The following is a 61,043-nucleotide window of genomic DNA, read 5'->3' as shown; positions in this document are numbered from 1 at the left end:
ATTCAGTGAGTTGTCTTCACTTTCTTTCTGGTGTCCTTTGCAGCACAAAAGCTTTTAATTCTATTGAAGTCCAACATATCTACCTTTTCTTTCATTGCTTTTGGATCATGTTTAAGAAACCACTGCCTAATGTGAGGTCACTAAGTTTTTTGCCTCTGTTTTCTTCTAAGAGTTTTATAGTTTTAGTTCTCACTTTTAAGTATTTGATTTCTTTAGAGTTAATTTTTGTACGTGGTATGAGGTAGGGGTTGAACACCATTCTTTTGCATATTTATATGCCATTTGTTAAAAGGACTGTTCCTTTCTCCATTGAATTGTCTTGGCATCTTTGTCAAGAATCCATCAATCATATATGTGACAGCTTACTTCTGGACTCTCAGTTCTATTCCACTACTCTGTGTGTCTCTAATACTTTTTCCCCCTGCATTTATACAGAATAAAATATTTGCATATATAGGAGCATAAGAAGAAAATTAAGGGACATGTTAATCCCACTGCAGTAGACGAGCCATTGGTTGCAATTCTTCATTGCCTTCTAGTAGTTGTTCACGTCCACACCCTTGCCATGGCTTCACCATGGTGGGTGGAGTAGACTGTGGGCTGGGTCCATTTGACTCACGGATGGCCGTGTCATCCGTTCTGATTCTTGGGATGTCAGTGAATGTGACATAAGGAGATACTTGAACTAGGCTTGCACAGCTGGTCCTGCTCTCTTGCACTTTTGCTATCACCATCAAAGAGTATCCACCTTGGGTAGCCATTGGTTCCAAGAGAATGACAGATGTGTAGAATACATGTGACCCCACTTTGTGATCTGGAGCCCAGCCCCATTTACCCAGAGTCTATTCAAAACTCAGACACTTGGGCTAGAAATAAATGCTTATCGATGTTTACCACTGCGGGGTTTGTGGGCGGTGGTTCTGTAGCAATAGCTAACTAATAACCTACCACTTAGAGATAACCGCTCCTATCAGTTGGGTCTTTTGATTAAAAATGAGATCGTAAAAGAAATCTATCTATATATGTATACTTGCTCTATTGTTTTTACTTAACACTTTCCCATAATACCCAGTATTATTAAAAGTTCTTAATAAACACTCCTTTTATTATCTATCTGTTTCAACCTTTGACAGTTCTCGCAACCATCCCCATATTACTTTTCCTATTATAAGAAAAGTATAATGAATTTCACTCTTTTTCTTTCATACAAATCTTGGTCTCCATTCACATTCCATGGAATGAATTCCTAGAAATAGACACCTTCAGTAAGTTTCTATAACCAGAGTCCAATGTGGAACCACTGAATCCTGGGTTCCTTCCTGGCACCTTATTCATATTTTCACCTGTACTATTTGGCTGAACCAGTTTGCTTTTCTTCTACAAGAATACAGGCAAATTTGAATTTCCTTTAAAAAAATTGGGGGGATTCTTCCAGCATGCTCCATTATCCTATCTTTGGGCATTTACAGTTTATTCTAAAGAAGAAAACTTGCCCCAGAAAGTAAACTATACAAAGCCCTCATTTTCCTTCAAGCTACAGTGGAAATACGACATGGAGACCAAATGTGAGCACATTTTAAAAATTATTATTGACGTAGTTGATAAAAGACCATATATCCAAGAAGACGGTATCCAGGGTAGTAGCCAGATCTAATTTTCTTTATGTCCTGAACAGTGCCTGGCACTGTGCACAGCTGCATTCAATAAATACTTCTTGAGTAAGTGAATATAAGAAGTAGAACATGAAATCAGACTTTGAAGCCAGAAATTATGGCCCTCACAATGATTAATAACTATTTTTAGGGTTTCTATAGTGACAAGTACGCTACATCTAAAATTAGATGTGCAGGACTTCCGAGAGTAGGTTAGAGGTAGACACTCTGTCTCAACTTCTCTGGGTGCTTCTCAGCAAATAAATGGATCTCTCTCTGCCACTTCCCCCTTTTCAGGGAAAATCACATTTTTTCAGGCCATCCAATAACCAGTGATCCAGTTTCATTTTGGCAATTGCTACAACGGATACCTTAAGAACACCACTCCCTGTCCTTGCACATCACCTACGCTCAGTCTCCTGGAAGTCTCCTTCAGGTACCTGTGTTTCCTCATCTTGCAAACAGAACTGATCTCGCCTGGCGATAGCCTCCCAGTCCTTGCTCCCCCTCCTCCTTCCTGCATTGGCTTCTCATAGGCCATTGTCACTCAGCTCCTTGGGCTAAGTAGAGGTCCCCTTACAAAGGCAATGACTAGTACTGGGCTCAGATACTTAATAAAATAAGTGCTCTTCTTTTTTCTTTTCTTTCTTTCTTTCTTTCTTTCTTTCTTTCTTTCTTTCTTTCTTTCTTAAGATTTATTTATTTGAGAGAGAGGGAGAGAGCAAGAGAGAGAGAGTGCGCACACACAAAGGGAGAGGGAGAAGCAGACTCCCTGCTGAGCTGGGGGCCAACATGGGGCTTCATCCCAGGACCCTGGGATCATGACCTGAGCCGAAGGCAAACGCTTAACCAACTGAGCCACCCAGCTGCCCCAATAAGTGCTATTCTTAGCCATTCATACTCTAGGCCACATTTTTAAAAAAAATTATCTTTGCGGGGCGCCTGGGTGGCACAGCGGTTAAGCATCTGCCTTAGGCTCAGGGCGTGATCCCGGCGTTATGGGATCGAGCCCCACATCAGGCTCCTCCACTATGAGCTTGCTTCTTCCTCTCCCACTCCCCCTGCTTGTGTTCCCTCTCTCCCTGGCTGTCTCTATCTCTGTCAAATAAATAAATAAAATCTTTTAAAAAAATTATCTTTGCTAGTCAGTCACCTCAAAATTCCTAGACAGAAATGGAACAAAGAAAAGGAAAATGCAACTGAGTGTATTTCAATTAGAGCATCCCCAGGACAGCGGAGGCGCTCTGCCGGAACCTGGGAGTGGGAGTTGATGGGGCGGGGTGGGGGGGGCGGCGGGGAGAAGGTCCGGGGCATGCCGCACACCCCAGGCCGCAGTCTGTCACAGTTGGTGCAGGACGAGCCAGGCTACAGCTGCCAGCAGTTTACCACACTCGGAAACTCTCCGTGCCCCGGACACACACAAGTATTTGCAGGTGCAGGACCTGCTCACAAAGAAGAGAAAGGCTAAGGCGTCCTCTTCAGACTGAGAAGTGCTGCTCACGCTCAGCAGGGAGAGAGACCTATTCCTCATGCCCCATGCTTCTTGTCCACTCCTGCCTGGTGCTGTGCTGGTGACAGAAGCTGAATGAAGCATATACAGAACATAGAAACACAGTACTTGAGAGTATCCACAGAAAACTTGACTTTGTCACCGTGGGGTAAATGTTATTTTCAGCTCCCGAACAGAGCCAAACATCTTGAGAGAGAATGAAAATGCAGACAAGACCGTTATCAGATAGTGGCTATCAGGACAAGAGAGATCCTTTCATTTCATTCATTGGGGAGTTGCTGTTGAGTCTCGGTCCATGGCCGCTCTGACAAATGCTCCTGGGTATGTGCTTAGAGAAGCAGAGCTGCCATCCCACCGTAAAGCAAACTGCCTGCCAGTTTGTAACCATTACAGCTGTGATGATGAAACAGTAAAGAAGAACCGCCTCTAAGTCAAAAAGTGCACCCAGAGATAAGATTCATTTTCAATGCCCTTGCAGCTGCTCCTGATGGCACGGCCACTGCACTTCTCAGTAAGTGGGGATCCAAGGCTGATTCATCGCAAAGTGAGCAAATGCCTTTTTTCCCCTCTAAGATTACCCTGTGCTCCAACTCCTAAGAATTTCATTACATGGGGAAGGGGGGTGGATAGGGAAAGGGAGAAATAATGATTTCTAAATATATGGCAAATTTTTAAATAAAAAGGGGAAACAAAACCCCTTATAACTATTATTAACAGGGTCAGAACTAATAACGGTGCTATAAAACGTCTATCAGGCAGGTCATATCTATTCTGGGTATAGCATTCTATTCTTGTGTCCTTGTAACTCAGCTAAGGAACCGAGGAGGGCAAATCCATGGCTAGGTGAGTCATATTAACAAGACACCTACGGTTTTTGTTGATCCTTATATAGGGGACTTGATTGCCATTGTTGCAGATATTTTAGGGGTTAAAAGGCAAATACATACTCTGCCACGATTTCCTAGAAAATACCTGAGGTGAGAAAACAGGGTGTAGCAGTTAATGGAGTATCTTGCTGAAGACGTTTCAGAGTTAATTAAGAAAGCTGCAAATTAAGGAACAACAGCAAAAAGGAGATGATTGCATTGCATCTAACTTAAGGCTTCTGCTTTTTGTCTCTCCTGGGGGTTCTGGAATTTTTCAAGATTGTTTGACTTTATATGAGATGTACAATAATTTCAAGTATCTAAAACATAAATAGCTGAAATATCTCACTTGCTTTTGTTAATTATTTACTCAAAGCAATATGAATTTATTTTTATATATCCAGGAGAAATGGATTGAATGAAGAATTTTTTAAAAAGAAAGAAAAAAATCCCTCAATACCCCATGAGCCTAACATTCATAGACACGTGAAAAGTGACCGCTTTTATAACCATATTGATTAATGTATTTGATACTCAATTTAATGGATTATCATGACAAAAATTTCACTACCTGGTACAATTTTTATTTTGCGTGAAAGGTTATGTCTTCTTTTGTAGTTATTGAAAAATATATTAAGGTATGTAGCTATTTGTTAGAAGTTTGCCTTTCAAGACATTATAAAGATTTGGAAATCAAATCACCTCATTTGTTTTCTTACACGATATGCTACTTGGGGAAATTTTTAGGCAAGGTACCAAATGTATCACACCTCCCCCCAAACGGATCAGACTTGTTAACATGCCCCCAGCCTGCTGTGCTCTGGTCTACCTTGTCCCCGTGCTAGCTTTAGCCTGCAGAGCTGGACTTGGTAAGGGCAGTGTATTAATTTGCCTCTATTCTATACACGTGTAGCATCTGCCGTGTGCCTGTCACTGAGCTAGGTGCTGGGGCTGCAGCCAAACGCACAGAGACGATGGATCTGGTCCCGGCCCTCTGCTACTGAGCATGGTCATTGGAAACAAGAGGATTGCCAGAGGCAGGTATGCCCAGGAACGGGGGGAGCACGGATGCGGGCTGGCAAATCGTACCACATGGGATTAGCTGGGAGACATTTAACCACCATTGGGAGATTAGCAGCAAAGTCCTTCTTCCTTCCTTTTCCCAATGAAGCACTGTTCCTACCTTGGCTAAAGATTGTTTATGAATGTATAGGGCAACAATTTGAACGCATGACTTACATTTTATGACTATTTCAGAAAATTGACCAAAATCCAGGAATAATAAGAGAAAATTGCATGCATTCTATGTGGTCCTTATCACTCATTTATATTTTTAGGAAGCTTGCACAGATTTTCATGGGGGGGGGTAATGCAATATACCTAAATGCCAAATGTGTCACTTGCATTTTACAGCTTGGGTTATTTATTTATTCTTCATCCCTCAAGATATGAGTTTTATTGCTGACACTGTACAGGAACAAAAGAGGAAGTAAAAAATTATACTCTTTACTTCTAAGAGCCTAACAGAGCATGAATCCTCTCAGTTGCTTTTCAATTTCTGTGCACTGAGGTCAAGTCTGGAATTAGATGTCACCACAAGTGACTCAAAAATGCTCTAAAAACAGGGTTGCATATACAACTTTGGTAATAAAACAAATGCCCCGGGCAAAAAAAAAAAAGTTGAAAAGAAAAAAAAGAGGGGAAAATATTCTTAAGTCTGAACTTCGGTAGATTTTGACCAATTCTTAGGAACACTGGGGAAATCCATTGCCAATTGCCAAAACTTTCTACAAACATCTAAGTGCAAGAGGTTGTGCTCCTGTTTTCTCCCAAATTTCCAATATAACACTTACCAGAAGCCAGATTCTTAGAGGGCACTCGAGGAATTTTAGGTAGACTCAGTGAAATGTCACCTGAACAAGTAGCCTATGATATTTCTAAGAAGTCTGAGTTTGTATTTGTGATGATTGTAAGTAGGCCCATTCTGCTTAATTTGAGTGTTATTTTAACAACTTGATAGCTTTCTTGCGGATTTTAATTGGTAGCCATGAGAAGTAGTTGATCATATTGTCATTGTGATATATATATTTTTAAGCGAGAGAGGTAGCTCTGTTTTTGTGCAGTGAAAGTTTGCCGGTTGACATCTATTTAACAATATACCTTTGGATTAAAAGCATGGCGCAGAGAGATTTGGGTTGTTTTTCCGGCAGTGGTAATTGCTATGCCTGAGACCAGAAATAATAAGGGATCACGGACAAAGGCTGGAGGAGCTTTCAGGGAACAGAGCAGAGGATGAACAGGATTACGGAAAACACGGGTCAACTGCCAAAGCTCTAGTAATACCCAGTCTTGGGGGGAATTTATCTGGCTCACAAAAAATCGTCATTCTCACTAAGGTTTTGACTTCTATTTGAGTATCTTGTGTTGTCTATAGGACATCTAATTTTGTTGTGCCACCTTTTTGAATGGAAAATATCACAATGAGATGTGGGGGGGAAGTGGCTGTTTTATAGCAAAAAAAAAAATTAAACATTGAAAAAGTTTTGAGTGATTGAATATGAAAAATAATTCCATTTTCAGCAGCTATGATGCCGGAATGGAATAAGTAACAAATTCTAGGGGAAGGTGCTTGTTATGTAAAATATTGAATTATCTTCCCACTGAGTTTTATCTCTTCAATTACTTAACAGCAAAAGACAGATAGGTGTTTGGTCATAACATACTATTTGCTTTGCCAGTCAGTACAAGGCACTAGGGAATATCAATCTTGCATTTTTTTTTTCTGACCTAGAATTCCTCTTAATGACAATTAGTGCAAAGTTAGAGCATACATAACATCATTTCAGGAAATGCTGACGTTTCAAAGACATAACCTTCTTAACTTGCAGAGGAAACTGTCTTTGTTGTTATTTGTTAAGGGTTTTTTTGGTTTTATTTTTGAATCTTTCCTTCTTAGGCTCAGCAAATTACTAATGCTTCCCTTTAACTCCGTAACATTCTTACTTGTTGAAAAACTTGAAATATTAAAATACCTGCTTTTTATTGTCCTTGTCATTTTTAAAGTTCTGTTTCTACACAGCGTGGGACCAGAGTAAGAGAAAATTATTTTTATCAAAAGTAGCACAATTCTGATTAGCCATACTTAAGTTTATTTGAAAAAGAAGTTGATTTATATGATGTTGCTATCTTCTATATTGTGATATTTTACTAATTTCATTACAAAGTTAAAAGTGATAGTAGTAAGTTAAGAAGTTGGTTAAATAGTAAGCTAAAAAATAATAATTAAGAATTTCTTTTTTCGCCATTTAACCAAAAGTCTATCTTCTACAACCATTATATTTACTAAATACCAACTCATTTAAGTAAATTTTTTAAAAATACTGTATTTTTACATAATCGCTATACCCAATGTGGGACTCAAACTCATGACCCTGAGGCCAAGAGTCACGTGCTCTTCCAACTGAGCCAGCCAGGTGCTCCTCTTTAAATAAATTTTTAAACTGAAACCTAGAAGTTTTTTAAATTAGTACAGAACATAGACTTTGCTGTTGGAAAATCTGAGATTGGGTCTAAATTCCATTATCTACTGGCTGTTTGATTTTGGAAAATTATTTAAGCTCTCAGACTCCTTTTCCTCATTGTCAATTGGCTGATACCCATGTGGGCCACCCACTGAATCAAAGGAAGGGGGTGAGAGATAAAAAGAAGAACTACTTTGTAAAAGCCAGGGTAGCACACAACACGGGGAAGCTGTGAAAATTCTTTGTTCCTTAAAATCTGGTCCATATGAAAAATGCCTTTCAATATCTTCAGAGGAAACCCTCAATATTTCTAATCTAGAATTCCCAACAAGATATCCACTCCCTTCTTCGAGGACATGTCCAACAAGATGCTGAATTAACACTCACGCTTTCCAGACTGCCACGCAGAGTTATTGTAACAGTACTACTCTAGGTTAGGTTTCATTGTCCAGTTGTTTCAAGTAGATAGCAAAACTGTTTTTATTTTCTTCAGGCCTGTAACTATGTTTTTAATTCCTTTGATGGCCTGCCCCTATTTGGATTCATCAAAATGTTTAACCTCTCCAAAGCTCAAAGTACCATAAATGTATACCAGGTTGGTGATACAAAGTGTCTCTTTCCCACATTCAAATTGTTTTAGATTTAAGTTTCTTGTCATGTTGGCCCATATTTAAATACTTGTTAATGAAAATTGGAATGGTGCTTATTTTCAATCTGATTAACAGTGCCTAGAATTTTTACTGTTCAAAGATCTGCTCTGGTCTCCTGCTCAGTACCCGACCTCACCCACTTAATTTCTGCTCTTCTGGCTTTGCCCTCACTGTGGATTCCACCAAGCCTGCCTTTCCACTTTGTGTGTCAAGAACTCCAATTAAGGGATGCCTGGGTGGCTCAGTTGGATGCATGACCCGCTCAGGTCGTGATCTCAGAGTCATGAGATCGAGCCCCGCATTGGGCTCTGTGCTCAGCTCCAAGTCTTCTTGGGACTCTTGCTCCCTCTCCCTGTCTCCCACCCCTTCCCTCTAAAATAAATAAATCTTAAAACAACAACAACACTCTAGTTAATCCTTCCGGAGTTAATTCAGAAGTCTCTTGGCTCCTACTGTGCCCCATTCACACCTTTATTGCAGCAGTGTTTAACTGGACTACAATTATTCATTTACATTTCATCCTGCCCCTCAGACTACAGATCCACTTTTTAAAGACAAAACCCAAGATTTGTTCATATTTATATTTTTAGCACATAATGGATAGTTCGTGACTGTTAAATGGGAAATTGACTACATTTTACATAAAAAAGGTAGCTTTCAGTTTTTCTTAAAAGTGGCAACTGGTGGTGATTGGAATCTCCATCCTCCTGTCTTCTGTAGGATGCGATATCATGGCGCCTGCATTACTCATTCTGTTGTGGGCTACGGTGATACCAAGAGCAGACTTACTTCCTGATAAAAAATGTAGGTACCATCTATTAAGTTCACTAGTGTTTCTTCATAAAAAAAAATACATTACAAAAAATGATAGCATTATTTTTTTCCTAAATAATCCCTCAATTAGGAAATTATGTACGCATTTTTAAAAGAAGAGTATTTATTCTTATCAGAATACGAACTTTTTAAACATGTTGTACTTTAAGAAAGCAAAGTTGGCTGGAATGCCAATTTTACGCTACAAAGGGGAATCCTGAGTGTGGGTGTATGGGCTCTATGGAATAGAGCTGGAGCTGGTGACCACATATGGGATGCCTTCCCATACAAGAGGTTGGTTACAAGTCTTCACAGCCAAAGAATAAAAAACATCCACTATGTTTTAGTTCAGAAACTTGTTGATCTATGGATTTGGTATAAGGACAGAGTCTAAGAAAAGGAAATTATCACATGATCTGTATGTAGTGTTGCCTAAGAGAACTTTCCATGATAAGGACACTGTTCTTTATCCTCATTGTGCAATGGAGTAGACACTACACATAAGTGACTACAGAGTAGTTGAAACACGGCTTGTGCAACTAAGGTAATGAACATTTGGTTTAACTTACATTTAACCAGCTATACATGGCTAGTGGCTGCCATAATGGACAGTGTGGTAGAGACAGAGCCCTGCAAGTCCTGTATGTGGCAGGTACAGACACAGAGTTGTAGAAGGCTATTGAAAATTAAAGGTCAATGGAAATCTCTTAACCATGTAGTAAATAAATAAAAGTCAGTTTCTAATGGTGTGTACAATATTGTCCTAGTTTTAGGAAACAATTTAACAAGTTGTAGCAACATATGCCAAGGACAAAAAATAATGAATATATCACATATTAACACTATTCTCAGTTGCAGGATTAGAGGTAATTTTTCTTTCTTTTTCTTTTTGCTCACCCGTGCTTTCCAAAATTCCTAAAATGAACAGGCATTGATTTTGATTTTGTAATTTAAAGGGAAGTTTTCATTTTGAAAACAGTGGTTCAAAGAAAAAAAACCTCTTTTCTATTAATGTCTAAGCAGTTTGGCTCACTAATTGTTTTGACTTTGAATCATAATGAGAAATAAATTAATTTTACATCAAGAACCAGTGCAAATACAAATATTTAAGTACATTCCTGTAGCGGAAACAAGAGGTTCATGAAATAGTAATTACGTTTCATGCACCCTGATATTTTCTATCCTATTTTCTTCCATGTCAATTAAAAAAAAATTCTAGCTACAAACCAAAAGTTTTTCCAGCCAATTTATAGACAATGGCCCTCAGTTTGAAATCTATAGTTGTAATGAATGATATATTAAAATATTCATATTTCAGTAAAAAAACCTGTATGTGGTATAGGGAATTACCTGGGCAAAGTTAGAAAGATAATGAATTAAAAGAAGTTTTAAAGCAACTTTTTCCAAAATTACTTCAGTATCATGCACTCTAACAATCATAAAATCCTATACTACACACTGAAGTACTTGAACATTTCAAAGTGCTACGTCTGTACAATTGAACATCAAGTGGCTCCTTTCCATCAACAGCTTTACTTCTCCCACCTACCAACTTCACCATCAAAGTTATTGGTCTAGCCCAAGTTCTTTTACACTGGGAACCAAATCCTGATCAAGAGCCAAAGAATGTCGAGCTAGGCTATCGCGTGAGAATAAATGTTCCGCAAGAAGAAGATGTAAGTATTTATTCTGACAGTCATCTTTATTTAGAGTCAGTTTGAACTTTGACTGCATTTTCCCTATTAAATGAAATTTTAAGTTACAAAAAAAGAAAAAAAAGGACTCAAGGGTTTTCTGTTTGACTCTGAGCAGAGTAGGGTGCCAAAATGACCATGACCTAGTGTCATGTGTGTGGCTTAGCATTTGATAGCAACACAGAACATTTTAACTTTGCCCCGATTCTTTCTCCAAGAAAAGAAAGTTTAGTGACTTTGAAGGCAAAATGGATTTGATACTTGAAAATAGCAAAGAGAAAAGAGCAGTGGAGTAAAATGGAAGGCAGCAGGGTGCCTAACCAGAGAGGCCAAGTTCGAATCCGAATTCAGTCACTTCCTGCCATGGCAACCTTGGCCAGTCACTATAGGTCTCAGAGACGCCAGTTTGCTGCATCCCACTGCTGGGTTTATGTTAAAAAACCCGATACCTAGGAGATGTGCAGTAACATGAAACAAAGGGAGAAGTGATTAGTATTAGCTATTTTTTCAGTCAATATGGAATTCTAGAGAATTCTCCCTTAGAATATTACCTCTGGGGAGGAGACTGGGACTAGAGGTGATGGCTGAAGTGAATATGAGCCTTAATCATACTATTTTGTTTTTAATGTGTTCATGTATCGTTGAAGAATTATTATATTATCATTGTACTTTTTTTTTTAACACACAAGTGCTACAATTGGGTCATTTATTTACTTGCTCATTTCTTAAAAGCAACTTTGTTGAGGTATGAATGGTGTATAAAAAGCTGTACGTGTTTACCTAACTCTATGAGTTTGGGGATAAGCATATTTGCACCTGTGAAATCACGTGCTTAAGGTTTTTCTATCCAAACTAGTTAATTGCATTTTATTTACGTGCCATTTGAAAAGTGGAAGAAAATGCCTATTGGATTAAAATAGCTCTCTTAATGCTCTTTCCCTTTTCTGTATCATGACTTGTGGGGTTTATTTTTAGTATGAAACCAGAAACACTGAAAGCAAACGCGTAACCGTTCTTCATCAAGGCTTTTCAGCAAGTGTGCAGACCATCCCATGGAATGGCCACTCCCTCCTGGCAAGCGACTGGGTTTCTGCTGAGCTTAAAGCCCCACCGGGTAAGGCAGGCTCCTAACAGCCTCATATTGTATTCCTGACTTGGCAGAACAGGCAAAGTTGGAAAAGTAACTGGCTTTTCTTTTCCATAGTCAGTCAGCAGTTCCTGCCAAGGATTCCTCCTCCTCATCAACACCCTAACCACGGCTGTGATTACTTATTGCCCCCCCCCTTTCCATCCAGTATATCCCTGCAGACGTAGCTTACGTTTCTCCCTCCCCTGCTCCAAAGTCACAGGGTCATCAGCAAAATCAGGGCCAAACAGGTCTTTCGTGATTGCGCTGTAAGACATTTTCCAACCATACCCAACATGATTCCTCTGCTTTTCTCAGATTTCTAACACTGAGCCCCACACAGCAGCTTCTTCTTGCCTCAGAGGCTTTGCTTCCTTGAATTCTACCTGCTTTTCTGAATCCTTCCCACACTTTAAAGCCCAAATCAAGTTGTACCTCTTCTAAAAGCCCTTCTACTTTTTGTCCTGTACACCGAAGGCTGCCCTTCCTCCTCAAAACCCATTCACGGGCTGTTTTACGCATTTGGCACGTCCGCCATTCTCTCTCACAAATAATACAGTACACATATTCCCTGCCGCCTCTGCATACGAGCCTGTTGGGGGCAGGGACGGTGGCTCATGCTTTACTGAGCCAGGAGAACGAGAGTGCACGTTCCTCCTGTCACGTTTGCGGAGCCCTGCTAGAATGCCGAATGGATAAAGGAAGCTGTTGATGGTTCACGAAGGCCACAACACAGAACAACCCACCGTGATGAAAAAGGAGAAACAGCACCCACTGTCTGTATTGTCCTTTGATAGAAAATTAGGGTATCTAATATGTAGAGTCAGTGATACTTGTGATTAAGCCCTTGGACACACACACACACACACACACACACACACATACATACACACACACACCAGGGAAAGAGAGAAGGATCACCAAGTTCCAGTAACAGCTGTCTTTGTCAGTCTGTCCCACAGGCAATCATCCAACTGTGGTCTTGTCACATCACTGAATGAAAAGGCTACATACCCCCTAAATTGTGTCAAGGACGGAGAACAGCACTGTGAACATCTTCCTGTTAACTCACTATAACATGTTGCGAAGACCACAGAGCAGTCAATTCACAATGGCCTTGATTCCAAGTTCAGAGACTAACCCAAGGTAGACGCAAGATCACAAATACAGACCTCTGTGTGGCTTACCTTAAACTTCTTTTCCATGTCTCAATAAGTAACAGGACTATACCTGTAATGCATCTTTCAGAATTACCTTTCTGCAATTCTAATTATTCTCTGAGCATGCCAGTATACAGTGACATGAATGAAAAATTAATTCTCCCTTGAATCAAACAGAATTCATACCAGATAATTCCTCAGAAGAGAGGTGGGAGACAAACAAATTATAGGAGTCTACAAACTATACTTGGGCATGGAACATCTGGTCATTTAGTGCATGGACAGTACATTGAGTACAAGGCATATACATCAGTCTATGTACATTTGTTGTATATGAATATATAGAAAAAACCTATCTGACCGTGCATGATAATAACACAAACTAGTCAGTGTCCCTTTTGTCCAACTTCTCTGCCGATAAAAGAGGTCTGTCTTCTTCTCTCCCTTGAACTTTGCTGGCTGATAGTGATATATATGATCATAGGGTTGACTTAAACTAAGCTACAAAGACCCTTCTATCATTTGAGATTCAATCTAAAGGCTCTCACTTTGATGCGGTCCTCCCAGACCCTCGGCCTAAAGTGTTTTTTCCCTGTGAGCAACACAAGGTCAATGTCACCACAGTGTGTTCTGAAGAGCCCCAGTTAACATGGTGACAATGTGGTTTGAAATGAAAACAAGGCTTTCCAGTCAAATCTTCACAAATCCTACGTGAAATGAACATAGTATGTTTGGTGAAAAATTGCAAGATTCCTTTAATATCTTTGCACAGTAAAGCTGAATTCAACAGGCTAGTGTGCATGGAGTCTCCAAGGAAGTGTTTGTTTTTGTTTTTTAAAGATTTTATTTATTTATTTGAGAGAGACAGAGATATATATATAGAGAGAGAGAGAGAGAGGAAGAGAGGGGGTGGAGAGAGGGAGAAGTAGGCTCCCGGCTGAGCAGGGAGCCCGGCGCAGGGCTAGATCCCAGGACCCCAGGATCATGACCTGAGCTGAAGGCAGCCGCTTAACCGACGGAGCCACCCAGGCACCAGAGGAAGTGTTATTATCTGGCCGTGCTGCCAGCACCCCCTTCCCTCAGAGCAGCAATTTCTGTTATTCAGGACATATTTGGGTGTGACCTAATGAATCACACAATTCTAGGATGGAAAGTGGCACTGGAGACCTTTCTCTGCCAACACCCCTGTTTACAGCTGGAAAAACTGAGGCCCATAATAGTGGGCTTCAAAGTGTCACAGCTCATTATTGAAAAATGTGGCATTAAAATATCAAGGCTCCTGGGCCCCAAGCTCTGAATGACAGTCTCTTGTCCTGCTCTTAAATTGTCATTAAAGTATGTCACATACGCACACCCTCTTAACCCAAAGTAGCCAGAAAGCTTAATGCCAGAAACACAGGCTTTGTAATCCTAGCTTCATCTCCCAGCAAGCTGGCCTTTTGCAAATAGGTCTCTGTAAGCTTTTGATAATGATTACTTTTTTCATGGTAAGATGTTCCCAATCACTACGGTTTCAGAGGAAATGCAAAATTTAAAAGCTGTTGTGGCAATGTTTTGTTCTTATTTTTGACCATCTTATTGGCCATCTAGGGTCTCCTGGAACCTCGATTGTGAATTTAACGTGTACTACGAACACCACGTTAAATAACTATAATCCCTTAAGGCCATTCCAAGTTTCTCTTTACTGTACCTGGCTGGTTGGCAAGGAAGCCCCTGAGGATACGCACTATTCCCTCTACTATAGGTGAGCACCTATTTTTACTTATGCAAATGCATTGTTTCCTCTAGTCTTAAAAACTTATGAGTGTTTCCATTTAGGTTTGGCTCCTCAACCGAAGAATGCCAGGAGTATAAGAAAGATACACTGAAGAGAAATATTGCATGCTGGTTTCCGAGGACTTTTATCAGTAGCAGAGGGAGTGACTGGCTGGCAGTGCATGCTAATGGCTCCAGCAAGCGTGCTACAATCAAGCCTTTTGATCAGCTATTTGCTCTGCATGCAATTGGTAAGGTAGACTTAACTCGAAGCTGAAATAACCAAATCGTAGAATCCCAGCATTGGAAGGGGTTATAAAGATCACCTAGTTTGAGTAATTTTCTGATGCTAAGTGACCATCTGTCCCCTACCTGACAATCACAGGGGCCAGCTTTCTCAACCTCAGCTCTACTAACATTCTTGGTTGGATAACTGTCTTGCGGGAGCTGTCTGGTGCCTTGTGGGATTTTTAGCAGCATCCTTGGTCTCTACCTACTAGACCAGTAGCATCTTCCCCCAGCTGTGACAACAAAATGTCTCCCAACATTTCTAAATGTCCCATGGGGGACAGAATCTCTACCACGGGAGAATCACTGAACCAGGAATGTGAACTCACTGTTGAAGGGAGCAGCCCCTTTTCAGCTCTGACTCATTTCATGAAGTTTCTGCCCATTGATCCTGTGATGGACATGTACCACCTCCAAATAATTCTCATCCTTTTCCTCCCAAGATGGTCTCAGAGCTACCCAAAGACAGCCAGCTTCCTCATCCTGAGATTTCTCTTCCCGAATCTTCCCACTGCCAATTCCTCATGCTTTCTTCTTAGGATCCTTTACCATTCTGGTCTGTCTCCTCTGGGTGATCCGAAAATGTTTCACTCAGCATATGATTCTCAGATCTAAACTTATTATTTAAGGTTTCATTTCCTCGGTTCTCAAAATGGAAATAGTCTCCTTCATCCTAGATACTTGAATTAATGAAACCCATCAGGAGCCTTTCAAATCGCATTCTTGTTACTAACGTTCAAGATTTCTGTTGTTGCATATTTTTTGACGTGGGCCGTGGAGTCAGGCTGCCTGGGCTTGGATCCTGGCTCCCCTACAGACCAGTTGAGGGATTGTAGACAAGCTTATCATTCCTCTGTACCTTAGTCTTCTCATCAGAAAGAAATGGGGAGAAATTAACACTTCCTGCAAGGTTTCTGTGAGAATTAAGTATGTTAATAACCATGCAGTGCTTAGAACAATGCCTGGTAATTATACATGATTATAAGTATGCAAAGTATTATTTAAAGGGACAGGATTTATCTCTAACTCTAGCAAATGAAATATAACTTTTTTTTAACAGAGCCATCTCACTAAAGAGGTTATGCAATTCTATGCAATAGTCTATTTCCCAGATGACCTAAAAGTGTCACTTTCCTGAAAATCGGTAATTAAAAAGGCTGAGGAGGACCTAGGAAGCAATATTAATATGAAAATGGACACAACCTGATACAGACAACAGGAATTCATTTTCCTGTATGATTTTCAGTTCTTGGTGATAAATTCCTCATATAACTAAAAGAAATACATTCTTAGTTAAATTTTTTCTGCTTAGGGAATGGCAGGCTCTGGAACTGAGAGGTCCCACTCTTAGCTTGTCCCTATGATTCATTAATTGTGAGATCTAAGTCACATCACCTAAGACAAGAACGCTCACTTAGGAATAATTTCCACCCACATCACAAGGCTATACGACAATCAAGAGATAAGTCAGGGAAAAGAACTCTAGAGTTGTAAGTTAAGACATATGTGGCCCAATCCACTCTTTTTATGCAAGAGAACATTGAAGCTTCCCACTTCATCCCCCAGACAAACCTGAAAGAAGGCAAACAAAATAAAATGAAACAAAACTGAAGTTCAGAATGAGGAAATTATTACCCAGGGCCACACACCTGGCTCCGTAGAGGCAGGGCTCAGTGGAAGCCAGAGCAATTTCTCTCCAGGATGAGACTGACCCAGTTTGGTCCTGCTTGAGAAACAGGGATAGTGAGATGGGTCTTGCAATGAGCTGAAGGGGAAAGGGACTCCATTCAATGCCATTTGGAATAGGAATCCTTTAAGATTCCGGTAGAGATCTCTTCAGGGCTACAATGTAGGAGTCATCTGTGAGTCACTGGGGGTCTTGTGGCTTGGAGATTAGTTAGTTAAATCCTGAGGGTAGGTAGATACTGGAGAAGATTGTATCTTAGAAATCCCCTGAGGAGTGTGAGTGGATTGGATTTATCACCGCAGACCACTGACCTTTCATTCTCTAACCTAGATCGAATTAATCCTCCAGTGAATGTCACAGCAGAGATTGAAGGAACCTGTCTTTCTATTCAGTGGGAGAAACCCATTTCTGCCTTTCCAGTTCACTGCTTTGAATATGAAGTGAAAATTTACAACACAAGGAAAAATTATTTTCAGGTAATTCTTCAGATCATTCCAATATTTGATGATAGCATTTTCATAGAAACACTTGAAAAATTCCATTCAGTGACAGCTGTGCTTATAGCTTGGAACTAACAAGGTCAAAGGTATCTTATATCTATCCAAGTTTTGTAAAAATAAATCAAGCTTTACTGGCTCTTTGTGTTCAAAGGACACACTTTTGGTTCAAAGTAACACAAAGGATCAGATAGAAACTCATGAGCACTACTATTGATGCAAATATAAAATGTTGCAGCCATTATGGAAAACGGTGTGACAGTTTCTCAAAAAATAAAAAAATAGAATTATTGTGTGATCCAACACTTTCACTTCTTGGTATACATCCGAAAGAACTGTAAGCGGCGTCTCAAAGAGAAATTGGCACATCCATGTTCACAGCAGTATTCACAACAGCCAAAAGGAGGAAACAACCTGAGTGCCCACTGACAGATGATGAACGGATCAACAAAACGTGATCCATTCACGCAATGCACTATTGTTCAGCCTTAAAAAGAAAGAGAGTTCGGACACATCCTACAACCTGGATGAACTATGAGGACGCCGTGTTAAGTGAAATAAACCAGTCACAAAAAGACAAATACTGCAGGATTGCACTTATGGGGGATACCAAGAGTAGTCAAATTTGGAGAGACAGAAAGTAGAATGGTGGTTTCCAGGAGCTGGGAGGAGGGGGGCGTGGGGCTGTTGTTTAATGAGTCGAGTTTCGGTATTGGAGGGTACAGGAGTGCATGAAATGGTTGCACAACAATGTGAATGTATTCACCACTACCGAACTATACACTTAAAAATAGTTAAGATGGTAAATTTTATGTTTTCTATCTTTCACTACAACTGCAACATACTCGTTAGCACTAAAGAACAAAAAGTTCAAGGGACAGGGAAATGAGAGGCCGGCCAGCACTTAGGAAGCATCAACTCTGGGTCAAGCTTCATTATGCTAATTTATTCCATCTTCCCAGTAACTCCATTAAGTCCCTCGCATTCCCATTACACAGGAAAGTGAGGCAGAGAGATTAAGCCACCTGCCCGAAGTCACTAAGCTGCAAAACGTAGGTCAAGTTAAGATTACCACTGGCGTCTTACTGATAGTCGGCAAAGCGAGTTCCATTCCATCCAATTTGATTCAGCCAATACTTGCAAACTGGTTTCTGTGTGGGAAGTATAAAGGTAAGGAGGATAGCGCCTTTGCCATCCAGGAGCCCAGTCTAGTGGACACTCACCACCTCACTGTAAGGGCCAGTAGAGGTCCAGAGGAGGGGGTGGGCAAAGCAATCCCCCACTGAGAAGAACTGAGCAAAATCACAAAGGGGAGGTGCCTGGTGAGGGGAGAGGAGACCAACCTCTGTAGCCAGCACTTCCCAAAATACTTATGCTGAAAGACTGGTTTTCTTTTTGTAATTTCTAATCTAATTTCTAATTTTTAATTAGATTTCTAATTCAATTTCCAATTGTTCTTTTGGAAAATACGGTAAAAAGGAAAGGCTAGAAAAATCAAATATACCCTGAGAGAAGCCCGGCGATCATGGGCTTGAATGTTGTGGCAAATTGCTACAAGAGTTCTTGACACCCTGGTCTTGATGTCTGTGTTTACCTCCCCACGGCTCCGTGATCAACAGCTCCTGGCCCGCATCCATGGGCCAAGCACACTTGAAGCGGCAGGGGTCTGGGCAGAGGGTGTAACTCAAAGGCTTAAGAGAGCAGGGCTCCTTCAGCCCAGTGTCGGTAACTGAGTTGGCCTGGACATAAAGCCAACATTGGGATAAGTCGTCTCGATCCTACACTGGGACTTTTCCCAGAATGACTGAGATTTTGCTTAAAAAAAAAAAAAAAGAGTGGTTTCTCTTTTTAAAACCACTGCCATAGGCCACTGAAGAGTTTTATTCAACACAGAACTGTGACTGCATCTGCAAAATCAAAGAATAATTTTGGTAGCAGCATGAAAGCTGGATGCGTGTGGAGAGGGCCATGTGGGCACAGGCAAGTGGGGCTAATGGCTCTGGCAATCAGCCAAGCAAAAGATAACAAGATAAATCAGGCAGTGGCCGTCATGGGGCAGGGTAAGTCAAGGGGAAACACATCCAGAAGAACGTGAGATGCAGGGGTCGGGGATGCATGTCTGGTTTGGGGCATAAAGGATTAGCTGAATGGTGTGGACACTGACCAGTAGAGAGTAACAGAGAAAGACTCGTTTGTGAAAAAATAGCCTCACTGCAACACGGGAGCCTGAATTGCCCGTGGCAAACCCCAGTTGCTGAGCACCTATTATTGTACTGAACTGCCCAACACTGCTGTTTTTGCTCATCAAAAGGGGTTGAATATTGGCAGTTTTCATAGGTTTCAACCCAAAACATCCTTAAACTTGGAATTAGAAAGATACTTCCATTTAATTCCATAATCCATGCTTAGGTATTGTTATTCCCATTTACAGATGAGAAAAGGGGCTCAGAGAGGTCAAGGAATTTGCCTTGCAGGTAGTTTGGAGTATAGGATTCAAAGCCAGCCCTCTCCTAGATTCAAGGACTCTGCTCTTTCATCTTCTCTATCACAGTGTCCCCGTGGCTCCACTTGGAGACATTCCTATACATTAGGGAACAGCAAACTTTTTTTTTTTTTTGGTGAATGGCCAGATATTTTAGGCTTAGCTGGCCATCCGGTTTCTATCACAATTCCTCAGCTCTACCGCTGTGGAACAGAAGAAGCCATAGATAATATGTAAACAAACAGGCATGGGTGTGTTGCAGGAAAGACTTGTGGATACTGAAATTTCAGTTTCGTGGGTCATGAGATACTCTTCTGATATTTTTCAATCATTGAGAGAGATATAAAACCATCCATGGCTTGCAAGCCCTACAAAGAGAGGCAGCCGGCCAGATTGGCCCACACATTGTAGTTTGCTGATGCCCGCTGAAGAGGATGCAGACCAAGTGACGTTGCTGAGTAATTAGACTGCTGAATGTGGAGGGACGGGAGGGGGCGGATTATGTGTCCCACTACTGGCCACTTCAGTCTTTTCATCTGCAAACATCCACTGGACCTAGATAAATCATCTAGGTGTTACCATTGACTTTTTCTTTATTTTGGTTATAAGATCGCTTTCCCTGGAAGGTAGCTGCCAACACAGCCATACTGAATCAGTCTAGAATAAACTAATGGGTCAGGTAACAGTGAGTCACATAACTTAAGTACCACCTTCCATTCTGATAACTGGTATTACTTAAATTACATGTCCAGAGATTCTTATAATGCTATTTTTTCCCCGTTTAGACAGAAAAAATGACAACGAATACATTCATCTCGATAATTGATGATATTTCTAAGTATTCCATTCAAGTGAGAGCAGCAGTGAGTTCCGTGTGCAGACAGATGGGGTTTTGGAGTGAGTGGAGCCAACCTATATATGTGGGTAAGTATCTTCTGTTTATTTTTAAAGCGGGCGCCCTTCCTCATGGTTAAAACAGATAATCCTGGACAGGGTACACATTCACTCGTGGGTCCAGAGTGCCTCATTTTCTGTCAGTCTACCGCCTCTTTGACCGTTGCTATGCTCACTGGGCTTCGGGTGGCGATCCCATAACCTGGAGGTGTGGCCTTGCACCTTGAAGATAGAAAATTCACACACTGTGTTTGTCATCGCCTGGGTGTCCTGGCTTTCCAGTGACGTTCTCTGACAGAAGTAGACAGTGAAAAAGCAGCTGACCTATCTCTTGTGTGTGCTGCAAGCTTGCAGCCTTAGGGTGTGGACGTTGTGGTTAAGTGTTGCGTGAAATCTACCAGAACACGGAACAGTTTAAGGAACATGGGAATCGTTCCTAGACAGCGCGGATGTAACACCCAGCTTTGGTATGTAATGACTGCATACCCTTGGAAAAATGCCTTCTGACTTTGCTTGGGTTCCCAGGACAAAGCCCATAGCATCCAGCTCACCCACTTCACAGGGTACTGGGAGATAAAACACAATGACTGTAGGTAACAATTATCGATGGCTGTTTGCCAAACACTGCTAAATGCTTTACGTGCATGACCTTCGTTAATCTTATCAACAAACCTATTTTGCAGATGAGAAAATAGCTTTGGAAAGTTTAGGCAATCTGCTTAACTCTGCTTGCCCAGGGAGTGGCAGATACGGGATTCAAACCGAGATTGACAGATTCCTGCTCCAGAGCTCTCAGCAGGATGCCAGGGGGTGACAGGATTCTGCAAGCAGCAAAGTGCTGAACAAATTAAACAATTATGAGATCCTGGGAGCTAACTTTGTGGTTCTGGCTGGTCCAGCGCGTGAATGTTCTTTCTCACTCATCCTATGGGGTATTCAATGATCATTTGAAGAGCATACTTAAGGAGAGCTTTCTTTCAGGCCTGTTGTAAAATTTTCCATGTAAGTCATTCACTTAAGGCTAATGGGTGGGTCTTCAGGAAATTCGTGAGCAGTGGCCCATTAGGCTGTGTGGATGTGAGTCAGATTAGACACACAGCAGGTAGATTTCCATGGAAGGATGGGCGAGAGGAGAGGCCTAAGAACCGCAGTGTGACTGGGAGTCTGCAAGGGGGTTTGCAAAGGGGAATGGCACCCCCTAGTCTTGTGTAATGTGCAATCAGCACGGGCTTATGGGATGGCCCCCAAACCCCCCACTGGAGCTCAGAGGCAGCATGAGCCTTCCCGGGAAGAGGGACAGGAAAGAAGGAGAAAAGGAATGAAGATTGGGCCAACTGCACCTACCTCCCAACTCTGCCGAGGCCAGTCTTGTCTCCCTCCTCTCGTCCGTAGCCTGATGCCCCAACCTGGCTCCAGAGGCGGCATGCGCAGGACCTCCCGCCACTCTGCTTCTTCTGCACAAAGTAGATTCACTTTGCTCGCCAAGAACAAAACAAACAGAACATTCATCAGTCACAGGAAATTTTTAACAAGACTATTCCTTTTTATCAAATGTCTGTGATAGAAGTTTGATTTTCATCACTTACATTTGGTCACATTTTTTTTTTTTTTAACGGTGTATGTTACTCCCCAAGGGCACAAAACTCATTGGCTCCAAATTACTGCTGCTTCTGTGTCTTCCCAACATTGCTACACATAGAGCTTCAGAGATTTTTTTAAATGCTGTCCAAAGACTTCAGACCAACATGGTGGAAACCAAGATGAGAACTGTGGCTAAGAAGCCAGGACTGCTTTCTGAGTGTTTGGATTGTGAAGTTCAGGTCAGTGTTGACCGTAGACAGTTTAGAACTCACAGAGCAAAAGAGACAGATCAGGAAATCTAGGTTTTAACCATGGCTCTGTCAATGTCTAGCTCTCTGACCCAAGCAAGAGATGGCAGAAGATACCAACTCAGGAGACGAGCAGTCAGAGCCAGCTTCGCGTGCTGTGTTGAGAAGGATTCTCAGGCTACATGGAGATCTCTCAGGAGCGGCACTCTCCTGTCACCTTAGCAGGGTACCAGGTGGTAATAAGTGTGCCCGGGGTTTGCCGCCCCTAACTGGTGACCCATGCCTAACCTCTCGGGGTCCCAGTTCCCAGTTCCCTCACCTCAAAATGTGAAAGCTACACCCCAAGTTTCTTCTACACTCCCTCAGTCCACCACAAAAGTGTGAGAGTGAAATTGTGATCCGTAATGAGAATTTATTTTAAGCTTGTTTTTAATTTATTATTCACTCTCCACTTTAGAGCTCTCCTCCCATTATTATTTCCTAAATAACAGCTTCCTAGTTTGGAACTAGGCTCATTATAATCCGCCCTCCCCCCCAGGTATACTTCACTGCCATTATCTATGGCAAATCCCATTTCATTTACTGCCCCCTTTTCATAAGATGAGCTGATTAATATTACCACTCACCTTACAAATCCATCGTTTCTGGAATTTACTCCCCTGCTCAGTTTAGGATCATTAGTGAATTTAATCAATGCAGACTTTCCATTTTCATCAAGATGATTAATAAACATAATAGGAAGACGGGGCCCCTCTGGGACATGTTGCATGGCTCTTCCCTACCCCTCAAGGATGCAACCATAATTATGCTCAGCTTGCAGTCTATCAGGCAATTTTGTCGCTACATTCATTTCCTTTAGACAACCTTCCTCCTCTCCTACCTCGTATGTATGGCGCCCTGGAGCCCTCCCCTTCCATTTTCACTCTGCAGCTCCGCTCAAATACCACCTCGTTCTCACGTATTATTAAGCCCATCTCTTTTAATATAAGGAAATGGAGACCCAGGGATATTAAATAAATGAGTAGTTATCAAACAACCCAGACGTGGCTGTTAATAGCTAATTTTCTCGAATAGGTGACATATTCGTCAATGGGTGAAGTGGAATCCATGCAATTCACTCATTAACCCATGATTGGCCAAGGTTATTCAATAATGAGATCCAGGAAGATGAAGTTTTGGCAGTGAGATGGTCCAGCCGCCAAGTGCCCTGAACCTTGGCCCTAGATGGGCCCTCCTGGGCTAGGATTTCCAGCACAGGAAACATGTTTGTTTTCAAATGGAAATAGTGGTTGGCTTCATTTTATCAATACTCGTTATCAACTGCCCTTCCCCAACCCGCCTCTCTGCCTTATCTTAAGAGCTAACTTCCCACTTTTCACACGTCTTTCTCCTTTTTAAGACTTTCTTAACTTCCGGACTCTTCTGTTCCTTTATTATCTCTGCTGTCTCCTGTTTACCTAAACCTCTTCTCTCCTGACCCTGGTCTTATGAAGCCTTCCATTTGCTCCAGTCCATCATTCACTCCTCCTCCCACCTACGGGAAGCTCACACACCATGCATGAAAAAAACAATTATGAAAATGAAATGCCCTGCAGCTGTAGCCTTCCCTTTGGAAAAAGAGAGTGTGATGTGAGTGCACCCTGCAGTTCGTTCCTCCTGTCACTGGCCCGGCTCAGTCCTTCTGAGACCTGCTTATCAGAGGCCCAAACCGCAATCACAGGCATGCCCCTCCAACCCGGCGATTGGGTTTGACCCTGACTTCACTGGAGGCCCTATCTGAACGCCATGATCTATGTGACGATAATACCAGGGACAGATTAAAAAAACAAAACCAAACCAAACAAAAAGCACTTTTAATTTAAAGATTTCTTTAGGCTTGCGATAGGCAGCGTTTGTACCTCTGGGAGTAGAGCAAAACTTCCCGGCGGTCCTGGGTTGCCTTCAGAGGCATCTCCTTCCACAAGACCTGTCAGTCAGAGGAAATCGGGCCTTAGCTTTCCTGTCACAGTTCGTGGCAGTGGTCAGGGGCTGGTTCTTAGAGCCACATGACCCAGCCTAGAGCCTGTAGGGACTTTGTGAAGTAGGTTGAGGCAGACTATCAGGGATGTGTTTAAGAATTTGGGTTGAGATGGAAGTAAGGTTCCCATTGGCAACTCTTGTTGCCTTTGTCCTCTGACCGCACTTCAAGAGGCTGTGACTGTGTGAGGAAACACATCCACTGGCCCAGGTCGCCTGGACTCAGACGCCAACGGCAAGTCCTGCTGCCTCGCCCTCAGCCCTGACACCTCCTGCTCTCTTTCCTCCTTTATTTTCTGTTTGGTCACCACACACGTTCGTTTTAAATTCTCTCACTGTGGTAGAACAGAGAGAAAACAAGCAAAGGAAAATGGGAAGGGCAAACATCGCAGAGATCCCAAATGCGGTTTCCCTAGGTCTTCAAAAAGAGTTCTGCAAATGCTAAAGCGTTCATGAGGTAAGAGATTAACACTGACAAAACTGGTTGAAAAAAATAAAAATAGGTGACCTAATAACCTGAAAAACCCACTTGGGCTTACCTGAGGCCAAGACAACTTGTGGGGATTCTGGTTTCCTTTGCAAATGGGGGATTTCAGGTTGGTAAACATGGTAGTCGGGTCAGTCAACTGTGTCCTTAGATCCAGGTTCTTGTGGTTTAAAAGGCTGGTTAGTGCCTGGCAGCCCCACCACTTGCTCTCAGCAGCGAGGTGGGGGGCGGGGCAGGACCACCTCACCCTTGGGAGTCTCTGTAGCCTGAAGGAGGGCCAGAGGGAAGCTTTCAGATTCTGTCTCCACCTGTCAGGAGCAGGACATTCTACTGGGTTTTCAGGCACGGCCACCTGTAGTGGTCCACACTGACCTATCAGGCATGATTTCCACCCCAGGAAGGGCCCATCAGATGGGACAACAGCACAGAAGAAGGAAGGACTCTACTGTTGAGCCAGGCACTGCGCTACGCATGTTCACCTATGCTATCTTGTATATCTTTGCAAACAAAGGATTTTCTTAATTACGTGGATTTACAGATTATGTGAAAAAAGTTCTGACACAATGTGTTTAATTACAATTATAATGACTAATATTCATTGAGCACCTATTATGTTCTAACGCTGGGCTGAGGACTTTACCTCCACCAACTCATTCCATCCTTATCCCCATTTTACAAAGCAGGCAGCGGAAGCTGGAGAGGACGCCTGCTCAAGGTCGCCTCGGTGGCGAGTGACAGAACCGGGCTGACATCTCTTCACCCCCTCCTTTCTTATTTTTATGCAATGACGCAGCCGGCTTTCAATGGTGCTTGCTAGCAGGCCAACAGAACAGGCCCAGCAGCCCCTAAGGAGCAAAGTTCCAGGTTGCCTGGGAGTGCTGTGCTGGAAAGCCTGCAAAGCAGAGAAGGGCAAAAACAAGTTCTCTAGCCGGCTTCATCATGTCTGCTCCCACGAGGGGGAGTGAACGGTCCCGCAGTGATCCCTCTCGTGAATCCTGAACACCCGCTGCACACGTGTGCACAGAGTCTCCGTTTCCTCTCCGTATTTCTGTCTACTTGAGCCCCGTTTCCTCAAAGGAACACGGGGCACGTTTTGTCTATCTTGCTCTAGGCCCTGAACTACCCTACATTTTGTCCACTGAGGCTGCATTTACTGCCCTCTTTTTTCTCCTTAAACCAGGTAAAACTCACAGCCCGCTTGACAGCGGCCTCAGAAAGCTCAGAAAGCCACCTTAAAGGGCTGCTTCTGACTTTTGCTTGCACTGGGAGGCTGTGACCTGGTTTGGGGTGCTGCTCACGAAGGATGCCACGGCCTCTCCTTGCCAGGATAGGCGAGCCACGGCAGCTTCCTAGGCTGAGGCGTGCGTGTGCTCTCCATGACTGACACCCGCTGGTGCTGCTGGCCTTCGTCCAGCACTTGCTGGTTTTATGCACAGAGAGCAGGGCTGCTTCATTGCAAGAGTCCCATCAGTTTACTAATTAGCTCTTTTCCCTTGAAACCTACTGTTAAGTCTGAAGTCAGATTCAAAATCAATATGGAAGCACTAGGAGCCACACTTGTATGGACAATTTGCAGTGGAACAGGTTTCCACCTCAAATTGACCCACCTCAGAGTTATTAACCTGAACTACATAGACGACGGACTTCGTGCTAAGAGGGGCTTTAGCATCAGGAGGGAAGCGATTCGAGGAAACTCCGGAAACAGCCAGAAGCAGATGAAGGGATTAAGTTGGGTCCAGTGCCTAGGTCCCCACCCCCCATCGTTGCTACCATCCCATCCTCCCCCCTTCCCATGCAGCATCTCACCCCCACCCCTCACACTGCCACGTCACAGAACAGCAGAATTATCAGCAGTTGGCTTGTTCTCAAGGTAAAATGGTTGAGATGTCAAAAATGATAGCCAAGGTCACCAGAAACCAGACAGCTGAGTTCCCAAATGCCGTAAGTTGGCAATGTCAGAAGAACATCCAGGAATGAAGTGGAGGGTCTGGAGGACTTCTCCTCCTTAGAAGGACTGACGGTGTGACTTCCTCTTTCTTAAACATCTCTGCATAACTAAATAGCCAGGCCCTTTGATTTCTTGAAAAGAAACATCTGTGGCTTCCGTTTTAGGGTAGGAAAGGCATTCTCCTTGAGTCAGAGAAAAGATTCAAGTTATCTGGAAATCCTTTTTCTTAAGAAAATCTCCAAAGCTAGAGACCCCAGAGTTCAAATTAATGATACATTCAGGGGCCTCCCAACTTTTCAGTATTGAAATTTTTATCACTTTGACCAAAGGACATATGTACTACCCTTAAGACCTATTCCCTTTCCTTCTACCTTCGGTAAAGTCAGAGTAGATGATAACTTTAATCCACTCATTTATATAACTGACTCAAGACTTTTGCTTAATAATTAAACAGTAGATAATCCACAAGTAATTTCCATTTGGTGGTGAGTATGCGAAAGCTTTTCCTTGTACTAATTTTACTTGCCTGTTTATGTTTTCTTCGCGGTAAAGCTGACCTTGGCTCTGTTCTCTGGGGGTGAGTTCTGTTCTCCCTTGGTGGTAGGGGAGTCTTTCTAAAGCGCACCAGGAACACTTGCAGAAGCCAGGCCAGGAGAAACGACTAATTTGCCAACTCCCTCCAGGCAGCGACCATGACTTTGCTTCCCACGTAGCACCTTGCATGCATCAACAACTTTTTTAGATTGAATGAAATAAAATCAGTTGCCTTTGTATTTTTTCCTAATTCAGTGAAAAACTTTGTTTATCAAAGTGAGAGCCAAAGTGAATAGCTGGAGAGTGGTTTAACTGAAAAGATTTTTGTAATCATGGTCAGAAGTGAACGGTACTATTATCAGCGCTCGACATATCTGACTATGAGGTATTTCACAATTTGAGACACAAATAGGACCAAGTGTGTGACCCTGATAATATTTCCACATGGCTCTTCCTTTCTGTGGGACCCAAACTTTACCTGTTAAACCTAGTTGTAAACTAGGGTAACTTTTTTTTCTGCTGACATACCCCTTGCTACATTTATATTCCATCCATGGAACAGGAGTCTGGAGTTTCTGAATGTACTTATTAAGGTACTTGAATAACGGTTAAGAGCATGGAATGCTGGGTTTCAGAAATGGGGAAATGAAGCAGGAAAATCCCTTATTCAGGACATCAGCCTAGGAAAGAAAGCTAGATGGTATTTGATGGTATTAGTTCATCTCAGTTGCTCTTTACGTTAGCTATGAGCTAGGGCAAGAAAAGCCAGGTTTAACAGGATGCACAGTCCCAATCAGACAACTGCATATTAGTCCTAGAGCCTTTCAGTATCTGTGGCATTTGGGAAAATAAAAGTTTTGCCTCCTTGAGTATCACGTTTTTATCATTATACAAAGTGTGACTAATGCCTCTTTGTAAAATAACAGATATAAATACCTAAAACTTGGGGCACCTGGGTGGTTCAGTCGGTTCAGCGCCTGACTCTCAGTTATGCTCAGGTCATGGCCTCAGGGTCGTGAGATTGAGCCCCACATCGAGCTCTGTGCTGCGTGTGGCATCTGCTGGAGATTCTCTCTCCCCTTCTCCCCTCCTCCCCTGCTCCTGCATGTGCTCTTTCTCTCTAAACAAAACAAAACAAAACAAAACAAAAAAACCAAAAAAACCCCTTAAAACTTAAAAAAGATACTATGGTGGTAGGTTTTAAATAAAGTGATTCAGTCCCAAGGGCAGCCTGAGAACATCAGGGGGAACGCTGGTTTGTAATGCAGCCCCCTCCTGTCAGCGCGCAGCCTATCAACTTAGCATGTCCAACAGTGGGGACCCAGCAGTGAAACAGTGCTTCCCTGCAGGGAAGTGGATCCAGCTGGGAGAGGACTCTCAGGAGAGTGTTCAATGACAGAAATGCTTAGGCTGTCCTAAGTGGAGCTCCTGCCTGTGCCGTGTGTCCTCAGTTTGGGGATGATAGGCAATGGAATGAGATTCCTGCATCATGGTTAAGAGTGTTCCCGCTCAGCCAGTCCCAGGCTGGGATCCCCGCTCCCCCTGCTAGCTGAGTCCTCAGTGGACTGAGTCGGCCATTCTCTGTTCCAGTTTCTCCATCTACCCACCTCGACACACTGTTGTGAGAATTACACTAAAATGCATGGTAAGCACCTTGCATAGTGTCTGGGACCTATGAACACTCAAAAAAAAAAAAAAAAAGAAAAAAATATGTACAGAAAATAAGCTTTAGTTACTTCAGAATACTGTTTTTATTTTTTATACGTGATGACAATTTTCAAAACTTCAGCCACACAAATGACTACTTTTCTAAGATCACTTTCGTTAAAGGTAAGTTCATAGGAAAGGACAGTGGCCTGGATGGAGTCAGTGGTATTAGAAAAGGTGCTGGCTTGGCAGAGATCTTAAGGATCGTGTATTTCAACTTACTTGTTTTTATAGATGAGGGAATGGAGGCCCAGAATGGCGACCTCCACTGCAGGCTAAGAAAAGAACCCAGATTTCCACACTAGGCAAGGATGCACGCGTGAGACAAAGGCAGGCCTCTCTTACTTTTGCGAGCGGGTATAATGCGACGATGTAAACTGAGTCAGTGGAGAAAGGAGGCAGGGCTGCAGAGAATAGGAGGAATCATAGCAAATTCCAGGGATCCCAGTATGCAGACTGTCATGGGGAAGTCGGTGAGAGAAGGCATTCTGATGTGAAGGAGAGCATAAGTTTAGTTTCCAGCATTGGCAGCTTGGAGGACCATCTCCGTGGGTTTCACCTCTGGGCAGTTGCCGATCTAGAAGTGCAGCTGTGTTGTTAGGGCTGGGCCAGGAGCAAAGACCAGGGAGAAGAACACGCGGAATTAAAAGATGCAGCCGTGTTCAACAAACTTGCCAGTGGAAAAGATCCAAGGATCCAGAGCTGAGCCGAGAGGGTCAGTTGAAATTAAAAAGGGAAGAAGGAAATGCCACCGAGGAAGGAGAATGTTGGGTGAGAGAGCCAATGACTTAGTTTCAGGATGGGCTCAACCATCAAGTCTGAAATTCAGGAAGCAGGCAGGGCAAAATAAAGTTGGAAAAAGAAGCCACGTGTCCTTTGGATTCGACTTGGAGGCAGCTACCAGTAAATTAAAAAAAAAGCAGTTTCTAAGGTGGGAAATGAAGCAGCCTGAATCCCTTATTCAAGAAATTAGGCTTCGAAATAAAGTGGGAAGGTATTTGATGATAGTTGGGAGAGATGGCAGAGCAAAGTAATGGCTTATTCAAGATAAAGGACTCTATGAATATTTGAAAGCAGAAGGGAAGGGATGAAGGAGGAGAGATTAAAGCTTTGGGGAGGCAGAAGATAACCTGGAATCCGAGTTCTCAGTAGGCTAAAGAGCAAGAGATCAAGGCAAAGTTGGACTCACTAGCATTAAATCCTCAAGACATCTCTCCCCCTTGATATGAATGTTTTGAGTTTGAAGTTATGTTGGAGCTTTCGGAAGTCTTAGGATATTTACAAGGACTTGAAAGTTCTACTTACTCGCTTTTCATTTTATAAAAGAAACTGTTAATGGCAAACTGAGGTTTGGGACCAGGTTCTTCTGGTGCACCGTGGTTTGAACATCCCCCACGCGCTTAGCACGCCTGGTATTAAGTCATTACCTGTGTCATTATTTGCTTAGAGCCTTTCTTCTTTGACGGATCTAAATAGCACACAGGGAGAACCCACATGTGTGCTTTTAACCCAGCGCCCAGCAACCTGTGCAGTGCCAAACGTATAATGGGAGTCTGATAACTATTTGTTAAATGGGTGAATAAAGGAATGAATTAGTGAGTGGACTCTCCCACAGAATGCAAACTTGTATGCAGGGAGATAATGCAGGATTTGCCTTATTCTCTGGAAGTGAATCAGGCAGTTATCAAGTGCATTACCTTTTTCAAAACCATGTGGTTAAGGACCTGGGGCTTTTCCAGTACCTTAAAAAATAATCACACACCCCAAAGATATCGTCAAAACTAACAGAAGAATCCATCCTTGAATGCAGTTGAGAAGCGAATTTAACTGGAAAGTAAGACGGTGTGCAACGTATTTACACTTTCTGTACTGGCTTAATGGCAATTTGCTTCCACTTTCTTATCTGTGCAATGGGAATAATGGTTAAGGGGTGTTGAGCATAATTAAGATGGCAAAGTACTTCTACCAGAGTCTGATGCCTTTAGGGTTAACTCCGAGTATTATTCCATCATTTACTTCCTCTAAAAGTTAAGTTTCCAACTTTGTATATTATTTTTATTATAATGCAACTAGATGGTAAAGAGGGCTTACCTCTTACAGCTTTTCCATCTAAAAACCTTACTACTTACTAAAAATGGATAAGCTCCAAGATTCAGGCGGCATTATTACATCAAGTGTGGTCCATAAATATCTGCAGACTGCCTAAATACTGATTTAGTATTAAAAGTGGCTTCATTTCACCCTCATGAGAAACCTCAGGCTCAGGAAGGCTAAACTACTCACCCAGCCTTACCCAGTATCAGCAACTCCAACCCAAGCTTTCTGACGCCTGCCTCTAGTCACTTCGCGTATCTGCAGCTGATTCTATCTCTGATTTTTTTCTTTTCTTCCATCAGGACATGATGATCAGAAGCTCTCCACAGAATGGTTTCTAGTTGTGCTTATGGCAACCATCTGCTTCCTCGTGTTAATTTTCACCCTCATCTGTAAAATGTAGGTTTTCTTTTTTTTAATTTTAATGTTTCCAATGAGGTCTGAGTATGGAATTTTTACACTTCAGCCATGCCTCCATTAGGGTGCCTATTATCAGATGGAATTTATACCGCTTTGGGGTCCTCTGGACTGCCTCTCCAAGAGGAATATGGACCAAATTTAAAAAGTGAGAAACATCCTTAGGTGATTTATGGAAACCAGACGGAGCACAACACAGCCCCTCAGCCATGACGCACCCTTCTTGAATTTGACAACAGTGTAGTCATTTCTGCGAAACCTTTTACTTTTGTGTTCTTTTGATTCCTTTACTGCCTTCCCACTCAGTATCTGGTTGTCCTAGTTGAGCCACTAGCAGATTCCTTTTATAGCCTGGGAGACTGAAATCACCCCAGTGCCTCCCATGGTCTGATCTCCAATTAGGAAGTGCCAGCTCCCACCCTCACCCTTTGATCACCCGGTCCCTGAGTGGCCGATTGTCCTTCGGTCAAATGCAGATTGTAGAAAGGTCATGCAGATCTGGTGACCAACCCTCGAGGCTGCAAATGGCCCCATGAGAACTCTTCACTCACTTTGGCAGTCAGCAAGGCAAAGTGCCATTCAGGAGGCTTAAGAACATGTTCTGTCTCAGTCCTTTCATAATTTAGAAAACTACTTACGTTTTAAAGAGCTTCATTATTATAAATGTTACATTCTGTGGGGTGGAAGGTGGCAATTCAAAGGAGAGGAAAAAGTAAACTCTGTGAGCCAGGACAGGTGGGTATGGAGCTGGAGCTGGAGCCAGCGTGGGTCAGTGGTGGGGCACCGAGGGCTTACACATCACCCATGTTCAGAAATTAGGCCGAAAACATGGACCAACACAAAGCAATTACCATCATGTCTTCCTTGGGTGATTCAGAAGCCACATCATAGCCCAACTAATATTACAATATAGATATTTATAACTCTTGGTCAATAAAGGTTTTGAATTTATAGAACAGCAAGTCCTGAGATTAGCTAGGTCAATTTGTAGAGTAGATACTGAAAGACAAGAAAAGATGCTCTTGCTCACCTAATTCTCTGCTTTACTCTGTTTTCAGAGGTCACTTATGGACCAAGTTGTTTCCACCGGTTCCGGCACCAAAAAACAGTATTAAGGATTTCTTTGAAATCGTCAGCCCTGAGGTAATGTTGAAGGCTTTTATGATGGGTCCTATCTGCCCAGGGTTGGGTCTCCAGGGATTGGTCATCAGGTTACTGGTATTCCATATTCCAAGGCAGAGTGTCTACCCAGGGGGGCCAGTGACTTTACGTCGCTTTAGTCATTCTGCTCTTTGGCTCAATGTTATGTTATGTATGTTCATTAGCGTCTTGGGATATTAGAAATGTCCTGCTCAGCTATAAGCGCCCTCACCAGTCAGGCTGGTATTTTTTCTATCAGCCGTCTCTTAACTGAGCTGGGGCAATTCCTTCACTCCTAGGAGCCCTGACTTCCTTTTCTCTATAGTCAAGGGGCAGAGAGGAGATGGTCCAATGTCCTGTTGACCCCCGATGTTTTAAGAACCCGTGTTATGGCATATGGATACCTTAATCAATAGCATTTTTCAGAGGAACTTTTCCTAGTTCCTTAGGATAAAGGACCATAGAGAAGGCAAATTACTTCCCTAAATATGCATTTCCTTAGGCCTTGTTGGCCATTCAAAACTTCGGCTTACCTGAATGCTCACTTAACAACGGGCTGCCCAATTGTTCTAGCATCATTTTCTGAAAAAAAATCATCCTTTTCCCCAGTGAATTGTCATGGCATCTTTGTTGAAAGTCAGTTATCTATATATGTGTGGGTCTACTTCTGGACTATCTATTTGTTTTATCTGTTTGTCTATCATTATGCCAATGCGGTCTTGATAACTATAGATTTATTGCAAACCTGGAGATCAGGTAGTGTAAGGCTTCCAAACAGGATTTTTTTAAAAAAGATTATTTATTTAAGGGGCACCTGGGTGACTCAGTAGGTTAAGCGTCTCCCTTTGGCTCAGTTCATGATCTCAGGGTTCTGGGATCGATCCCCACATCAGGCTCCTTGCTCAGTGGGGAGCCTGCTTCTCCTCCCACTCCTTCTGCTTGCTGCTGTACCTGCTTGTGTTCTATCAAATAAATAAATAAAATCTTTAAAAAAAAGATTTGAGAGAGAGAGAGAGAACATGAATGGGAGGGGCAGAGGGAGAGAGAGAATGTCAAGCAGATTCCATGCTGAGTGTGGAGCCCAACTCAGGGTTCCATCCTAGGCCCCTAAGATCAGGACCTGAGCCAAAACCAAGAGTTGGAAGCTCAACTGACTGAGCCACCCAGGTGCTCCCAAACATGATTTTTCTCCAAAGTTGGTTTGGTTATTCTAGGTGTTTTGTTTTGCATTCCCATATAAATTTTAGAGCAACTTTATTAATTTCTACCAAAAAAGTTGCTGGGATTTTGATTAGGATTGTGTTATATTGTAGGTTAATGTGGGGAAAAGTGACATGTTAAAAATGAGTCTCCCAATCTGTAAACATGACATAGCATCATATTATACAAACAAAAAATATCATCGATCTATTCAGGTTTTCTCTAATTTCTCTCAGCAATGTTTCGTGATTTCCAGTGTACAGTTATTATTATACACTTTGTCAAATCTGTCCTTAAATTAAGTGGTTATTTAGATTAGGGGTCAGCAAACTTTCTCTATAAAGAGCCAGATAGTAAATACCCAACAGCCAAATGGTTTCTCTCAACTACTCAGTGTTGCCGCTGTGGTGTGAAAGTAGCCGTAGACAGTATGCAAATGAATGAGCTTGGCTCTGGCCAATAAAACTTTATTTACAAAAACAGGCAATAAGCCAGATTCTGCCCACAGGCTGTAGTTTGCTGATCCTTCATGTAGATCAAGCCATTTTATTAACAAATTTAGTTTTCCAATGTAGTGCTTCATGAACGGTTGAATAAACTGGTGATTGTAGGGCAGTTAAGGGTCAAACCCTCACTGAAATGGATCATTTCGATAAGCTGTGACCTTTAGAGTTTTCGATTTGGGTGTTTGGAATAATTATAGACCATAGTAGTTACGAAGCTAGTCAAGCAAAGAATTGAGTCAGACAGAAGAACCATTCTGTCCCAACATCCCACGTTCTCCTTTATCAGCGAACAGGGGCTTTGCTTTTGTTAACCCATAGCTTTTCTGGAAGAAGAGTGGACCCCATTGTGAAACCTTGTTTGGTTTCATCTGAATTTGTGCCGTCAATCCCTCCTTGCTCCGGCATAGTCATCCCTGATAAGCTACGTTTGATTTTAGCAGCCCAGTCAAGTCATTTGTCTTGCCTCTTCATGGAACATCTTAATGCTGATGTCTAATTTCCCTATAGAGCCCCCAAAGATTTTCTTTAATATTCTGAGGTTGGTGAAAGAAACTGGCTTAAGAGCTTATTGTATAAGCTTGTGGTTTGTTGTTAATTAAAATCAAGTCATGTGTGCAAAATAACTTGGGGTCGACAAGCTGGTTTCAAAATAAGCAAAGGATTAATGTCAGAGCTCAGAGCTGCTAGGCTCCTCTTAGACAACTTACTTCTCACATTGCTGAGTTTCATGTATAAAAAAGAGAGACAGACTGACAGAGATAGCATGTAGAACTCAGAAAATGAAGTATTGCCCTGTAACGCTCTCAGCCTATGGTCTCAATTTTCCGCCTGGGAGAATATGCCCCAGCCTGAAGCTCTGAAGGTAAAGTCCTTCGGACTCACTCTTGGGGCCTCTGCTACAAGGGGTGGGGGACACCAATTAGTGCTATTGGAAATGATGGCTTTGGTTTTGCATCCCACCAGGAAGCCTTTAGTGTGCGGGAAAGGAAGCTTTCTGCTTGCAATTACAAACGTCTCTGAGCTTGGTGTGGGTACCCAGAGTCCTGGGATTTGGAGGATATCTGCCATCCCGGAGCTCTCATTAAGCAATTTTTTGCTTGTCCAGACCCAAGTTAGAAATTGTTCTGTAACGTTCAAGAGACAGGTACTGACAGGGAGAGGTGGGAGTGAAGACAGGGGCAGAAGTTAACCCTTATCAATTACAAAGAAGGGGGCTTTTTGTTTAAAAAAAAGATGATGTGTCCTGTGTTTCAGGTTTTTAGAGAGCAGTTTCCAGCTGTTCCTTATTTCTACAATGGTAGCCAGAGAGGGTTCCTTCCAAAATTAAATATAAGCCACTTAAATTCTAGTACCTAAGGCAGAGAGCACATTTGCTCTGGTTGTCACTGCATACTCAATGCACAGCAGTGTCTAAGCTACAGCAGGTATCATAGGTATTAAAAATGTGTTAAATGAGGGGCACCTGCTTGGCTCAGTCAGTTAAGCATCTGCCTTTGGCTCAGGTCATGATCTTGGGGTCCTGGGATTGAACCTGCGTTGGGCTCCCTGCTCAGATCCCTGCTCCCTTTCCCTCTGCTCCCATCTCCCCCCATGTGTGTGCATGCATGCACATGCACTCTCTCTCAAATAAAGTCTTTTTAAAAAATGTGTTGAATGAGTAAGCAAGGTAGAGAAATATCTCTTGTAGGTGATTTCTGTCACAAAGTTTCTCATTAATAGCATTATAATAGCCCAAATTAGACAAACGCAGCCAAATTTAAGGGGAGATTACAATAAAATATGAACGAAAAATGGTGGAACTATTCAATGATGCAGCCCAAGAATATATGTTTTAAAATATTACATGATGTTACACAGAAAGCAATTTATGAAGCTGACTATCCATTTGCCTTCATTTAACTGTAAAGGTAACTTTGTACCTAGAAAATAAGGCTGGAGAGAAACGATGGGCTGTGTGTGGGAGATAGGTTGATGGATCGATTTTTGTTTTCTTCCTATTTTCCATATTTTCTTAGTGAACATTTACTATTTTTATAAGCAAAATACACTTAAACAATTGTAAAGAAATTCGAGAGAAGAAAAAGTGTACTTAAAGACACCTAAGGGAGGATGTTTTGTTTTATAGAAAACAGTTTCCAGTGAAACAGAAATTGAAGTCATAAGTTATGTGGAAGAACCTGGACTTGAGACCCTGGAAGATTCCGTGTTTTGATTGGCACTGGAACGTTCTCAAAAGTGAACTCACACTCACATGCCTCAGTGATAAGAAGAACGGGAACTGTTGTTTCCTGGCAAAGAAGAGTTCCGAATTTACTGAACGCTCAGTTTAGCTGCAAGGCAATGCAGCCAGACAGATCTCTTGAAAGCGTGGATGCCTCCTCAAAAACTCCTTGCTCGCTCAGTGTGATTGCTCAACCTGACCATTCTGCCAGGTCTTTCCTTCCCCCTCTGCAGGGCACCTACTCCTCCCTTGCCAATCTTTGCGATTTACATTACTTACCTCAAACTTCTGTGCAAGACACAGTTTTTAAGGCCGACGTCAACTGGCAGGGAAGGTTGTAGAGCTGAAGCTACCAATGGTAATACTCAACTGAAATATCCACAAGGAAGCACTCTGCCCCAGCCTGGAGTTCATTACGAGCGCAGAGTCAAGGCTGTCTTTCCTAGAGCAAGTGGGACCCGTGGTGTTTTGTTTTGTTTTGTTTTTTTCCCCCCTGAGTTCTAGAATACTTTTTCTTTCAAGTAGTGTGTGTGGGGTGGGGGACCATCTACAGATATGATTGAGGAAGCACGATTTGAGGCAAACTCATTAAAAAACGAAGAGCTAACATATCACTCCATACCAAAGCAAAGAATTGGATTTTGTGTGAGATTATATTCTTGAAGGCAACCTGGATATTCTGGAAGATACTGAGAAAGGCCTTGGGTAGAATTGGGTTGGGAAGGGGGTTGCTCAATCAGGAATGAACTTTCTGGAGAGATGTTGGCTTGCACAATAATATTTTAAAGCAATTGTCGGGTGCTGGTCCAGTAGTTCTGGGTCAATCCTACAAGCATCCCATCAAACATCCAAATCTAGACATCCTCTCCACATCCTCCTCTAGGGGTCTGCGTCTAGATTGGAGGCCATGGTGATGGGCAGTGGGCTACAGGTAGAACCAAGTACATACAGGTGTGTCCAGGGCAGAGAGGAGGTAGGAGGAACAATGAGTACTCAAAATGACCCCAACAGTGCTGATGATACGTGGCCCTGGAGTAGGAAGCTTAGGATAGGGAAACAAGGTCACAGTGTTCTGAACCCCCTGTATGGCTGTACACTCTATATGCTTTCCAGAGTTGTTTTAGTCAACTGGATCCAATAATGGGGCACACAGAGTACCAAGTACTTCCAGAGGGTGTTCTTTTGGTAACCATCCATTGAAACTAACAGGGAGTTGGACCCAGAACAATAGGGACAGCAGTATCACAGCTATCAGTTACTGCCTGTTTCCAAGTACTATGGACTGAATGTGCCCATCCCCCTCTAATTCATACTGAAACTCTGCACCCCAATGTGATGGTATTAGGAGGTGGGGGGGTCTTTGAGTGGTGATTAGATCACGAGGGTGGAGCCCTCAGGAAGGGAATTAGTGCTCTTTTAAAGGGACTCCAAGGAGTTTTCTTTTCCCTACGTAAAGATAGGAGAAGTTGGCGTTCTGCAACCACTAAGAGGGCTCTCCCGAGAACCCTGCCATGCTGGCACCTTGAACTGGGGACACCAGCCTCCAGAACCGAGAAATAAATTCCTGTTGTTTATCAGTCACCTTGAATATGGTTCTTTGTAATAGCAGCCCGAGCTAAGATGCCCAGGGTTAGGAACTATACCAGATATTTCACACACATCATCTCTAATCCTGAGAAGCCCACATCATTTGTATCACTGCCGCATTTTACAGGGGAGATCACTGAAGAAACTGCATAATGAAGCATTGAATACCAGGCTCAAATGAGCCCGGTAGTGTAGATAGGACTGCTGGAAAAAAGCTGAAGCCTGCTTAGAGGTGGGACCAGGAGGGCATGGCCCATGGAGGTGCTGCATTCACTGGCAAAATGTCTGATTATCTGACTGATCCATAATCTCTGTGAATGGCATTCAAGAACCTGTATTTTTAGTGAACATTCTTAGACATTCTGAAACTTGCCAGTACATTAGAATCACCTGGAGGCATCATTAAAACAGATTGTTGGGCCCCAACCTTAGTTTCAGATTGAGTAGATCTGGGGTGGGGTCTGAGATTCTGCATTTCTAGTAAGTTCCCAGGTGATGCTGATGCTTGTTTCCCAGTCACACTACATGAACAGCAGCCCTGGGTGTTTCTGATGAATACCAAAATTTGGAAACCAACTGCTGAAGGAGTAAGTGATGGAAAAGTCCTGCCCCAAATTGCCCCCTTTGGGGCTTATTGATGTCCTTCAAAACCAGAACCTGGAAACCTAGGGTAATGGCCACTGCCTCTGCTAGGAGTCAGGAAGAGAGGGAGGAAGCTGCCCCCACTTTGGCTGCTTCTTCATTGTTGGGTGTGGTGTTCCACATCAGAGATGCCTCCCTCAACCTCAGCAGCCAGCCAACACCTAGGTACTGAACCAGTACCACCATCTGGATCTTGGTCTGTGTGTTTCAGGAGCAACACAGTGTGGATCATGTGGTCTCCCCAGGGCAATAGGACTTTCCTCTTCCTCACTGCTCAGCTCCTACTCATTTTTTTGAAACCCAAATCCCATGTCTCTTCTGTGAAGCCTTAAAAAGCAGTTTGATTGAGCCTACCTCTGAGTTTTCATTCTGGGCTTCTATCCCTCTCTCGGAACTATGGCACTGTAGGATATGCCATTCACAGTTTGGATGTCTTCCCAGACTGTGTGCTCCAGGACGATGGCGCTCATGTGAAATTCATCATCTGTGGTGTCTAGGACCATTGAATCATTTCAACCCTGGCACGGGGCCTTGCATGTAGTTGGAACTGAGTGATATTTGGCAGAGATCACCAAGGCCTATAATAATATCATGGAAAGGAAGATGGGTGTCTAATGAGAACATGATTGGAAGTAACCAGGACACACATGTGTGCCAGACCATCTGGCTGGTGTACCCCAGTCCTTTTTTGATGATGTGGCAAAGTGGTGATGTAGAAATGCTGTATAGAAGGAGTTAGACTTTGGATATGGCATGTTTTAAGTGGTCTGTCCAGTTTTCACTGGCTTTGTCATGACAAATCAGAGTGTGAACATTCTCTGAACAGTAAATACCCCCATCAACAGGTCGATTAGACATTGGCACCCACCTCTTTACATCTCCCACCAGGACAGGAGAGAGCGCCAGCTGTCTCCCAAAGAGCCTTAAGTCTCATGCTCAGAACGAACAGTGCTTCTCTAAGACAGCCTTTCCAATATGGATTTTAGTCCGATGTCTTTCTTTGGCAGTTGGAATTCTCTGAGCATAGCATAGGGAAAGTGCCGGGGAGACTGGAAGGGGGAGTTCAGTGTGCCAACAGCACAGCCATCTGAGCCTTATTGAAATGCTCAAGGCCTCAAGCTATTTATGCAGGCTGGGCAAGAATTCCACACAGGCAAAGAACATCCTGATTAAAAATCCAAACATTTTCATGGTGAGACTTGTGTCAGGACCATCTGTTGGTGGAATTAATAAACCTTGGGTGCTAATTTGTTAAAGAAAAAGTAGGTGTCTAGAAGCGAGAACAGAGAACCGAAAACAATCTTTGGTGGCACGAGGCAAGGTGAAAACCCTAATTAGAACAGGACTTGGTGTTAGCCCAAGGATCTTTGTGACAATGACCGTATAACTATTCCTGCTTCCACACCCTGCAAATCAAGTTCCAGGAATCAAACTTTTTGAAAGCCATTTTTCAAAGAATATTATATTGAACCAGAAGACAATCTTATCTTTTTGCCAGTAGCCCTGTGTTTTAGGTAATACATGTGAATGTAAATTCACTTCAGAACGAGAACTGTTTCACACAGACGACAGCGAATTGTCTAAGTCCGCAAATCGAACAGTAGCACATTTCTCATTCCCCGCCCCCATATTCTCATTCTTTGTCCCCAACATTGTCTTTATCATCCCTCAGCTAGAACCATTACAACTCAACTAAAATCCTGGCCTCCAGTATTGTCTTTCTTGGAAGGACCTACATAAAAGGCACACCTGCCTCCATCATCCCCGTCCAAGACCCACAGATAACTCTATCACCTTCAAGGTAAAGATCCTGTCAACGCTAAGTCCCCTGGGACGCAGCTCCTCAGTGGCTTCCTGGCCACATCCTGAAGGAGCGACCCTCCATAACGAACATCATGCCCTCTCATCCCTCCATCCCCCCGCGTCAGCTTTCTCCGGTCTTTTTCTTCATTGGTTGACGGTTATCTTCTTCTTTTTTTTTTTTTTTTAAGATTTTATTTATTTATTCGACAGAGATAGAGACAGCCAGCGAGAGAGGGAACACAAGCAGGGGGAGTGGGAGAGGAAGAAGCAGGCTCGTAGCGGTGGAGCCTGATGCGGGTCTCGATCCCATAACTCCGGGATCACGCCCTGAGCCGAAGGCAGACGCTTAACCGCTGTGCCACCCAGGCACCCCGGTTGATGGTTATCTTCTTAATTTCAGTCCTTTGCCACCAGGAAAACTGTGTTCCCCAGGTAACTTATTTTTGATTCTATTTTATCACTTACTGTATTATTTAAAAATTGGGGTCTCATTTAAAGTGGAGACACGCTGAGGTCAAGAACAATGTCCTGGCTGTGTACTTAACCACTGAGTTGGAACTAGCTGAATTTAGCGGGACAATAAAAAACAAAGTGGGTTTCTTAAAAGCGTAGCGGAACCGAAAACTACATATATTCAATTTAGCTCGAAAGAACGAAGCTCTAACGGGTAGACTCATTTATTAAAGCTGTACAGCGACAGCCAGAAACTACACCATCACTAAAGCTTAAAAATGAAGTAATGAGAACTCACAGTTGGTGTGGCTCACGTTCCTGAGACACCTCTCTCTACCTCACCAGCCGGTCATCACTCGGGCTCCGTGGAGCTCTCGCTGAACTTCCGTGAGCCAGTACTACCCATATGGCTCGCGATAAATGGGTGGCAGGTGGAGCAAAATTAGCCCACGTGGCCCATGTGTGTTAACTTAAAGTTCTACTGGACTCTTTTCACCATGAAGGTGTGTTATCAGATTAGTTTCATTCATTAAACGAAAAGCAAAGCTCTGTCCCTGCCAGGTGATGCAATGAAAGACGATGTAAACCTGGGAAGGGCGTGGGGAATCGCAGGAAAGATGCCAGCAATGAAGTACTGCTGTCATAGTTCAAAAGTCAGCAAGTTTCTTCTTAAAGAGCTAGATGGAAAATATTTTCAGCTGCGAGAGCCATCTGTTCTCCGCGGCAACTTCTCAGTTCTGCCATTATAGCACAAAAGCAGCCACAGACAGTATATAAATAAGTGTGGCTGTGTTCCAATAAATCTTTATTTACAAAAACCAGGCAATGAGCCAGGTTTGGACTGTGGGCCAATATTTATCTGTACATAGCTTAATGGATCCAAAATGTTACATTTGAGCGTGCTATTTCTTTTCTCCCCCCCCCTTTTTTTTTAAAAGCAAAGCAACCAATTTGGGAAATATGTTTAATCAATAAAGATAGTTCTATGGTGGGGGGCACCTCTCTGGTGTAGTTGGCTGAGCATCCAACTCTCTCTCTTTTTTTTTTTTTTAAACATTTTATTTATTTATTTGACAGAGAGAGAGACAGCCAATGAGAGAGGGAACACAAGCAGGGGGAGTGGGAGAGGAAGAAGCAGGCTCCCAGTAGAGGAGCCTGATGCGGGGCTCAATCCCAGAACGCTGGGATCACGCCCTGAGCCAAAGGCAGACGCTTAACGACTGAGCCACCCAGGCGCTCCCAACTCTTGGTTTCAGCTCAGGTTGTGATCTCAGAGCTGTGAGATCAAGCCCCTGCATCAGGCTCTGTGCTCAGCACGGAGTCTGCTTAAGATTCTCTATCTCTCTTCCTCTGCCCCTCCCTGCCACTCTCTCTCTGTCTCTCTCAAATAAATAAATCTTAAAAAAAAAAATAATTCTATGGGGGGAGGTGGTGGTTAAAAAAATGTGTTGAGTTTGATTGAACTTTACCTTGTTATGAGTTGGTTTTGCAAGAAACGAGGGTCCAGAATTCTGTTCATACTTTTATCTGTTCACACGTTTTACACCATTTGCCAATAAGCATGTGTTTCTGTCACCTCTAGTGAACCCTGAAGAGGGAAGCCGTAATCTGATTTCTGTGGTTTTCCAGTGCCCAGCACAGTGCTCAACACATTGAAAGCGTTGACATCTTCATTGTTGACAAACAAAAGAGGAAGGACTCGGCCAATTCAAACTCTGTTATTTGGTCTCAGATATTTTGTTCTAAAGTGTGATAAATGGCACATCAACCACATATTTTTTTTCAACTATTTCTGTTATAGTTATGTTCTGGGTGACAAGCCCCTTTCAAGACATTTCTGGAATCTCCCTCCACACCTCAGAGCCATGGACCCCTTTAGTGATTTGATAACACATCAGCAAGATCCTGGAATTTTGCATTAGAAATTAATTACCTCAATGAGGATGAATCCTCTATGACTGAAGTTGCCAGACTTAGCAAATAAAAATAGATGAAGCCCAGTTAAATTTGAATTTCAGATAAATTTTGCATGGGGCATACACTATAAAATCATTGACTTTTTAAAAATCTGAAATCTAAGTTTAAGTTGGACTTCCCTATTTTATCTGGCAACTGAGATCTTGTAGGATAGCCTGTTTGAAAAATAGCTCTGAGAACGCTTGAAGTCCAGTACAACAAACAAGCAAAAACACCATTTGCAGTAAAAAAAAAAAAAAAATAATAATAATACCAAGCTGGGCTGCTTTGGAGCAGAGAGATCACCACACCTGAGCTACATGAGGTTTCTCTGCAGGAATCCCGCACTTGGGATCTTGGCTTAAACCCCTGGTCACTTTTTAACAACCCACATACAACTTCCCGGGAAGCTCACCACTTTATTCCATTCTTGTTGCCGTATGGCAACCAATATCTGTCTATGTTCCTACCTACCTAGATACCTATCTAATGCTTTGGACTGGACTTGACTGGAGTCAATCTATCAGCATCTCAGTTCCTGGTTTCCTTTATCAGCTGTGTGACCTGGGACATGCCGCTAAACCTCTTAGTCTTGGCTCCCCACGTCAAATTGAATAATGAATAGTAACTAAACTACCAGGCTCATTTGCACAGAGACAGGCACATAGCAGAAGCATAATTGATGACAGCTAGTATTCTCATTGCATTTTTCTGTATTATGACAGTGCCAGTACTGGTCCCTTGACTTGGCTTTCCCCCCACCGTGGGACTCCAAGGCAGGTGACTTCACACTGGCCTGGGTGGGGGGAGGGTTCCATCTCCTTCATTCTATGGCCATCATGGGGTCTTTCTGCCACAGCACTCCCCTGTGCTAGAACAGTGCCTGGTACACAGAGGGTGGCCACTCGTCCCTGAATGACTGGTTGGAACCCACTTCAAGGACCTGCTCCTCCAAATGGCCGTGCCCCGAGTCTGCTTGTCATTCACAACTCCTTCATCTCCCACATCTCAGCCCCCAACGTGCTCCACTTGGACCTCACCATTTCCCCCTCGCCCACTCCATGTCCTCCTGACTGCTTTCCAGGAGCATTGAAGACACTATCTCCTTATTCCCTCTTGTTCTTTCTCTCAGGAAAAACTTATTTCTAGGTGTTGAAATGCACTGAATTAAGAATTCTAAATTCTGGTCCTGACTTTCTAATCATCTGTGTTACTTTGGGTTTGTAGCACCACCTCCTTACCTCCATTTCCTAAATGAAAAAGGAATAAAACCGGCGTCTCCCATTCTTAGTGTGAAGAGCACTTTGAAAACAATAAAAACAAATTAAGCTATTACTCTTTGTTAGTTACAATTCTAAGACATATATATTTCCTGGTAGAGTTTGCCCTGTTCGTAACAAGTGGTAAGAATATGTAGCAAAAGACCCATGTACAGCTACTGGGACTATCACATTAAGTCACCTGAGTCTTGCAGACTCCAGACATTCAGATCTTTTATATGGTTGATCTTTTTTTTTTTTTTAAACACTTTTTCTCAGTGTGGTCTTTATTACTAGAGCTCTGATAATCTACAAGTGACTGTAACTGTTGGTGATAAAGGATAGAGGATGAGTTTGTTTAAATTGTGAGCTCTCTTGAGTATTGTAGTTTACACTTGAGTTATGGGATTGGAACATTTAATCAGCATGCGCCATTTAGCATGAGGGGAAAGGGGCCTCCTTTTGGACAGGCATATGGTCATCACACCCTGCCAGGAGAGCAGGGGCTGAGCAAATCACTCCAAGTGGTGCCAGAGATTCTTCCTCCTCTAGCTTTGTTCGTGTCAGAGTTGGGGGGATACAGGCCTGGTGTCTGGGAAGTACAGTCAAGAATCACAAGCAGACTCTAACATTAAGATGGTCTCTGTGTATTGGGAAGAAGACATGAACACAAGTGATTTAAATACCAGCCAATAGGGGCATCTGGGTGGCTCAGTTAGTTAAGCGTCTGCCTTCAGCTCTGGTCACGATCTCAGGGTCCTGAGATCAAGCCTGGCATTGGGCTCCCTGCTCAGTGGGAAGTCTACTGCTCCCCCTGCTTGTGCTCTCTTGCTCGTGCACACTCTCTCTCTCTCAAATAAATAAATATGTAAGTAAATAAACAAATAAAAGCTAATGGGATGATAGACACATATGGGTACCGATGGGGTGCCCTGGTAGTCAGACAAATGAGAGGTGAATACCGAGGAGAAACTGAGGAAGGCTTTGGAAAAGTTGGCATCTGAGTGAGGACCCTACTGCCTAACTTCTTTTATAAATATTAATATTATTAAATATCTTTATTTTATTAATTGTGTTAAATAACTAAATATTTATATTAAGACATGAAAATATTTAAATAAAAGGTGATAATGGACATGTGTGTTGAGTTCAACTCATTTTGGCTAAGGGAAGCATCAACATTCTTTATCTGGTTTTGTGACTATCTCAGTCACTTGAGAAAAAGAACAGTAACTGATCTATAAAATAGTTGCTGATGTTTACAGAGCTGTGCATTTAGAACCTTACAAACCTTACCCTATATAGTGAGTAACAATTGTCAGAATGCATTCCAGGTGGTCAGACTCCAGAATATTCTTAGACACTGTATTAAGCGGCCTGTGTACGGTCCAGTGTCTTTCATTTTTGATGGAGTAATTTTGGGTGTGCCTAGAAATGGACTACAAGTCTTTCACTGTTAAAGGCTTGCTCCTCACTGTGACTGGCCAGAGAATTGTTTTAATTTTAACAACAGGAAAATACAGTCAATTCTTGATTATCTACATTAATGGAGGAGAAATAGTGGCATGGATAATCCCATACAGTGTATAGAAATCACCTCATAGTGATTACATCAAATTACTTTAAAAATTACATGACATTTTAGTAGTTAATTATGTACTATTTATGTCGTTTTTATAATTTATCACTCAACATTCAACGTTTTTTGAGCATACTTTGCAGAAAGGTAAGGGTGGTGGAAGAGACTGGGAAAAGGTTAATTAGGATTGAACATTGCTTCCCGGATGTAAATAACCAAAAATCTGAAAGTAGGAATTACTCAGTCATTCCATCTTCAGATAAAAAGTTAATGGAAGCTCCCATCTGGCAGGCTGGAAGAATTCTGAGCTCACCTGAGAAGTGAAATTTATCACTCATGTCTTCTGCCTCCAAGCAAAGAGCTGTTTTGTACAAAGCGTGTTTGAGCTCTGTAAAAACTCAGGACCACCGAGAAAATCCAATTATCTGGCAAAATAGAATTTCCTTTTAAACAGTTAAATCACAGGTAGATCAGGTAGTTTACACACACAAAAAGAAGGTAAGAGTCAGCACTTGAAATAGTTAAATGACCAAAGCAAATAGGCCTCTTCCTAGTGCTCTTGCTTCAGTCACTGTCCCAAGTAGGAATATATTCCATTTGACTGTAGTATTTGGGACCAGGGACCAGGGAAGTCCCCTTGGATAGCTAAGCATAGAAACTGTGTTCCTTAGATCTTCCTAATATCTATTATCCCATCTCGTGGAAACATCATCTCAATTTTTCTCTCACAGCTATCCCTTTGCTATGAGTGCAGGTTTGGCGTGATCAAGGATATGGAGTGGAGTAGCATCAAAATCATAAAGCCAATTCGTTTCCAGAAAAGCACTTGGAATACAATTTCCAAAGTTCCTGCAGTCTGGATTCTTAGAGTAGCCTGGTTCTTATTCTCACCAACACTTGGCCATTCAGCATTTCCTCAGCTCGTGTGACCTAATCTGTGTCATTCCTTTTTGTTTGCTCAACTTAGCCAGAGTTGTTTTCTGTTGCTTGCAACCAGTGAACACAACTTGCAACCACCTCGGAAGCCAACAAATCAGACAGATGTGGGTGAAGGTGCCTACGATGCACTTTCTAAAATACCTTCAGCTCAGTTAGACACAGCTAATCCAGGTCCTCATTTATCAGATAATGAAGCAGAGAGATACAAAGAACTTCTTCAAAGCATAAAGTTTGAAGCCAGGCCTTCTAATGCTTTCCACCACCTAACAAAAGCAGTGACACAGTCTTCTCTGGTTGGGTCACTGTGGCACACAGGCGGGCAACTGATGCAAAATGCTACGTCAAAGACCCCTTCAGTGAATTAATCAATGATTATTTATTGCAAGGCACTGTGCTAGGCACTATGGAGAGTACATGGAAGATAAGACCAAAATCCCTGCCCTCAAGGAGCTTACAATCTAGTTGGGAAGACAAGGCATAAGTACAAGGAAAATTAAGTAACAATACAGGAGTTAAGTTAAAATGCAAGATAACAGTACAAGAGATTTCCAAAAGTAGTACCTGATTAATTACTAAACGAGTGGTATTGACAGGGCTTGTGGCTAATTCACAGGAAGGACATCCTAAAGAGCTGAAGTGTGGGAAGACTTCACAGACAGCTGGGGCTGGAGCTACCCTAGGACAGTCGGGAATTGGGTGAGAAAGAAGAGTGGGGAGGGCACGATCAAAAGGCACAGAGGTGAGACCAAAAGCAAGCAGTGTTTTGGGGCCAGTGAGGGCTCAGTGTAGCTGGGTATGAAGTTACGTTATTAGATTAAGAAGGGCCGTAAATGATCACATTTAGATTTTATCCTTTTAGCAATGGGGTGGAGGAAACCTTAAAACAACAGATATCCCTATAGGTTAAACATACAAAGACTTAGCTAATCAGGAGGAAATATTAAAGTTCGATCTTCAGGATATTTATTTGTGGATTTTGACCCTCTGTGCTTCCAAAGAGGATTTGAAATGATGTCTGCAGGGTTGTCAATTCCAAAGGCATAGCTTTGGATCATGGCCAGAGACTTTTGAGTCCCTCTATCGTCTCAAATTACAACGAGCACAAGGGTGAGCTAACAAATTCCCTGACAGGCAGGCAGGAAAAATGCTCCCAAAAGACAAGTATCTTTACAAATGACAGAATATTTATTAACAATACCTTTAAAAAAGAGTACATATGCTAGATCACTGGTAAATATCATTTACACTGGGGTTGGGAACTACCTGGGGTGTCATTTTTTTTTCATTCATTTTATTGTTTTGTTGATTTTTTTGTGTGTGTGATTTTAAGTTCTGTTGTATTTTAACATAGAAGTAACCATATCAAACTAAGAGAGGAACACAGCTTGAAATACTGACAATATTTTTTCTGGTTACCGCCCTAGTTTTTACACAAGTGGAATCCTGATTATGACTTTATTGGATAAATATAGCTAGAAGGTTGAAAAGTTAACTTATGTTATTTGTAAGCAAAAATGACAAATTACAGGCAAATTTGAGCTCTCTGAGAAAGAAGAAAAGGTGGCAGAGTGTTTACATGTGAAAATTTTTATAGAAAATTTCATTGCCTTTTATATGCACTGTTCCACAAGTGTCAGCTTACAAAACCTCCCCCATTATAACAAATAGTTCTTTTCAAAAGAATATTTTTTTTGATATTGTCATTTTCCAATGTATGATTTTAAGACCTAGAAGGTAAAGCTTATAAAGCAACGAAGCTACCTACTGCAAAACAGGATAATCATCAAGATAACATACAGTTATACTAAAGATCTTTTATCGTGTCATGAAAAAATTCTTTGTGGCAACTATTTGCTGAAATAGGAGAAATTTGCCAAATTCCATACATGATTTTGATTCAAAAGAAGGGCTCTATTATTAAAGACATACACATATATAAAGAAATTATGAATCCATCAACAGAGAATTACCTTTTTAAAAAATGTACATTCAAGACAGATACATTTAAAGATAGTAAAATTATCTTTTATCCTTTGAAAGACTTGGTTGACTATAGTCACTTTTGGTCTATGTTACTACTGTATATGTAACTTCAAATTTAATGTCTAAGATAATGCTACTACAAAGACAAGGCTAACTTAGTTGAGCGAAAGGAAAGTCTTACTGTACAATGCTAAGTTCAGGGATGGGAATATTGCACAAGGTACCTCTTGGGCAGTTAGTTTAGGTTTTGAGTTTGCAGCCATTCCTGAAACCATCTCGAGTTGTGTTGAACAACAAAATTCACAACAGGGTGGGAAAATATATCGTACATATCAAAAGGACTTGATTCAATGCATTAACCGTCCAAAGAGTCATTTACATACAGTAGCCTTGAGTTACAGACCAAATCTTCAGCTCTTCTGCCACTGAATCCTTGTAAAACTATACAAGTAATTTGTAATTTATTTACCAAGATGAGTTTCAAGCTCTTTCTCTAAAGCAAATATTCTCAAATAATAATTGTATGATTGTGTTGCCCATAGCATTTTACAGCAGAGGAAAAAATTAATATCTACATTTCATGTTAACTTTAAAAAATTCTATAAAACACTAAATATATAATAAAAAATATGCATATAAGGACATATGTAAACTGCTTTGGTAACATCATATTACAGATGTCTTCAGTGCATTGCAGAGTTTCCAAAGAAACTTCAGACAAAGCTAGATTTGCTTTGAGGAAGTACTGTATAATGCCATTCCTAAAGAAGCAAAAAACATTATTTTTTCCAGTAATAAGATGTACTTGAACAACAATATTACTTAGTACTGGGTGTCTTCAAAACAACTAGCTGAATGTTGCTTATATTATAAACAGCAAGTCCTTTAGATAACTTTTGTCATAAACTGGACCTGGCTGTGAGGGAAATCATGATCGTGCTGATGGCTGACAGTGTACATGCGTTTGAAGTGGAAGGTCCGGCTCCTCTTGCATAGGCATCTGAAAAGAGAGAATAAATTCACTCAATATTGCTTCGCCCTAGCTACAGAGGAAAACAAGGCCAAAGGGATTTAGGCACCAGCAGAACTGGCCAGATCCTACCAGAAATAACAATTTCCTAATGACTTTTTAATATCAGTTCTATGACTACCTAGCCAGGAACCTAAGAGTAGGTTATGGGACATCTCTGGACGACTGTTGATGCATTTGCAAAATGAGGATTTTACATCTAACATGAAAAGAAATCTCAATGTTACTAATAACATTACTAATGAATATTATATCAATGATGCAGCAAAATAAAAGTTACTGTTCCCTTTTTAACTCTACCTCTGTGTTGGGCATAGAGCCATGGGACACTTGATTCTTACAAAAAAAATTAAAGCACATCTGGTATTTTTATTACATTATTTAACAGATGAGGAAATTAGGGCCCAGAGAAGTAAGATAACTTGTCTAAGATCAACCAGTTAGTAAATAGCTGAATTGGGATTCAAATCCACGTCTGTCTAAATTTATCCTTTTCTCCCAACAAAATAATCTCCATCCATTTAAATAAAACCTTTTCTAATAGGTCTTACATTTTTCATAGTAACAGATTACCAACTGTTGTTTGAGGTTCCCCAAGACTGTAAGATCTTTGACCAACAAAATGGACCATGTTTTGAGGGAGAGAACATGTTTTTTTCACAGTTACATCCTTATCATCTAATATCAATTAATTATACCAATATAATTGCTTATGATTTGTTTTTTATAATGAATTAAACCAAGAATCACCAATCTAAAAAAAAACAAACAATCCTTGCAGTGATAAGAAAGTATGAAGTCAGATTTTAACAGAGTGAGATAAATTAACCTCCAAACAAACCCCAATCTTGGGTTTTTGTGGCTTGGTGATTACTTCCACATCTCTGGTTCCACATCTCTGGTTCCTTTCAACAGAATTTAGAGTCCTTGCCTTAGTGAGATATAGAGACCAATTCTCCCCAGTTTTTTTAAAAGACAAAAATGCTGAGGTGCCTAGGAGGCTCAGTCTGTTAAGCGATGGATTCTTGATTTAGGCTCAGATCACGATCTCAGGATCGAGCCCCGCGTTAAGCTCTGCGGTGGGCATGGAGCCTGCTTAAGATTCTCTCTCTACCTCTGCCTCTGCTTCTCCCTACCTCTAAAAAAAATAAAAGACAAAAATGTCTCTATGTTTATGTGGAAAAAAGGTACAGTAAATATAAACTTCATCTGGAAATTGGCAAATCACTCCTGAGTTGGGAGCATGGATTGCTGCAGCCTCTGTCTCCACGAGGTCTTGTTCTATTTGTCAGTGTTAGCAAATTCTAATTCAGGGAAAGGGTAAAATGACCAATGAACATTTCCTTGTCTGGTCAGAAGCATCTACATTTTACAGATGCAGTTAAAATTGCTTAGTGGGTGCTTTACTATAACTTGGTATCAGCAAGACATGCTAGACCCTTTTCCTCATCTGAAAAATAATGTGATGAACACTTAGCACAGTGTCTGAAACTCAGGATGCTGAGGAGAGAATTTTGCCCAAGATTTAAAATACCATGTCTTCACTGATGGCTTGACAATCTCTATCTCCAGCCCCTAATCTTGAGACAGTTAAACCCAAAGGCCAACGAAAATCTACACTTAAGTATCTAGCTGCAATCTTTTTTTTTATTGTGGTAAAATACACATAACATATAACTTACCATTTTAACTACTTGAAAGTATACAACTCAGTGGCATGAAGTACACTCCAGTGTTGTTCAACCAGCACCACTATCTAGTTCCAGAACATTTTCATCACACCACATGGAAACCCAGGACCCATTCAGCTGATATTCACACCACTGGCCAGCAACTACCAGTCACTAATCTGATTTCTGTCTCTGTGGATTTGCCTTTTCTGTTTTTTTTTAAATAAATGTAATCATGCAATAAAAATAATATTCTGCTGAAATATTTGCAAACATAGTATTTAAAAAACAGGATTGAATATATATATTTGCTCAAATATATTTGCTCAAAAAAAGAATATTCTCACACTGCTCAGTCTTTGTAAATAATGATAATCTTGACTATATATAGACATATGTATTTATGTACATGTTACATACACACATTCAAAATTAATAGTGTCAAGTTCAAAATATTTTTAGCCACAGACATTGAGTTATATTATTTTGCTAAAGACAAATCGTTACAGCATTTTAAAGAACGCTTTGCTTTTTTCTCCTGAGTCATGCTTTTAACTTTCTGAGCTACAATTTTACAGTTATTGTAGGTGCAAACCACACACGTCCACATGGGAAAACCTGTGTGATGGATTTGGGGCTGCTTTAATCTGATTTTTTATTGGGAACTGATTAAATCAGTCAAAATGAGTCAAATTGTCTTCTCTATGAAACTGCCTGTGATCAGCAAACATCAGTTGCCTGATGAAAGGGGACAGTACTGCCCATTTTTATAGAAGACTTTCTTTGTGGGCTTCACTTTGCCCAAGCCTGGACTCATCGGGAAGACTTAGAGATCTAGCAGCAGGGGGAGGGGAGGAAAAAGACACTCTTACTTGATATCTTTGGAATTCGAATTTGTTCACTGCTGCTGCCATCTCCTCCATCACTGAATGGCTTAATTTCTATTATATAATCTTCATCAAAAGGCAAAGAAAGCTCCACTGATGTTTTATTTGTCTCAATGACAGATGTGCTGCTTTGTTTGTTCCATCTGTACAAGACCTGCCAATATAGAACGAACAGGTGTCACCTGCTGTCCTCACAAAGGCCCCGAAGATGGAGCATTCATTTGTTTTCACCTCTGGGCACCAGCGAAGTGTGGGAACACTGAGGTTGTCAGGCTGCCCACACACACTTGGGAGGCTCATTGATAGCAAGGGACACGTCTGCAGCCACCGTTTCATTATGAGGAAGGAGTTTACAGGACACCACAGCATGGGGACGGAGGTAGCATCTGTCAACCAACACACCGTGTGGCCTCACATAACCTCTGGAACATTCAGGTTACACGCCTGGAAAATGAATTCCTCTTGGAGGCCGTATAGAGCTCAGTTGCATGTGAGGGACTTTGGCCACAGAATCAACTTGGCCACTATGTGACTATACTCCTATTTACAATGTGAGCTTCATTACGTGGATGAGGAAACAATGACATTCACCTCTCTGGGGTATTTTCAAGATTGCACAAGGATTGCATATAAGTGATGGACTTGGCTCAAAGGAAGCATGGAAGACATATAGTGTTTATGATGGCTTAAAGGGAACATGAGATAAACAAACATCCTTGGCAAAGGTAAGAAACACAAGGCAGGCATCACACATTATTATTATCATGAATCTTTCAGAGAAAGCACATTTCAGCACAGGGAGATGATCTCTGAAGGGCAAGGGCAGGAACTCCCTTTTCCTCTGCCTTAGAACCTTTTCTGAGCTACGTGGAAAACGGGATATTCTGTGGTGATTACTGTCTTTCCAGAAGTGTCTATAGCTTCAACAATCCCACTCATGTTTCCCTTCTTGGCCTTCCCTGGATGGGAGTCTGGGTTGGTGGCCCATTTGATGAGGTTCCCAACTAGGTCTCCTGAAAACACATCCCCCTGCCTTGAATTGCCTACTCTGATTGCCACCAACTCCAACCAGAAACAAAATCTAAAAGCCTGGACAAGTGCATCTACCTTTTTGGATATAACAACTGTGATGATAGCTATCCCGCAAATACTTTCCGATGTTGACTGCGACGTAAGCACCTTATCAACATCGCCATGTTTAACCATCACAACAATTGGACAATACAGGCATTATTATTCCATGGCACAGATGAGAAAACAGAGGCTGGATGAGGTCACAGAGCTGGTAAGTGGCAGGGTGAGAACTCCTAAACCCCTTCTCTTAAATCACGATCCTCCAACAGCTCCAGTTTCTCCTGGTAGTGAGAAACAGAGGGGTGGGTGTTGACTGTTCTCTGTCCTGGCTGTGTGGCAGAAGCACTTGGGGAATGTGTAAAATAGTGACACTCTAGCCCAGTGCTTCTCAACACAGTGGAGGGGGGTGGAGGGGCAATTGTGCTCCTCTCTCCCAGGGGGCTTTTGGCAATGTCCACAGACATTTTTGGTTGTCACAAGAGGCGCTCCTGTTTACTGGGTGGGGGCCAGAGATGCTGCAAAACATCCTACAATGCAGAGGACGGTCCCTAAACTGAGAGTTCTCCAGCTCAAACCGGCCAAAGTGAGGAGGCTCAGAATGCCTGTTACGGCCCCGTCCAGAGCTGGACTCCATGGAGGGGGTGTTGAGGCTGTGGTACTTAAAAAAAAAAAAGAGTTTGACATGATGTTAATGTGGTTGGAAATCCTGGATTAGGTCAGGGATCTAACCTGTGTATCAGAATTGCCTGGAGGGCTTGTTCAAACACAGATCCCTGGACCCCACCCCAGAATTTCTGACTTAGTAGGTCTGAGGTTGGACCTGAAAATCTCCATTTCTAACAAGTTCTCAGATAAGGCCAGGGCCTCTGGTTCAGGAATCACGCTTTGAGAACTGAAAGGTTAGCTCACATTTCAAAATCCTGATCTGCTGGAGTTAAGGATAAGGCCACTCCACTACTGAGATAGAAGCCAAACACACATAAAATTCATAAAATTCCCTTAAAATGGTATAGATCCCATTTGTTCCCCGGCATTTCATCACCTTAATTTATATGTCTCTAAGACAAGGTGGAAAGCACAATTTCCTTAAGGTGGAAAGATTCATAAGCGCCCCCTTCCTTCTCCGGAACATCAGTTGTATCAAACTCGCCATCCCCTCATTAATGACCAGGCTCAAATAAATCCTCAGGCACATTCAGGAGTGTCAAAGCGTCTCACCACAGCCCTTCAGGAACATGGGCTGGCTGATGGGATGCAAGGGCACAGCTGGCTTTGAGGAATAAATTGCTTCTTTGATTTACCTCTGGTCCTTGCCAGAGCACAGAGAATTCAACCAGTTTCAAATATAAATCCAAAAGAAACACTTCCAGGAAAAAATAGCCCCGTTATCAGTGCAGCTTATCAGTCTTGTAATATTAGGGACTGCATTGGAACCTAAATAAAAGCCTGTAAAACCTTTATTTACACCAAACACTCGGTTTAGCTGATTGATTTGAAGGCTGTGCTTGCATTTCATATAATCCAGGGTGGAAGACCTGGAGAAAGAGTGGATTCATGGGAGTAATGATAACAGTAGCAAACGTGATTCAATGCTTACTTTGTGTTTGAACGCTGTATGTTTTTTTTTAATGAAAAGTTAGAGAAGTTTAGTTTTTGTTCTTATCACATTAGACAGCATCAACAACCTGAAATTATTTTAGTTGTAGTCCATTTTTCAATGTCTGGGTGAAACATCAAAGTGGAGATTTATCCTAAGTTATCAAAGATGACAAGTTTTGCCTTGGGAATTAGTAAAAGTCGCTAAAATGGAGCCACTGGATCTGATTTTCTCACCAGATGTAGATCAATATATGAAGTGTCCAGATCAACACCCCAAAAGTGAAGTCACTGCCTCCCAAAGGTGTGATTTCCTTGGATTTCAGTGACCTTCTGGGGAAGGTCCTTAGTGCACAGTTCTATGCTTCTGTTCTTGCAGCTGTGGTCCCTGGATGTTTTTAAATCACTGAGACACTCCCAGAATAAAGGTTAACAATAGGACTCTCAGCTACTTTCCCTCAAACTGGATTTTCTCTGCTCCTTGTCCTTCACGGGACATCCTTGTATGCTACAGTGAGCAACATTTAGGTGTTTTGGTGTTCTATGGCAGTTCCCACTCTTTGGCTACAACCATCACAGTGATGTGGATTTCTGGACCACTACACCAGGGAGAAAGATGAGGCAGTGGTTGGTATCAGAGCATTTAATTGTGCTATTTTGACCTGTGCTTTAACTCAAAGCACTATCTATGGAACCTGGCAGGGGACCTCTCCCCACTTCACCGACACAGATATGTACTCAGCACCTGAAGATGTCCTCCTCCAAGCAATGAGAGCTCTGTCACTACCTACTATGCTATGGGATGCCTGGCCTCTTTGACCCTGGGGAGCTTTACTGTGGCTTTGGAGGATCTGCCTGACATCTTCAGTGGGCCAGTGGACACCGTATGTTCTAAGTACTAAGACCATTACCTCTTGAGGTAGGCACCCTTATTATTCTGATTTCAAAGATGAGGATGCTGAGACCTGAAGATACTATGCAATTTTCCCAGGGTACCATGAACAGTAAAGGATAGATATAGCATTCAAATGCAGGCAAGTCTAGGTCAACAACCTATATTCTTAACTCAGCCTAGTTTGGCCACCATCTGTGTGGGAAAATTGTTTCTCCTCTCTGGTCTCTGTCTTCACAAATGCAAAACAAGGGAGGTTAGAGGGTAGAAAACCGATGGCCCTGCATATTTTAACTGTTTGGCTCTTGTAGTGTTCATTTTATTTTAAGTTAGATGTCCACCTTTAAAACCATCCAAAAAATTATACATGAAAAAAATGTTGGGTTTTACCGAAAAACTGGAAAATATGGCCATACTATTTGGCAACACTACGCAAGAGCTCAGAAGCCATGGCTGCTTCTGGACAATGAGAAAATCTCTAATTCATCATAGTGTCTCATGCTTCCTGTTGTATCACATTGGCATGTGCCCACCTCAGGACCTTTGGACATCTGGTTCACTGTGCTTGGAACACTCTTTCCCAGAGAACTGTCTATCTTTCTCCCTTTTTCATAGCCCAACTGAAATGTCTGAGCAAAAGTTCAGAGAAATATGAAGATACTAGAAAATTTCTCCTTTAATAAAAGAGAAAATGCCATCCCAAGGGGTTAAGTGATTCACTTAGAGTCACTTAGTCAATAGAGGACCAATATGTGGGTCTCCTATCTCTTTATGCTATATGCTAGAAGACCCTTCCAGAAGACTTTGCTCTTAAAAAAGGGCCCAGTAAAAGGTCTGAAGATTAGTTTTTAGGGAATGTTTCTCCATTGGTACAATACAAATCACCGTGCCATGTGAATGAAAGAAAAGGAATCCATGACAGGGAGCATTTTCCTGAATCTCTAATCATAATACCTAAGGTTCTACCACCGACTATGTCAACTCCCAATTCCAGCTCTGGTTTTATCAACTACTTTCTAACAGTCCCATGTTTTTTAACTAGTTCCTGACTAGTTAAAGCTAGTTAAACTGCCTATCTGCTACGCTCAACATCTCTGTGCAAAAATGCCACAAAATATAGCCTACAGACTGGTTTTGTGTGGCCTGCATTGCACTGCCTCAAATGTTGCTTCAAACTAAAACAAAACAAGATATTACCAATTGCTTTTAATTGTGTCACCAAGGCCATTCACATTTTCTTTTCTAGCTCTTTAAAGTCAGGCTAACACTTTGGGATCAAGCCAATGAATCTTCTACAAATTCTTTGCTTCTTTTTCTCTGTATAAATCTCTCTAACTATAGGAACATGAACAAAAATGATTAACCATTTATAATATTGTTGATTAAAAAAAAAGACAACCAAGACAAGCACAAAACAAAGCTGACAGGAGAGATGTTACAAATGCGGTTCTTCAAGAGTTTTTGAAGACACAACCACAGGGTCTTCAACCATTTCTGATTGACTCTGCCTGATTCCAAAGTTTAGGCAATTTTCTACATCTGGCTTATTGCCGTGGACCATTTATAAAACTCAGAGGAAACCACTCTGGGGACAGAGATGCCTAGAGGGGCTGTGGGATGTCATCAGGGAAAGTGAGAACATAGTTCCTATGAATTCCTGAGAAGAGACTGTTCTCACTAACAGCAGGATTAGGGGCCTCTGCAAAAAAGAAATTACCCACTTTGTATCCTTTTACTTCCGACTCATTATCTAGGGCCTTCACTTGATCCCAATTCAGGATAATTTTGGAGTCCGATGAATTCCATATGATGTTTCCAGGGGGTTGACTTGGTGCTATAAAAAAATTAAGATATACGAAGTCACAGATTATTAAGTCTCAATGGATTCTGAGGAATATCTCCTTACTAGAATTCAAGAGTGGAAGCAATTTAATGGGCTATTGCACTAATATGTGTCTTCAAGGTCACTAAAATCTGACGAGATACAGCATTGCAAATGGAAAAAGATTCAGTTGGTTGCCTAACATTGATATCTAAAAGAAGTAGCCCTTTTCAGTGAGGAGAAAAACATTTATCTTTCTGTCCTCTGGAGCAATGAATTTTGCATGGTGTTCGGAAAGGTTCAGTTAAAATGCTAAGGTAAATTTGAATCCACATAATGATACCAATTAGTATGCAAATGATCATTGGGAGGTGGGGATAGGGAATGAACTGGGGATATGTCTGATGAATCCCTAAAATATTTCTGAGCAAGGATGTTCTTACGTGGCTTTCTGGTTGTCACATTGACCGTTGCACTGGATGGGCCTGTCCCTGCAGTATTATATGCCTTGACAGCTAAATGATACAGCGCGCTGCCTTTTAAATTGGTGATTTTTGTTGATGTCTGATTTCCAATTGTTCGTATTTTTCTAGCATTTTCTTCCTTGTCATCATGTCTCCAGTATTTAACCTGAGAAAATAAAAAGGGAAGACCTTGGAAATCATACCTATTGGGGATATTTCCAATATCATCAGCTGACTTTTTTAAAAAATGCAGATTGTTACGATTGAATTAATTTTTATACCAAGTCATAAGCGGAACTTTCAGAGCCAAGGGCTTGGCATGCTCTGAGAACTTACCTGCAATAGGAAGGGCCCCCTTTTTGTTATTAGCTTCATAGTAAGATGGAAAATTGGCACAACCATTGTTGGCTAATTCTTGCTTGTCCCCCACATTTATTTTGAGCCCAAGTGATACTGCATGTGTCAAAAGTCAAAGCTCATTTTGCCAACCCTATTATAAATGCTTAGACCCACATGTATTTTGAAAAAGATTTCTCGAATGTACTAGAGAAAGGGTGATCTCACAGTGGAATGTTAATGCTTCAACTAATGTCTACTAGAAGCCATTGTTCTTTGAAACAAATGCCTCTAAACGGGAATCTGAGTCTTCTTCTCAATAGACTGTGTCTTGAAAGTCTCAGTGAGGGGTAGATCTTTCCCAGACCCAATGTACATATCTCTTGCTTACCTCATAGCCTTGTATCCGTCCTCTATTCTTCTCCATGGGGGAGGCCCAGAAAACTTCAATGTCTGTGGCAGACAGACTTCTGGCAAAGATGCTGGCTGGTGGTTTGGTGGGTTCTACGGATGAGTGTGGAAAAAGTAATTATTCTATCAGTTGCATCAGGATAGACTTCTAGATACTGGCATTATAAGGAGCAAATAACCAATGATTGTATAACAGCCCTTAGTGATTATGACCCTAACCATCATTTTACAGAGGAGTCATGATTAATAGCTGGAAGGGAGTGGTACTAGAGATGGTAAAGACAGTCTTTGGCTTCTAAATTTGGGGGTAGGTGGAAGGGAAGTAATCCAGGACTGCTTGAATTTAAGCACCAAGTTTTCATAGCTAGTAATTCCTTTAACACATATCCTTCTTAATTAGCGTTTGCCATAGGTGAGAGTCCTGGTCACTGGATTATGAAAATCAGAGCGTAGAACAAAGGAAAGCCAACTGACTTGAGTAAGACTCAGTAACACTCTCCTGAGTGACAGTTCAGTCCTAAAATCAACAACATCTCAGAACTGAATAAATATCACATAGAGAGGCAGCATAAGTCATACCTTCTTCTGCAGAATATACTACTGTGGTGGGACTGAATGGGCCTTCTCCTTTATTGTTGAAGACACCCACTTTAACCTCAAAGGGAGAGAAGGGGCGCACGCTCTCATTCCTGAACACATATCTGGAGGCATCGGCTGATGCCAGGACTGTCAGCATCCAGATCATTTTGCCGTAGGGCCGGAAGGCCACCACATAGCCAAAGCCTCTGCCATTTTGTAATTCCTCAGGGACCGTCTGGAAAAGAAGGGAGGTAGTCTTCAGAAATCACAGCAGTTTGATTCAAATGCTAAAATTGTTTTATTTCACCCTACCTCCCAACATTCTTATATACATTCTTCCCCACCTATCTTACTTTGTTTCGTCAAGAGACTTAGGTTTGGGGCTTGCCGTCAGTCTACATTAGCTATGGATGAGGTGTTGAAGTAGGGTTAAACAAACAAACAAACCCCAATGAGAACCTGTACTGGACAGCCTGGCTTCTTGATGGGGGAGACACAGCTCTGAAGTTCTTAGAAATGACTATGAAATTCAGTTGATAGTTGACCTAGGAACCAACAATGCAACATGTACCATCCAATACAAATCTTCCTCCAGTGCCAAACAGACAAAATATCTCGTTGAAGATCTCATCTTGGCTCAGACAAGATCTTCCCCCTCAGAACTGAGGACTTAAGCTGGAGGGGGTGAGTAATTTCTTTTATTGCTGGGGCTTTAGTTAAATGAAATATTTTAAGTTTGGGGACTACTGTCTAAAATCTTTCAAAAACATTAAGAATCCTTACTAAAATTCCAATCTCCTCTCTCAAAATCAATTTTTAATAAATTGGGGACTAACCTACCTCCAAGTTGTTTTAAAAATACCTCATAGAAGGGGCCTCAGAAGCAAAGTCAATTGCCAGGAAATCGTGCTGGTACACCAAATCTATTGCTGGCCGAGGTTTTTAATCAATTGGCTATGCATCAGTTCAGGAAGAGGGGAAAACTGGTTTTCGTTGAACCAGCCTTCATGGATATATATATGTATATATTTTTTCTTGTGTTGTCTTCCATTTCATGATTGTTTTTTCTGTGATGAATCCAATTAAAACTTAATTCAACAACTGATGGGCAAGCACCATCTTTTCCTGCTACCCATTAGCTAGGTGAGAGGGAGTGTTTGCACCCCACTGAATTTTAGCTCTTCAAAACACAGGAGAAAACCTCTCAGAGTTGTTTAACACAGAGGAAAAAAATAAAATAGCCTAGATTACTGTACGTTCCTTTTGTTCCATGATTCATTTACCTCCCAGGTTATAACCAGTTCAGATTTGCTGCCTCCACCACCACTGACGTTAGCTGGGGTGACTTCGGGGACTGTGCAGGAAACAAAAAACAAGTCATGTCAGG

The 61,043-nt window shown here is 41.9% G+C and overlaps 2 protein-coding genes across 8 annotated transcripts in view; one reads left to right on the top strand and one right to left on the bottom strand.

Moving 5' to 3' along the window:
• Window positions 1–3,545: 3,545 nt before the first annotated feature.
• Window positions 3,546–37,328, top strand: IL5RA (interleukin 5 receptor subunit alpha). Of its 2 annotated transcripts, none has more exons than XM_011220651.3 (12): window positions 3,546–3,673; window positions 4,942–5,069; window positions 8,920–9,003; window positions 10,543–10,688; window positions 11,682–11,820; window positions 14,583–14,736; window positions 14,811–14,998; window positions 17,053–17,198; window positions 20,487–20,625; window positions 31,513–31,609; window positions 32,686–32,770; window positions 36,599–37,328. In XM_011220651.3, exons 3-12 carry the CDS (start codon window positions 8,931–8,933, stop codon window positions 36,683–36,685), a joined length of 1,254 nt encoding a protein of 417 aa, XP_011218953.1. In that variant the 5' UTR covers window positions 3,546–3,673; window positions 4,942–5,069; window positions 8,920–8,930; the 3' UTR covers window positions 36,686–37,328. The 2 variants fall into 2 exon arrangements, with proteins under 2 accessions (XP_011218953.1, XP_002915987.1); XM_002915941.4 differs by having other exon boundaries at window positions 3,604–3,706.
• Window positions 37,329–47,277: 9,949 nt separating this feature from the next.
• Window positions 47,278–61,043, bottom strand: part of CNTN4 (contactin 4) — a 901,169-nt gene continuing 887,403 nt past the window's right edge. For all 6 annotated transcript variants that reach the window (XM_034658663.1, XM_034658662.1, XM_034658661.1 and 3 more), the window contains 7 exons: window positions 60,940–61,010; window positions 59,657–59,891; window positions 59,058–59,170; window positions 58,310–58,496; window positions 57,766–57,878; window positions 52,468–52,636; window positions 47,278–49,895 (listed from right to left, as the gene is read on the bottom strand). In XM_034658663.1, the coding sequence (XP_034514554.1) occupies window positions 49,795–49,895; window positions 52,468–52,636; window positions 57,766–57,878; window positions 58,310–58,496; window positions 59,058–59,170; window positions 59,657–59,891; window positions 60,940–61,010 (989 nt within the window). In that variant the 3' untranslated portion in view covers window positions 47,278–49,794. The remainder of the gene's footprint in view (window positions 49,896–52,467; window positions 52,637–57,765; window positions 57,879–58,309; window positions 58,497–59,057; window positions 59,171–59,656; window positions 59,892–60,939; window positions 61,011–61,043) is intronic.

Source organism: Ailuropoda melanoleuca, chromosome 4 (assembly GCF_002007445.2).
Source record: "Ailuropoda melanoleuca isolate Jingjing chromosome 4, ASM200744v2, whole genome shotgun sequence".
Lineage (NCBI taxonomy): Eukaryota > Metazoa > Chordata > Mammalia > Carnivora > Ursidae > Ailuropoda > Ailuropoda melanoleuca.
This window is presented reverse-complemented; position numbering and strand designations above follow the sequence as displayed.

Coding starts and splice junctions, on each gene's coding strand:
- IL5RA (XM_011220651.3), top strand. CDS start 8,931: ATGGCGCCTGCATTACTCATTCTGTTGTGGGCTACGGTGATACCAAGA. Junction 10,689..11,681: donor ATGTTCCGCAAGAAGAAGAT/GTAAGTATTTAT, acceptor GTTTATTTTTAG/TATGAAACCAGAAACACTGA. Junction 20,626..31,512: donor GAGCCAACCTATATATGTGG/GTAAGTATCTTC, acceptor TTCTTCCATCAG/GACATGATGATCAGAAGCTC.